This window comes from Erinaceus europaeus, chromosome 5, assembly GCF_950295315.1.
Source record: "Erinaceus europaeus chromosome 5, mEriEur2.1, whole genome shotgun sequence".
In the NCBI taxonomy this organism is placed as follows: Eukaryota; Metazoa; Chordata; class Mammalia; order Eulipotyphla; family Erinaceidae; genus Erinaceus; species Erinaceus europaeus.
In genome coordinates this window covers 117815355-117887443 of record NC_080166.1, presented here as the reverse complement: position 1 = coordinate 117887443, position 72089 = coordinate 117815355, and the positions used below count along the sequence as shown (strand labels likewise).

At 43.5% G+C, this 72089-nt stretch overlaps 1 protein-coding gene across 1 annotated transcript; it reads left to right on the top strand.

Annotated features, from left to right (window-relative positions):
• Positions 1-27695: 27695 nt before the first annotated feature.
• On the top strand, positions 27696-61060 carry ALOX5AP (arachidonate 5-lipoxygenase activating protein). The gene is made up of 5 exons (XM_007522402.3): positions 27696-27847; positions 37439-37538; positions 49769-49839; positions 54169-54250; positions 60589-61060. The coding sequence occupies exons 1-5, from the start codon at positions 27778-27780 to the stop codon at positions 60749-60751; spliced, it is 486 nt and encodes a 161-aa protein (XP_007522464.1). The 5' UTR covers positions 27696-27777; the 3' UTR covers positions 60752-61060.
• The last annotated feature ends 11029 nt before the right edge of the window (positions 61061-72089 follow it).

Sequence of the window (72089 nt, the reverse complement as noted above, 5' to 3'; positions counted from 1 at the left end):
CTGCTGCCTGCTGACTTCCGTGTAGATCCCATGCTGGAAAATCCAACGCCTGCCCATCACTCCCAGTCGGATGGGAGCTTTTTGTGTAATTGCCATGCATGACAGTGACAAAGAGCCCGGAGGTAAAAATCTGGCTGGATAATGTTAGAAAACCACCAGGACATAAATACTGCTTTTATAGATCCCACAACAGACCCGAGCAAAAGCCCTTTGCGATTCATAATGTGATGTGTTGCACTGGAGGGAGAGAGGGTGAGGAACTTCTTGAATAGAGTCTACAGTGAGGGTCTGAGGTCCGTCCCTGCACGTGACTGTCCCAGGGTTGTGAGTTATCCCTGCAGGAAGTTTTATTTATTTAAAATTTTTAATCTTTATTTATTTATTGGATAGAGACTGCCAGGAATTGAGAGGGGAGGGGGAGATGGAAAGGGAGAGAGACAGAGAGACACCTGCAGCCCTGCTTCACCACTCATGAAGCTTTCCCCCTGCAGGTGGGGGCCAGCGGCTTGACCCTGGGTCCTTGCGCACTGTAATGTGGACACTTAATGAGGTACACCACTGCCTGGCCCCAATTTTATTTTATTTTAAGAGTAATTTATTCATTGAGGGGAGAGAGGGACAGAAACAGAATCAGAGCAGAACTCTGGCTGATGGTATGCTGGAAATCAAACTCAGGACATCACACAGGCAAGGCCTGTGTTTCACTGCTGAAAGACCATCTGGATCACTGCAAGAATTTTTAACTGAATACGATGGCTAAGAAGACTGATAGGAGCATATTCTGTCTACCTGGATGTCCTACCTTGTGACCTCAGCACCCATCTTTGTAATAATTTTGATGCCAAGTGGAATTTATTTTTGTCCTCACCCACATTTTTTAATGTGTTAATAGTTTTCCTTTCTTTTTTTCTATTGCCAAATAGTATTATGATAAGTAAATATACTACAATCTGCTTAACCATTCACTTGTGGGTAAATATTTGGGTCATCATCAGATTTTTCCCACTATTCACAAAGTATTTATAACTTATCCTACAAGCCAGAGAGAAAGCATAATTATCATGCAAGGGACTTGCATGTGAGAGGTTTGATTCCTGAAACTACCAGTTAGTAGAGCTGAGTGGTGGTCTTATTCTCATCAAAAGCAAGGAACAAAGGAAAAAAAAAAAAACCTCATACATGTCTTTTGGTTTATTTCCATGTTGTGTTTTTTGGGATACAAAACAAAATTCTTTAAAAAAAATTTTTAATTATCTTTACATATTTATTGGATATAGGCAGCCAGAAATCAAGAGGGAAGGGGTGATAGAGAGGGAAAGAGACAGACCCCTGCAGCACTGCTTCACCGCTTGGCAAAGCTTTCCCCCTGCAGGTGGGGACTGGGAGCTTGAACCTGGGTCCTTGTGCATTGTAGCATGTATGCTCAACAAGGTGCGCCACCACCTGGTCCCCAAAGCAAAATTCTTAGATAGTAAAAAATATGTATATTTAATATTTAAGAAATTGTTCTAGGATGGGGGGAGATAGCATAATGTTTATGCAAAGAGACTAAGGTGCCTGAGGCTCTAAACTTTGAGGTTTGATCCCCTGCACCATCATAAGAACTGAACAGTAGTCTGATTATAAACGGAAAAAAACAAAAGATTTATCAAGAAATTGACAGCTAATCTTTCAAAGTGGCTGCACTAGTTCATCCTTGCAACTCACAGTTGTGAGTTCCCAACATTTAACATTGCCAGCTTTAAATATTTCTGCCACTCTTGGGGGTGTGAAAATTCTCACTGTGGCTGTAATTACATTTTCCAGGGACTAATGATGTCAAACAGCTTTTCAAGTACTAATCTGTCTTCTCTGTAGCTTCCTCTCATTCTTTAAAAAACATCAGACTGTCTTTTTCTTCACTTTATCTCACTATTCACTTAACAGCAGTATTGATACATATTATGGATCAAGGATCAAATGCCTTGTCAGACAAATGTGTTGTGAATATCTCCTCCTCATTTACAGTTTGCCTCTTTATATTCATAATGTCATTTGATGAGTGAAAACTGAATTTTGATGCAATTTAATAAATCAAGTTTTAATTTTATGGCCAGTGTGAATCTATTTCTGGACTTAACATTTTGTTGTATTGGTCTATTTGTCTACCTTTATGACAATTTCCACTCTCTTGATTCACACAGGGATGTTATTTTATTTCAAAGATATGTAGAGCAGTGTCGATGAAGTTGTTTGAGGGGGTTGACTGCACAGAGCCAGACTTCCAGCTTTCTGATTCACCATCTCTAGTAAGTGGATTGTGGTTTTCAGACAGCAGATGGCTGTTGCTTTTTTGGCTTCACAATCTAGCTCTTTGTAGGATGAAAGGAGACCATAGTTTAAGAGCCAAGTAGAGTGTCTCCTTTTTATGAGAAGCAAAACAAAACAAGACTAAAGCCATAATTAAAAACCTTCCACTTCATAGCCATACAAGCACACATTAGGAAACAAGAAAAAGCACAAATAAACAACCTGATTGAACACTTTAAAGACCTAGAAGAAGAAGAACAAAGGAACCCTAAAGCAATCAGGAGGACAGAAATAACTAAAGTTAGGGTAGAAATAAACAACATTGAAAATAAGAAAACCATACAAAAGATCAACGAAAGTGAATGTTGGTTCTTTGAAAGAGTGAAAAAAAATTGACAAACCTTTAGCCAGACTCACAAAACAAAAAAGGGAGAAGACCCAAATAAATCAGATACTAAATGAAAGAGGAAATATCACAACAGACACTGCAGAAATTCAGCATATCATGTGAGGCTTCTATGAACAACTATACGCCACCAAGCTAGAGAACCTGGAAGAAGTGGTCAATTTCCCAGATACCTACAAACTTCCAAAATTAAGTAAAGAGGAAGTAGATAACATGAACAGGCCCATCACAGCTAATGAAATTGAAACAGTTATCAAAAACCTTCCCAAGAATAAAAGTCCTGGACCAGATGGTTTTACAAATTAATTCTACAAAACCTTCAAAGAAGAACTAATACCTCTACCTTTAAAAGTCTTCTAGAAGACTGAAGACACTGGAATGCTCTCTTCCAGCTTCTATGAAGCCAACATCACTTTGATACCAAAGTCAGACAGGAACACAACCAAAAAAGAAAACTACAGATGATAAACATAGATGCTAAAATATTGAACAAAATTCTAGCCAACCGGATACAGCAGTATATTTAAAAGATTGTTCATTATGACCAAGTGGGTTTATCCCAGGCATGCAAGGTTGGTTTAATATATGCAAATCAATCAATGTGACCACAACATCAACAAAGGCAAGACCAAAAACCACATAGTCATAATATCAATAGATGCAGAGAAAGCCTTGACAAAATACAACATCCCTTTATGATCAAAACACTACAAAAAATGGGAATAGATGGAAAATTCCTGAAGATAGTGGAGTCTATATATAGCAGACCTACAGCCAACATCATACTCAATATTGAAAAACTGGAAGCATTTCCCCTCAGATCAGGTATTAGACAGGGCTGCCCACTATCACTATTATTTTTCAACATAGTGTTGGAAGTTCTTGCCATAGCAATCAGGCAGGACCAAGGAATTAAAGGGATACAGATTGGAAGAGAAGTCAAAGTCTCCCTATTTGCAGATGACATGATAGTATAACATAGAAAAACCCAAGGAATCCAGCAGGAAGCTTTTGGGAATCATCAGGCAATACAGTAAGGTGTCAGGCTACAAAATTAACATTCAGAGAGTTGGGCGGTAGCACAGTGGGTTAAGCGTACTTGGTGCGAAGTGCAAGGACCAGTGTAAGGATCCCGGTTTGAGCCCCTGGCTCCCCACCTACAGGGGAGTCACTTCACAAGCAGTGAAGCGGGTCTGTAGGTGTCTATCTTTCTCTCCCCCTCATTGTCTTCCCCTCCTCTCTCCATTTCTCTCTTTCTTATCCAACAGTGATGACAACAACAACAGCAATAATAACTACAACAATAAAAAAACAAGGGCAACAAAAGGGAAAATAAATAAATATAAAAAATAATAACATTCAAAAGTCAGTGGCATTCCTCTATGCAAACACTAAGTTAGAAGAAGTTGAAATTCAGAAATCAATTCCTTTTACTAGAGCAACAAAAACAATAAAATATCTAGGAATAAACCTAACCAAAGAAGTGAAAGACTTGTACACTGAAAATTGTGAGTCACTACTCAAGGAAACTGAAAAAGACACAAAGAAGTGGAAAGATATTCCATGTTCATGGGTTGGAAGAATTAACATCATCAAAATGAATAAACTACCCAGAGTCATATACAAATTTAATGCTATCCCTATCAAGATTCCAAACACATTTATTAGGAGAATAGAATAAATGCTACAAATGTTTATCTGGAACCAGAAATGTCAGGAAATTTTGAGGATGTGGTTGAGCTTGGCAGGGCTTGACTTGAGGGGATATCCATCCTGTCAGTCTCTCTCTCTCTACTGAGAGGTTGAACGAGGAGGGACACAACTCCCCAGGGTTTGCCTCATCTTATCAGACTCCCTGCCTCACAAAGCACCCTGCATTCCTGTATGGCCTGCTCCCTTATTATCTACATAATCATTGTTTTGCCTGAAAGATCCCCACCCATTCCATTCCTTTGATCTATCTTCTTTCTACCCTCAAGACCCTCCCTGCCTGCAGGGTATTATTAATCCTACCAATTAAAACCCTCACAGCAGTTGCTAAGGAAGTTCCTGCCTTTCCCAGCTCCCTTTTGCCTTTCTCCACCCCTTTCCAAACCATGTGAAGCCATTTCCGTTTCTGACTTGCCACTTCTGGGTCCAACTTTTAAAAAGCCTTGGCTCTCTGATCAATAAAGAATTTAATTGCCTCACTACCACCAGCTGTATCCCTGGGTCATCTCTCTTGCGTCACTCACTGAGTGAGTAGCAGCCCAGGTTGGCTCTGGTTGCGATCTCTCCAACCCAGAGAGTATGCGCATGAGAAGAGGCACCCCCATGATAGCCTGGCACAGAAAAGACCTAGAATTGCCAAAACAATCTAGAGAAGAAAGAATAGAACTGGAGGCATCACACTCCCAGATCTCAGATTGTATTATAGGGCCATTGTCATCAAAACTGCTAGGTACTGGAACATGAATAGACACACTGACCAGTGGAATAGAATTGAGAGCCCAGAAGTAAGTCCCCACACCTATGGACTCTAATCTTTGACAAAGGTGCCCAGACTATTAAATGGGGAAAGCAGAGTCTCTTCAACAAATGGTGTTGGAAAAAATGGGTTGAAACATGCAGAAGAATGAAACTGAATCACTATATTTCACCAAATACAAAATTCCAAGTGGATCACGGACTTGGATGTTAGACCAGAAGCTATCAGATACTTAGAGGAAAATATTAGCAGAACTCTTCGCATAAATTTTAAAGACATCTTCAATGAAATGAATCCAATTACAAAGAAGACTAAGGCAAGCATAAACCTATGGGACTACATCAAATTAAAAAGCTTCTTCACAGCAAAAGAAACCACTACCCAAACCAAGAGACCCCTCACAGAATGGGAGAAGATCTTTACATGCCATACATCAGACAAGAGTTTAATAACCAACATATATAAAGAGCTTGCCAAACTCAACCACAAGAAAACAAGTAACCCATCCAAAAATGGGGAGAGTACGTGGACAGAATATTCACCACAGAAGAGATCCAAAAGGCTGAGAAACCCATGAAAAAATGCCCCAATAAAGAAATTTAAAAAAAAAACCTTCCACACTCATATAAAGAAGTTGAAAATGAATATGGGAGGATCTCACTCATAGACAGAAGTTGAAAAGATCAGAAGGGACAACACAAAGCAGAACTTGGACTAGAGCTGGTGTATTACACCAAAGTAAAAGGCTCTGGGGTAGGGAGCAGGTTCAGGTCCTGGAACATTATGGCAGAGGAGGACCTAGTAGGGGCTGAATTGTTATGTGGAAAACTGGGAAATAATATGCATATACAAACTATTGTATTTTACTGTCAACTATAAGCCATTAATCCCCCAATAAATAAATGAAAAATAGTAAATCTTCCATAGACCCCAACTAGAATTGTGTACATCTTATCCACCCAGCTTGAACTGATCACATGGCCTCCACTACATGGCAATGAAGTCCAGGGAGGGAAATCATTTCAAGACAGCACATTCGGGAGAATGCTATACCCTAACTCTATTAGTAAACCAGCAATGCAGCAAATGGTGGGGATTGTTCCTCTGATTTAGACCAATGTAGAATTTACCCTTTGAGCTGGCGTGGGTCAGTATTACCAGAATGCTTGGGTGCTACTGAGCAAGAAAGGAGTAGAGTGACTTCATTATGCTTCCATGCTCCCAGATGGTATAAAAATGAAGAGTGAAAAATATCTAAGAAAAATATCCACATTATATTTAGCTTCATTGGGTTTTACTTCTTCAGGGGATTGTATAGCAGTACTTCTTTACCTGACTAGTGGTTCACAGGAGGATGTAAGATTCATGAGGGGAGTTTACAAGCATTACAATATCCCTTCCTTTTATAAGGCTGCCTCTATCTGAAGTATAAACACCCATTTTGTATGAATTAATTTTTTATGCTGTTTTACTACAGCAGTGATCAGTTTTGGCTGATGGTGGTGTGGGAGATTGAACCTGGGACTTTGGTACCTCAGGCATGAGAGTCTCTTTGCATAACCATTATGCTATCTACCCCCTGATGTAAAGACCCATTTTGATTCAGTTTATTAATTACATTTGCGCAATTTGAAACTTGTGCTTATTTCTGCTCTTCTTTCTTCCTTTCTCTCTCTCTTTCTCTCTCTCTCTTTTTTTTTCTTTCTTTCTTTCTTTCTTTCTTTCTTTCTTTCTTTCTTTCTTTCTTTCTTTCTTTCTTTCATTTTTACAGCCAAAGAGAATGAAAGAGACCACCACACCTAGCTTCATTCTATGTAGTAGGGGTTGGGTTCACACCTGGGTCATTCACAGGAAAATCAGCATACTATCCATGTGAACTAGTTCATCTGTTTTAAATATTACCCCTGTAAAACAGTCATTTAATCAATGTCTTAGAAGCTCAAAGCCGCAGGAAACATTATGGAAGATGTTTAGGTGCTGGTGAATCCCATGAGCACCTTACATTTCTGTCCAGAGCCTGCCATTTGCCCCTTGGTGACAGAGCAAAAGGCTCCTACAGGGTGATGATGGCAGTCTTACCACGACCCCTGGCAGGTGTTGCTCTTCTTCCAGGATGGAAAAATCCCTTACAGTACTTGTGAATCCATTTATACTGCCGACCGTCGAGTCATTTAATCTTTAGTAGTATTCCATCCTTGTTCTTAGGAGAGATGGAATTAGGCTGGGTGGTAGGATACCTGGCTGAGTGCAAAGGTTACCATGTGTAAGGACATTTGGTCCCTACCAGTAGGGAGGGAGCTTCCTGAGTAGAGAAGTAGTGCTCCAGGCATATCTATATCTGTATCTGTATCTATATCTATCTATCTATCTATCTATCTATCTATCTATCTATCTATCTATCATCTATATATCTATTTATCTGTCTATCATCTCCTTCATTCCTCTCAATTTCTCTCTGTCCTATCAAATAAGAGGAAAAAAACAACAACAGCTAGCTACTGGGAGCAGTTGATTCATCATGTAGGCACTGAGCCCTAGAGATAACTCTGGTGGCTAAATAAATAAATACTAATGAAAAGGAGGAGCTGGAAGTAAGTCACAGCAATCAGGTCAGAGCATAGCAAACCTCAACCCTAAATTTGTTTTTTGTACCATTTTATTTTATTTTATTTTATTTTATTTAAGAAAGGATTAACAAAACCATAGGGTAGGAGGGGTACACACAATTCCCACCACCTAATCTCCATATCCCACCCCCTCCCCTGATAGCTTTCCCCCTCTCTATCCCTCTGGGAGCATAGACCCAGGGTCATTGTGTCAACCCCAAATTTTTTTGGTGAGTTGAATTGAGATACAAATGCCTCCTTTTCTGGAGAAGGGGGGAGCTTCATAAGGGATTATTTTGAGTTGTGTTCACTCATATTGACTGCTCATTGGTTTCCTAGGAGAACTGGAAGTTATCAGAAGTGGAGGAGGCCTTACACAGTTGAAATTTATTCTCTCATGGTTTTGGAGTTGAGGTGTCCCAAATTAACATGTCCTGGTCCATGTTTTCTTGGAAGGCTAGAGGGGGCAGTCTGCAGTCTGTTCTGTGTGTTTTTGGTCCTAGCTTCAGAACTTGTCATCCTTAGTGTTCCTTTCAGTGTCTGCCTCGATTGTCACATGGCTTTCTCTTTCATGTTTCTCTTCTCTTCTTCATCTAAGGACATAAGGCACATTGGATAAGGGCCGACTCTGCTTCACTATGACTTCAGTTCAACTGACGACATCTGCTCTGACCCCTGCCTGCGATGAAAGTGCATTCTAAGGTTCTGGAGGTTAGCATGCAAACATCTTTGGCGGCTGTAATTCAACTGAAAGCAGCTACCAAGACAAATCATGAACCTTATAAAGTGGACCAGAACAAGATACCAGGGCTAGTCTCTCATGAAGGCTAGGAACAAAGCCATGCTAATAGGTGAAGTATATCTTCTTCATGTCAGACTAGGCAGGGCTACTTCTCTAGGTAACAATGGAGACCATCTTTACCTCTCTCATTGTTGGGGGGGGGGGGGTCTGTTTTGGAATGAACAAGCAGAATTACTGTTTTTGTGACAGAACTTAGAGAAGAAGAAGAAAATGATGCACCATGACTTAGCTCTGCAGGCAAAGAGCATCTGAGGATTCTTGGGCCCTGGCTCTGGATGTACCTATGACTGGCTTCCCTTCCAGCCATGCCTGGCTCTATGAGCTACAGCCTTTCTTGTTATCTTGTATTGACACCACTGCAAAATCAGCAAAGGCTGGGCGGGGCCGGGAGGACTCTGCCTTCATTTGAACAAAGCTTGAGGTGTCAGCTTTTCTACAACACAAAAAGACTTTTCTGGATTCAGGATGGGAGATGAGGATACTAGATGGAGATACAGGATGGAGAATCAGCTTCCTCAAGAAGGGAAGGAGTTGGGATGCCAGGCCTCAAAACTGAATGAAGCAGAGTGACAGAGAGGTTGGGAAAGAGGAAGTGTCTACATGAAACATTGCCCTTCTACAGACCTGAATCCACAAGGCTTCCTCTCTGTAGGGTACAAGGAAATAAGTAGATGACATTGCAGCTTCTGGTCTCTCCCTCCCACATTGCCCTGCCCTTGCCCCACAGTTAAAAAACTACACCAATTCCTCTTCTTGGTTGGGCTGTGTCTGGTCTGCAGAAAGCTGGTGGGGCAAGAGGCACCCAGAAACAGGACAGAAATTACTTCCATGCTATGGGAACATGAGATGACAGTGTCATAGCTTTGGTGGAGATGGTGCACTGTCGTCACTTAAAGGGTAACTGTGGTTCCCCAATCCTGTACGCCTGCCTCTGTCCTTCCATCCTCTGTCCTTCCATCCTCTGCCCTCCCAGTGCCCCATGAAAAGAGGGAGCCTTGACAAATCTGGGTGATCTTGAAAGAATTGTGTGGAGCTCACTTCACTGTGATGCGGGCATTGTACAACTCCAAGGTGTCAACAGAAGCAAACATGCTATTTGACCACTACTTTCATATCTGTACAGGGGAAAGTGGCAGTGTTTGAATCTGGGGGAATTTTTAGGCACCTAAGTCACCTAGGTGGTGCCAGCTGTCTCTGAAGTGCTGGCACCGCTGTGTGTGTGTGTGTGTGTGTGTGTGTGTGTGTGTGTGTGTGAGGACATCTTTTCCGTGTCTTTACTAATCTACTTGGCTCCCAGAATAGCAGTGCTTTTGCAGCAAAGGCTCCCAGAAGTAATTTTAGGCATCCGGAGTGGTCTTGGGACCCACTTCCCACTCCACCTAAGCCTGAATCACAGGACTGCACTCCTAGCAAGCAGCTGTGAGGAGCTTATCTACCTTGCATTAGTGAACTGGGAGCTTTCTCAAGTCTCTCTCTGCAGGTGATACCCAGCCTGGGCTCTTTATAGATGGAAGTTTTATCAACACAGCATCAGTGATGGATGCCTTGATCTCTAAAGGAAAAGGCCTATACTGAGTATCCCCAGATCCACAGAAACTTGAGCAAATCTCTCTGTTCCTCTGAAAGGAAAAGACAGTTAACTCCTTTTATTTTCTGCTGGGAAAGACACTTGAATGAGTAATGGCTGTATTTCTTTCTTGTTGAGACCTCTTCCAGGTCCAAGCTGGAGGGTGTGTGTGAGGGAGGAGTGGGAGGCTGTCACAGCACACTTGGGGCGTCAGTCATGTTTGCGCAGCGCCACCACCGTCAAGGATAACATTCAGAGATTCCATTGCTCCTTCTGACCTCTCTGCCCACCTGGCTTCTGCCGGAGAGCCAGCAGGCAGGGCTGCCAGGGGCAGACTTGTCAGGCTGCCTGCTGTCCAGGACCCAGCACACAGGTTAGCAGCCTCCTCCCACAGGAACTCTAGGAGGAAGAACCTTGATCTTGTGAGACATCAATAGGGGGTTCTTTGGGGGCTTCTGTGGCCTCTGAGAAGACTGTTTGCTTGTATCCAGCTCTTGGGCGCTTGGCAGAATGTCCCCACTTAGCTCACAGTCTCTGGCTCCTGTTAGGAAATGCAGGGCTTGCCAAAGTGTTCATTTGACTGTGTGAGCAACTCCATTCCTGGCATCCATCTTGTTCCTCACACAGCAGTTGTGCTGTGCCCCTCCTCCAAGTTAACATTGAAAAAGAAATCCAGCCATTTTATTCTATTTTAAAACGGAAGCCAAGTTCCTTTTAAGAACATTTATTTATTTACTAATGAGAGAGAGAGACAGAGAAAGAGAGAGAGAGAGAGAGAGAGAGAGAGAAAGAGAGAGAGAGAGAAAGAGAGAGAGAGAAAGAGAGAGAGAGAGAAAGAGAGAGAGAGAGATGCACATGTGGTGCTAGGGATTGAAGCAATATTGAGCAACCAGAGTGGTCCTGGAACTCACTCCCAATTCTACCTACTACTAAATCAACATTCCTAGAAAGCTTTGTTCCATAAACTTGAACCAAGAAGCCACATTTCTAGCAAGCATCTATGAGGTGCTTATCTGTCTTGCGTTATATAGTGGACCTTACTTAAAGTTGCAAGTCCTGGGCTCCACTGCTGTGCTACCTCCCATGTCACTCAACTGAGTATTTATTGCAGTGACATTGGTTCATAACATTGGAGAGAGGGCAGGTATATAACATTTTAACTGAGTACCTATATATCCTCCAGTGTAATTGTCACCGCCAGTTTAGTTCCTGTCATCCACCACACGCTTGGCACCTTCACCCATCTCTCCCCCACCCCAATGCTGTCTTTCTGGCACTTCCACTTGGCTAAGGCGTGGATACCTTCGTGGACAGACTGTTTCTTAGTCAGGTAAGGCACACCTCATGATTTACCATCTTGCTCCTTCTTTGAATTGACAAAGGGCTTTGAATGGGTGGGCTAAGGTTCCTTGGCTGCCATAAAATAAAGCCTCACTGGCTTTGGAGTCATGCTGTGTGGCTATTGCTGACTCTGAGGAAGAGAGAGAACCAGAAAATTACTCTGGCACACGTGATGTCAGGGATAGAACTCAGAACCTCAAGCTTGAGAGTCCAACATCTTATCCTCTGCACCATTTCTCAGGTCAAGATGATACATTTTGCACACACACATGCACACACATATACATGTATATATTAATTTTAATGAGAGTGATATACAGAAAGACCAGAGCTCTACACAGCTCTGGCTTATGGTGGTGCTGGGGATTGAATCTGAGAGCTTAGTGCTTTAGACATGAAGGTCTTTTTGCATAATCATTATGCTGTCTCCCCAGCCTGAGATTTTTTTTTTTTGCCTCCAGGGTTATTACTGTTCCTGGAGGCCATTTTTCCCCCCTTTTGTTGCCCTTGTTGTTGTAGCCTTGTGGTTATTATTGTTATTGTTGATGTCGTTCATTGTTGGATAGGACAGAGAGAAATGGAGAGAGGAGGGGAAGACAGAGAGGGGGATGAGATTTTTAAAATGTGTGTTTGTATTTAGAAAATGTGTCTGGTGTTTTCCCAACTGTTATGCACTTTTGGATGCCATGGATGATTTAAGCCCTCTGGCCATCTAAAAATCTCTAAGCAGTTCTCAATCGACCTTTATCTATGATAGAAACTGTATCATCTCTCAGGATATGTGAGAACATCTGTATTTCATCCAAATGCAATACACATATAAGGGCCCCTTTGGGTAACTTTTTAAAAGATTTATTGAAAGAGAGAGAGAGAGAGACCTGGAGAAAGAGTGAGATCAGAGCGCTGATCAACTTTTGTGCCAGGGACTGAACCTGGGACCTCTGGGGCCTCAGGCATGCATGTGAATTTGGTGTCCTGCTGCTGTGCTAGCATTCCAACCCTGGGGATATGTTTTCAAAAGCCTTAATACAGCTTTCAGGAATGATAAGCAAAATAGAATCACAGACAGAAGGGAATGTGAGTGTTTCAGATTACTAACATTGGAACCTTATGTTTAATGCAGTGTTAAAAGTTGACAATTAAGCTAGTGGGAGTCAGGAAATTCAATTAAAACTATCACAGTAGTATGAATGTAGCCACATCCTGTATTAGTTATGAAATCCATTTAACACCACAAACAATAATGTTTCTTAGCTAGTTATTCAAAAGAGGAGAAGGAACAAAGACACTTAAATGCTATATATACTCTGTTAATGTGGTTAGCTGGGGGGAAACTTAACTTCTAAATGCCTGGTAATTTAATCTGAGTATTGTATTTCCTTGCTTGTTGCCTAATTCCTCTTCTTGCTGTTTATCCCTATGAGAATGGTCTGTGTGTTCCCAGAGGGAAACTGACACAGAGCCCTGCAGCTGCCCAGCCTTGTCCCCACTTCTCTGTGTGCATGGATGCTCTTTCACTCTGTGTGCTGTCCCACTACTAATCTAGGGGTGGGGGACGTCCCCCCTTGTTGCTGTGTATTTGGGAAACAATGATGCTGTGATTCAGTTCTTCAGGCACTGCACAGGGTTCAGGGACTATGCTAAGTCAAGTCCATGCAAATGCCCAGAGATAACTTCTACTCCTCTTGTGAGATTATACACATCCATTTCTAATACACACATACCTGCATCTATTCAATAGCACAGCCAAGTGGGTCAATTCAGAGCTATGGTGCTTATCAGACATTTACTAAGGAATTACTCAAGTCAACCAAGCACTGAGAGCTTCAGTCATGTGCCAGAATGGCTGCTGATAAAGTGCTGTGTGCAAGATGTCAGGTGCAGGGCAGGGAGAATGTACACTTGACCATGTGCACAGAACTGGTTCAAGCTCCCAGCCACCACATGGGAGAATTGTGCAAAGGGGAAGCGAAGAGGCAGTGAAGAGGCATTCACTGTAATTCTCAGAGTTTGACAACTTTTTTTTTAACGTTCCCCCCCACTTTATTGGGGGATTAATATTTTACAGTGACCAGTAAATACAATTGTTTGTAAATGCATAACATTTCTCAGTTTTCCACATAACAATACAACCCCCACTAGGTCCTCTGTCATCCTTTTCCAGGACCTGAACTCTCCCCCGCACCCACCCCAGAGTCTTTTACTTTGGTGCAACACACCAACTCCAGTCCAGGTTCTGCTTAGTGTTTTCTCTTCTGATCTTGCTTTTCAACTTCTGCTTCTGACCATGATTACCATTGTTTTCCCTACCAAGGTTATTGCTGGTGCTCAGTGCCAGCACAATGCTTCTACCTCTGCCAGAGGCCATATTTTACTTCTTTCTTTTCTACTTTTGTTTCTTCTAACAAGATAGATACAGAGGAAGGGAGGGACAAAAAAAGATACCCAGAGCATCGCTCCACTACTCATGAAACTTTTCCCCTGCAGGTGGGGACTGGGAGCTTGAGCTATATCCTCATGTATGGTAATGTGTGTGTTCTACTGGTTCCACTATCCAACCCCAGGTTACCTTCTCCTCCCCCTCCCCTCCCCCTCTCCCTCCCCCTCCTCCTCCCCTTCTTCTTTTGTTTGGCACAAGTCCATTTGATTTATTCATCTATATTTCACATAAAAGTGAAAATATCTAGTAGTTGTCCTTCACTTTTTTAATACTTTTTGTTGCCTAGTATACTTACCTTCACTTTCATCCATTTTGTTTTAAATGATGCAGTCTCATCTTTTTAAATTGCATTGTAGTATTCCATTGAATATGTGTCTTAAAACTTCCTTACCCAGTCATCTTCCATAGACATTTATTTTGCTTTCATTTTTTTTTTTACATATATCTTTTCCAACCAGTGTTTTCTTCTTTTCTTTTCTTTTTTTTAAAATTTCTTTATTGGGGGAATTAATGTTTTACATTCAACAGTAAATACAATAGTTTGTACATAACACTTATCAGTTTTCCACATAATAATAGAGCCCCCACTAGGTCCTCTGTCATCCTTTTTGGACCTGCATTCTCCCCCCACCCCCACCCCAGAGTCTTTTACTTTGGTGCAATACGCCAATTCCAGTTCAGGTTCTACTTGTGTTTTCTCTTCTGATCTTGTTTTTCAACTTTTGCCTGAGAGTGAGATCATCCCATATTCATCCTTTTGTTACTGACTTGTTTCACTTAACATGATTTCTTCAAGCTCCATCCAAGATGAGCTGAAAATGGTGAAGTCACCATCTTTAACAGCTGAGTAGTGTTCCACTGTGTGTATACACCACAACTTGCTCAGCCACTCACCTGTTCCAACCAGTGTTTTCTTATCCGCTGGACGCGTGCCTCAGAGCAGGATTGCTGGACGATAAGGTATTCCCTTTTTTTTATTTGTTTAAGGACTGTCCATACTGTTCTGTGAAACCTTCTCTAACAGATTCATAGAATCAGGCAAACCCCTTTTGGCTTACTGATTTGCTTCTTCTTAGAGCAATTTTTTATCTCGTTCTTTCTTTTAGCTGTGATATGCTTTTGTTCTTGCTCATATTTCTTTTGGGCCTGAATTGTGACAGTGTTAAAGTGGTAGATTATGGCTAGAGATATAAATCTTCTTTTATATAGAAATGAAATCAATTATTGTTTAGGCCAGTTCAGAACATCAAACAGGTAATCATATCCCCTAACTAAAACTACAGACCAGAGCAAATAGTAGAAGAAAGGATTTACAATAAGATTTTAGTGTATATATCTTGGTCCTTCAGATATCCTTCTTGGTTTGTGGGGGAAGTATAGGGGATGGAGCTTTCTGCCACTTGTTATTTCTATTTTTTAACTTATTTGAACTGCAAAGCCAGGAAGGCATGAATTACATAGGTTAGTTTATACAATCCTTGATTGAACATTTTTCATATAAAGGAATTCTCTACAAATTACTTTAAGCTCTAAGTGGAAAACAAACAAAAAAAACCCAACCAATAAAAGAAACTACTGAGTTCCTAAATATCAACTTTTTTCAATTATTCATTTGATATTAACTGTATTGAGGTGTGATTTGTATAAATAAAATGTAGTCATTTTAAGTGCACAGTATGATGAATTTTGACAAATATATAAATCCTTATAACCACCACCAAAATCAAGACATAGAACATTTCTGTCACCCAAAAAAGGTGACTTGCATTTCTCTACAGTCAATATCCAGCTCAGCCTGAGCTCTCTCTGTCTGCTTTCTGTCACTGTGGACTATTTATCTTCTCTAGAGTCTCAGATACATGGGATCAAACAGCAGACTCTCTTTTGTGCCTGTCTTCTTTTGCTCAGTATAATAGCTTAGAGATTCATTATGTGGTTTGTTCCTTTTTATTACTTTTTAAAAAAATATTTATTTATTCATTCATTCCTTTTTGTTGCCATTGTTGTTTTATTCTTGTAGTTATTGTCGTCGTTGTTGGCTAGGACAGAGAGAAATGGAGAGAGGAGGGGAAGACAGGGAGGGGGAGAGAAAGATAGACACCTGCAGACCTGCTTCACTGCTTGTGAAGCGACTCCCCTGCAGGTGGGAAGCCAGGGGCTTGAACTGGGATCCTTACCCCGTCCTTGTGCCTTGTGCCATGTGCGCTTAACCCACTGCGCTACTGCCGACTCCTACTCCTTTCTTCCTTCCTTCCTTCCTTCCTTCCTTCCTTCCTTCCTTCCTTTCTTTCTTTCTCTCTCTCTCTCTCTCTCTCTCTCTTTCTTTCTTTCTTCTTTTTTAACAGTAACTTGTTTATTCCATTCACCTGTCCATGGTTGCTTGGGTGTTTTTTTTTTTTTTAGTAAATTTGTTCTAGTTTATTTACTTTTCTATTTCTTTAGAATAGAGACAGAAATTGAGATTGGAAAAAAAAAAAGAAATTGAGAGTGGAGTGGGAGATGGAAGGAGAGACACCTATCGAACAGGCCATGGCCGGTGCGCCGCTATGTTCCATCGCTGGGGAGTCAGAGACGACCCGAACTGCCCCTGCGGCTACAGACAGACTATGACCCACATAGTCAACGACTGCCACCGCTCCAGATTCAAAGGAGGTCTCGAAACTTTACATCAGGCTCAACCTGACGCTGTTGACTGGCTACAGAAGAAGGGCAAACGCTAGAAGAAGACTGCTTCACTGCTTGTGAAGCTTCTCCCTTTCAGGTGAAGGCCAAGGGATTGAACCTGGGATTGAACACTCTGTTAAGTGTACCACTTCCTGGTCCCTGGGTTGTTTCCAGTTTAGGGTTTTTTTGAATAAAGCTGCTACAAACTTTATAATCTGTGTCTTTATATAGTTATATAATGGATTTTGTATTCTTCAAATGCTATGGGACCTTCATTTACCATAAAATTTCTCAGGAATTCAGTAATATGAGCCATGGTGAATCATCCCTTCAAAGTGAGGGATAAGTTCTTACATCTGGTTCCTCCTACAACTAAGAAAGAATCATAATGCATAGTAGAACTATTTGGTTCTTGGCAGGAACATATACTTCATTTTGGCATGCATGTATAACCCATATACTGAAGAACCTGAAACTCTGCCAGCCTTGCCAGTCTTGGGTAAGACCCCAGTATACTATATGGCTCAAGTTTTTGCTGTTGTGAGAGCTACTCTGCTTCTTGGGCCTTAAGATTCAGCTGATAGAATGTTGTTCGAAGTGTCAGGGTTAGAGAGGGTTGCTGTCTGTAGCTTTGTCTGGCCTCTGTGTGAGACCCAGCATCGCTCCTTTGAGTTTTGGAACAATACATTCATACTTCCCTAAATTGATAGCTGCACTCTGGGATGGCCCTGAAGGACAGTGGTAAAAGAATATCCCTTTAAGGGACAGAACTCTGAGCAGTAGGAGTATTTGTGTTGTTGCATAAATACAAATACACACTAACTCAGAGGCATTGGGTAAAGGTTTAGTTTGATTATCAGGGACTTTGAGGTCACATGGCTAGAAAACAGGTGGCAAGGACATCTGGGCAAGAGGTATGTGGAGAGTTTATCTAGATAGGAACATATATAAGAATGTGAATTCTATATAAATACTTACTAGGAGCAACTCCATAAAGACTGATGTTAATAGCCAGGGGCCAGGGTTTTCCCTTTTTGATGGCATCAGTTTGCTTCTTTCCCAAGTTACAATGATTTTTTAAAAATTTCTTTATTGGGGCATTAATGGTTTTACAGTTGGCAGTAAATATAATAGTTTGTACATGTATAACACTTCCACGTAATAATACAACCCCCACTAGGTCCTCCTCTGCCATCATGTTCCAGGACCTGAACCCTCCACAGTGATTCTTGGCAAGTAGCAAATAGATTCTACAAATACAGAGGCCATGAGGGCAGGATTTTGCATGATCTCTGAAACATGGCTTTCCACTAGTCATGGCTAATTTGACTCTGGTCAGTGCTGAGAGTGTCCAAGTATCCATGATCAGAAATCTATGCCAATATAGCTTCCTTCTCTGGGGGTAGAGGAGGTAAAGCCACCCAGTGTCAGGTTGGTTACAGAGGACCACTTGTATTATGGAAGGAGGTGTGCTCTGTCTTCACTGGAATAGTTCCTCACTCTGGATATAGTATAGGTGTGGATAAGAAGACTATACTACTTCTGTCAAATCTACCATCCATCAACTTGATATCATTTATCATAAAATTCTACTTGACATTCTTTCTAGTCTAGGAAATAACCTTTACAGCAAAGGAAATACAGATGGTTTGTAGTTCTGTAAAGCAGTTCATAGTTGTGAACTTTGTTGGTAAATTGTCAGTAACCAGTTGTGTAAATGAAGACTGTGGTAATGTTGAATATACTTTATCTTGATCTGAGTTATCTATGTACATGTTAACCAATGTTTCTATTCCTCTGTTCAGTTCCCTACTAGACAATATAATGTGTTAATAGCAGCTGATCTTATATCTCAGTTACTGATTTATCTCAGTTACTAGACACCAAAAGAGAAATGTGACTCAGGAGTGATGCATCAAAAAGAATAGAGTTTTGTCTTCCTCGGGGAGAGGTTTAGTGAATTTTCTGTTGTATGAGAGAAAGTTTCATTATGTCAGTTGAAAGTATGACTTTGTCATTGCTTTATTGGGAAGTCAATTTTGATCTGGTTAAAGAGGTGTATATGGATTTCAAGCTGACAAAAGGTGAACTGTAATATATTTGTACCATATCAGTTTAGCTATGCTGGACCATGCTTCCCTAGACTCATCTCCCTGCATAGTTCTGGGCTAGTGTGGACTACAGCAGACGTTTTATGTTAAGATTGGAAGGTGGGGGTGGAGCGGTGGCCAGCTCAGTCTAGTAGGCTTGCTCCCTCACTTCATGTGCCTCTACCTTTCCCAGTGGCCTAGTATTTGAATTTTAGACTTAACTACTGATCACAAACAGTAACCTTGAACTGTCATGGGTCGAACTGTGTTCTCCAGAAAGACCTACGCATGTGACCTTATAGAGAAATAGGACCATTGCCAATGTAGGTCGTTAAGAAACATCATATAGGGAGTCGAGCGGTAGTGCTGCGGGTTAAGCGCACGTGGTGCAAAGTGCAAGGATCAGCATAAGGATCCCAGTTTGAACCCCCGGCTCCCCACCTGCAGGAGAGTTGCTTCATAAGCGGTGAAGCAGATCTGCATCTGCAAGTGTCTTTCTCTCCCCCTCTCTGTCTTCCCCTCCTCTCTCTATTTCTCTCTGTCCTATCCAACAACGACGGCATCAACAACTACAATAATAAAACAACAAGGGCAACAAAAGGGAATAATAATAATAATAATAAGGTTAAAAAAAAAACCATCATTTAACAGCAGGCTGAGCTCCTGATCCAACATGGCTGTTGTCTTCACAAGAAGATGGTCATGTGAGGACAGAATCATGATGGACAGACCCCATGTGATGGTGAATTGAGAGATAAAAGTGCTGTAGCATCAGACCAAGGAAGGTCAAGGACTATAGGCACTGTTAGAAGCTAGGACAAGGAAGAGGACTTCTTCCAGTGTAGGTTTCAGTAGTGCTCTGGTCTTACTGACACCTTGATTTTAGACATCTATTCTCTAGAGCTGTGAGACAGTAAATAATGTTTAAGCTACCCAGTATGCAGTGCTTTGTTATAGCAATGCTATAATACACTCACATAGATTACTTATCCATCTCCCACAACTGTGTAAGGTCAAATACTGATAACAAACACACACATCTACACATGCATATGTACATATATACATAACTTCTGGTAGATTTGCTATTCTGGGTAAACTTTGACTAATAAGGACATGCATTTTCATATCTTTTGGAAAATATATAAAGATAGAATTGCTAAATTATATAGTAAGAAAATATGTAACTTCAAAAGAAACTGCTTCAGGGGTCTGATGGTGATGCACTTGGTTGAGCACACATGCTATGATACTCAAGAACCCAGGTTCAACCCCCCCTCCCTGCCCCTCCCTGCCATCCCACCTACAGCTATGAGACAGCATTGCAGGTCTCTCTCTCTCCCCTTTGTCTCCTCCTCCTCTCTCAATTCCTCTTTGTCTCTATCCAAAAATAAATAAATAGATTTACTTTTTAAAGAAAGAAGCTTCCTCAATAGAGTATGCATGTTACAGTGCGCAAAGAAAGCCCCTGGTCCCAACCTGCAGGGTGGGAAGAGATAAAGCAGTGCTACAGGTGTCTCTCTCTTTCTTCTCCCCCTTCCTTCTCAATTTCTCTCTCTATATATCCAAACATGAAAAGGAAAAAAGAAAGAAAGAGAGAGAGAGAGAAACTGTCAAGGACTGGAGAGACAGCATAATGGCTATGCAAAAAGACTCATGCCTGCGGCTCTGAGGTGGCAAGTTCAATCCCCAGTACTACCATAAGCCAGATCTGAGTTCTGGAAACAAAACAACACAAAGCAAAAAAAAAAAAAAAAAAAAAAAATATATATATATATATATATATATATGAAACTATGTGGTCCGGGAGGTGGTGCAGTGGTAAAGCTTTGGACTTTCAAGCATGAGGTTCTGAGTTTGATCCCCGGCAGCACATGTGCCAGAGTGATGTCTGATTCTTTCTCTCTCCTATCTTCCTCATTAATAAATAAATAAAATATTTTTTAAAAAGAAACTATAAGGCTCTTTCCAAAGTTTTTATTTGCATTTTGCCACTTTTATGCTTTCCATTTTATACTGTCATGTAGCAGTGGGTTAAAGTTCCACATTCTTGTTAAGCACTGTAAGCTGTGTATGCTGAGATCTCATTATGGGTTAATGTTAGGCATCTTCTCATGTACTGACTGCTCACTCATATGTCTTCTTTATGTTCAGTCATTTACCCTTTTTTAAAATGGAGTTACCTTCTTTCTAGAAAAAATATATCTGTTTTATTTTAATGAGTGCGTGTAAGGGAGGGAGGGAGGGAGGGAGAGAGAGAGAGAGAGAGAATACTGAAACTCAGAAAAAAAGACCAGAGCATGGCTCAGATCTGGCTTATGATGTTGCTGGGGACTGAACCTGGGACTTCAGAGCCTCAGGCATGAAAATCACTTTAGTCATTAAGCTGTCTCCTCAGTCTAGAGTTATCTTCTTGTTGACTGAAATAAGTCCTTTGTATAGTCTAGATATGCATGCATTCATCACATTTATTTTTAAAAAATATTTTATCTCTGTCTGCATTTTGATTTTTGAGTTTATTATTATTGTTCTTATGTTTTAGCTTTCCCCCCCAATCAATATGGCTACATGTTCAAAATAAATTCACAAGAGATAATACAAAGGAATACCTAATGAATAGGTGTCTGCCAAGCAATTTAAGACTGTACCCAGTGACATTATGAAATTATAGGTATTTCTTCTTCTTCTGACATTATTATTATTACCAGAGTACTGCTCAACTCTGACTTATAGTGGTGCTGGGGACTGAACATAAGACCTTGTAGCCTCAGGTTTGTAAGTCTTTTTTTTTTTTTTTCCACCTCCAGGGTTATCGCGGGGTGGCTCAATTCCTGCTCCTGGAGGGTATTTTTTTCTATTTTATTGCCCTTGTTGTTATCGTTATTGCTATTGTTTTTGTTGGATAGGACAGAGAGAAATGGAGAGAGGAGGGGAAGACAGAGAGGGGGAAGAGAAAGAGAGACACCTGCAGACCTGCTTCACCGCTTGTGAAGCAACCGCTCTGAAGGTGGGGAGCCAAGGGCTCGAACCTGGATTCTTCTGGTCCTTGTGCTTCGTGCCACGTGTGCTTAACCTGCTGTGATACTGCCCTGGCCCCCTGTAAGTCTCTTAGATAATCACTGTGCTGTCTCTCCAGTCCTAGCTTGCCTTTTAGCTTTTTTTTTTTTTTTTTAATCAGAGCACTGTCCAGCTCTGGCTTATGATGATACGGGGGGACTGAACCTGGGACTTTGGAGCCTAGAGCATGAGAATCTCCTTGCAAAACCATCATGCTACCTACCCACCCCACCCCCTTTTAATTTTCTTAATGGTGTTTCTGGAAGTATAGAGTTTTAAATTTTGATGTCATCTAGTTGATTGGTCTTTTCCTTTGTACATACTTCACACTTTTTGTTTGTTAAAAAAAACTTTGTCTTCATGGTTACTTTCAACTAGAAAAATCTTTTAGTTTTTGTATTTAGGTTTAGGACATATTTCTAATTATACTTTGTGGAAGGGTCATGTTTCTTTCCAACCCATAAAAATACCCAGTTGTTCTTGAATCCTTTGTTGAAAAGATTCTTCTTTCCCCACAGAAGTATTTTGTCAAGTCTGCTGAGCATATGTGGGCAGCACATTTTTAAATCCTGTTAGAACTGAATGTCTCCAAGTGAGGTCATGGCTATTACTGATCTCCTTTTCTTAGTTTACAAAACAGATTAAGCTGGTACATATGTGAAGGAGCCTGTGTCATGTAAGTTTGTGTGTGTGTGTGTGTATGTGTACAGCACACTGCATAATGAGAAAACTGAGAGACAGTGAATCTGCTGAGACCTCAAATACTATTGACTAAACTCCATACATGCCCAGTTTCCTCACCCATATAATAGTGTGAGGACTCATCTCTATTCAATTCAGAACCAGGGACTGCTGATATAAAGGCCATCTGGTTGTAGCTGGGGAAGGAGATGTGATGCTTTAACTTGGCTGACTTGGCTTTCTTGGAGTTTGTCAATGTATGACATCTGGAACAGATTACCGGCTGATTTTTGTTTCAGACCAGTATTCTTTCTTTAGTTTTCTTAGTGTGGTGCTGGGAAAAGAACTCAGGGTCTTACACATGTGTTACTCTACTGTGTAACCAGCAGGTCTAATTTTCTACTCTTTTTTTCTTTTTTTTGCCTGCAGGATTATTGTTGGGGCTTGGGGCCTGCACTACAAATCCACTGCTCCTGGAGGCTATTTTTCCCATTTTTGTTGCCCTTGTTGTTGTTGCTACTGCTGTTGTTGGATAAGACAGAGAGAGGGAGAGAAAGACAGATACCTGCAAACCTGCTTCACCGCCTGTGAGGTGACACTCCTGCAGGTGGGGAGCCGGGGGCTCAAACCAGGATCCTTGCGCTGGTCCTTGTACTTAGCGCAATGTGCGCTCAACATGCTGTCCTACCACCTGACCCGCTACTCTTTACTTTTTAAAGATGGATATTTACAGAGAGAGGACAGAGGAACAGAGGCACACAGAGAGAAGAAACATCACAATATCACTCCACCATCTGTGGAGCTGCCTCAGTGCTGTTTTGCAGGGGTCCCAACCCAGGCTCTCACACACTGCAAGGTGAATGCTCTCCCAGGCGAGCTATTTCCTGGCCTTGAATATTATCTATATTGATGGAAATGAAAAGGCACTGCTTTGTAATCCTGTACAGTGTGTGCCTGTGTGCCCTGGGCTGCATCCCTATGTCCTGTCTGGTGTTGACCTCAGCCTAGAATTGTGTGCCTTCTCTCTCACTCCCAACATTTCTATACAGATATAGCCTCTGCCTAATGAATGGGGGTGGGGGGTAGGGGGGACGTGAATGGAGCTGAAGGGGAAAGAAGCCATGAAATATCAACCTGCACCTTGAGGTGAGATGAAGGACTGCTGTTGCCTGGCTGCCAGATCAAGTGGCCCCCAAGTTTCCATGGTGATGAAGACATGAGACATGTAGCCACTGAGTGTTCTAGCCACTCCCGTATTTTCTAGTGGCAGCTGGTCAGTGCCATCAACTCCCTTGACTTGTTGCCCTCCTGAGCCACTGCTTGGCCCCTACTGTCCTGATCACTGTTGACAAATGGTCGTCCTTCACAGTCGGATTACTAACAGTGCTGTAATTAATGAATGTGCTAATTATTCGTCCCTACTCCCAGCACATTTGTCTAACCAGCCTGTCACACACAGTTAAGTGCAGGATGTGCATGAGCACTGAGGGCACAGTGAGCAGGGCTCAGGGGGTGTGGAGGGCGTGGCAGGCTCACTGCCTTGAAACTGTGGGGTGCTTCTTGTTATATTAGCTTCACTAATGGTCAGGTGTTTAGGGAATATGCTATTTCCTGTGAATAAATATGGTTTCCTTATTTATTGAGACATGCACACACACACACACACACACACACACACACACACACACACACACACACACACCAGAGCACCACTCAGTTCTGATTTATGTACTGCCAGGGATCAAACTGGGGCTTCACACATGCAAGCTCTGTGTTCTACCTATTGAACTATCTCCTTAGTTGCTTAAAAATCTCTTTTTGGGGAGTTGGGCGCACAGTGGGTTAAGCGCACATGGCGCTAAGCGCAAGGACTGGCGTAAGGATTCTGGTTTGATCCCCCGGCTCCTCACCTTCAGGGGAGTCACTTCACAGGCTGTGAAACAGGTCTGCAAGTGTCTACCTTTCTCTCCTCCCCTCTTTCTCCCCTCCTCTCTCCATTTCTCTCTGTCCTATCCAACAATGATGACATCAATAACAACAACAATAATAACTACAAAGACAATAAAACAACAAGAGCGACAAAAAGGAATAAATAAATTTAAAAAGAAAAAATCTCTTAGGAGTTTTAGGTCAAGGGATCATTACTTATTTCACTGACCTATAAAGGAACTACCAAACAGATATAGAAGGTCCAGAGAGACCCATCTTCTGAAAATTATTCTAAAAATTGCACACAGGGTATTTAAAATCTAGTCTTTAAGAGAGGGGAGATAGCTCAGTGTCAGAGCACAGAATTTGCTTACCTGAGGCCACAGAGTCCCAGGTTCAGTTCCCAGAACGGTCATATGCTAGAACTCAGGTGATGTGAACAAAGATATATGATGCTCTCTGTTCCTTTTTTTTTTTTTTTCTCATTCTGTTTCTTATCAAAACAAATAATAAATAAATCTTAAAGAAAGAAGAAAAACTCAGACTTTGAAGCTAGACAGACTGGGTTTGAATCCTAATTGTGCTCCTTACTGTGTGTGAGACCTGGGTTGTGTGGCCCAGCCTCTCTGAGCCTGACTTTCACTTCCTGGCCAGTGGGAGGAATAGGGTGTCCCTGGAGAGGAGAGAGGAGAGAGGAGAAGCAAACGCACAATTCCTGGCACTGTGCCTGGTGCACACACTCAGGATGCCTCTCGCTGTTGATTTCCTGGGATTGTGGGCTTTGTCTGGTCCAGCTCTGACCCCAAGAAGGAGGGGTGACTGGAGACCACTTCTTGGGAATCAGCTTGCAGGGCTGCTGTACTCTTACTCCATTTCCCCTGGCGCCTCTAGTCTTTTTTGTTCTGTCTCAGCAGCTCACTATTGAGATGAATGTCACTTCCAGAGGCTTCAGTCTGATAAGTATTCCTTTGCCGCCGCAGTCAGCATCTTAATGTGAGCACTGCCATTTAATAGCCATCTCTGCTGACTACTGAAATGCTCTTCCTGGGAGGAGTGGATTTGCTCCACCACCTGTGTTCTCTACCCCAGCCAGTGACTCCAGGGAGTTCAAGTGTGGGTGTCTCTCCATTGTGGGGGGTGGGGGTGGGGGTGGGGGCTGGTTAACAGCTCCAGAATCTGCTGGCAGCTGTTTTCTTGGGCCTTCTCAAAAAGGAATGTATGGATATTTCTCCCCATTCATGGGAACTCCTGGAACTTTGGGGAGATGGCAAGAGAGGTTACCCCTTTGGGGGTGGGGGGTCCTATGTTCTGTGGAGTTTACAAGATATCCAAAGGCAGCCTGGGCTGAGTGTATTTGCTGTGAGTCTGTAGACAGTGACACTCATTTACACACCATGAGCAGTAACACTCATGCAGGAAGGAGATCGGCTGGAGAAGCTTCTAGGAAACATAACATTTTAGCCCATGCAGACTTACATTTATTTACGTGAGAGAAAGTATGAGCAAGAGAGACCAGAGCACCTCTCAGTTCTGGCTCATTTGCTGCCAAGTTGGAAGCTGTCCTCTGCCCTCTTTCTTCTTAGGTGTGGAGGGCAAATATACCCTCTTTATTTTTATTGGTGTATAATTGAGATATAACATTGTATTTGTTTCTAGTGTGCAAGGCAATGACTTAGTATTTGTGAAGTGGGAATACATTGTGAAGTGGGAATCTGTAACTTACCCAGAGAAAGCTGTCCTATTGAGTGTGAGGTGCCCACCTACCTCACCCAGTAGGCTTGCATTTACACTGCCTTTCTATTACTATTGTTGTTATTATTATTTTATTTATTTGCCATCAGGGTTTTTGCTGGGGCTCAGTTCCAGTACTATGAATCTACTGCTTCTGGTAGCCATATTTCTTTATTTCTTTTTTTCTCTCTATTCTACTAGATAGGATAGAGAGAAACTGAGAGAAGAAAGGGAGATAGAGAGGAAGAGAGAAAGAAAGACACTCACACACCTACAATCCCACCCACCTCACCCCCCCCCCCCTGCCCCAGGTGGGGAGCTGGGACTCCTCCTGGGTCCTTTTCATGGTATGTGTATGCTCAGATGGGTGTGCCCTCTACTCTTGTGATGTTGAGCCTCCCCCCCAGACAGCTCCCCTAATAAAGCTCACACCTCACCTTGTGTAAGGCCCTGGTCTTAAGCCCTGACATCCACGGATTTCAGAGTGATGCTGTGGTGTCTTTCCTCTCTTTCTGACTCTTGCTTGTACCTCCCTCTCCCCACTCCCTGTTTTACCAGAGAACCGTTCAGAGAACCGTTCAGGGCAGGTCTCAATAACTACCCACCTCAAAAAAACTAGTTGTATTGTTTAATGATCCTTCCTACGAGTAATCTTTCTTTCTTTCTTTCTTTTTTTTTATTTTCAAAAAAATCTATTTGAGAGAGAGAGAGAGAGAGAGAGAGAGAGAGAGAGAGGGAGAGGGAGAGGGAGAGGGAGAGGAGCACTGCACCTGGGACTTCAGGTATGAGAATCTGGTGTGCTATCTCTGATGCTATTTGCTTCTTGGCTGGAAGTTTTCTGTAGAGGGCATATACAACCCCATCTCTGCCCATTATCTAAAGTTTTTCCTTTATATTCACGTTTTGTGTTGCCCTCCCCCTCCCCCCTTTTTTTTCTTGCAGCGAAGGATACCTCACCTGTGTCCCATCAATGTGATTCATTCATTCATCCATCCATCCATCCATCCATCCATCCATCCATCCATCCATCCATCCATTCAGGCTTATGTGGCAGCTGCTTGCACTCCTGCCATGTGTTAATAGCTCATTTTCTTCCTAAGAATTCCAGAGAAGAAGAATATAATAGAGACCCTGGAGCCAGGTGGTGGTGCACCTGGTTAATTGCGTACGTTACAGTGCTTAAGGACCTGGGTTCAAGCCCCTGTTCCCCACCTGCAGGGGGAGACTTCATGAGTAGTGAAGTAGAACTCCAGGTGTCTCTCTGTCTCTCTGCCTCTCTCTCCCTCTCTGTCTCACCTCCCCTCTAAGTTTGTCTCTATCCAATAATAAACAAATCAAAATAAATATTAGAAAAAAGAAAATAATCTTTTTAAAAAGGATATACTAGGGACCAGGATCTTTTTCGTACTCTTCAAAAAATAACAATAATAACAATAATGATGATGTCTTGTTTGCCTTTTCCATCTAGTTTTCTGTTCTAGATTCTGCTTTGCCAGGCACAGCACACTGAGCAGGGCACTTTTGTGGCTGTTGAAAAAAAAGGAAAGGGGAAAAAAAAAGGAAGAAGCAGGCCCTGTGTAATTGTTCTAGGACCTTCAGAAATTCTAATGATGAAAGAGAGCGGAGGCCCTCACTTCCCCTTTCTGCACAGGGCAGGCCGGGTGCCACAGAGTCTGAGCAGCTCTCTCTGTGGCTCCTGAAGCAAACATGGACCAAGACACAATGGGCAACATCGTCCTGCTTGCCATCGTCACCCTCATCAGCGTGGTCCAGAATGGTAAGGGGGAGCCCCCAGCCCAAGCAGCAGGGCAGAAGGAGATTTCATTTGCAAGTCAGGCTTATACTGCCTTTCCTTTCTCTGTGTGTGTTTGCACACACCCTTTTGCATTATTTTAAGCTGTTCCTTTTTTTTTTTTTGAATGCATAGAGTTGGGGGCATGAATTTCTGCAGGAGTTTGGAATTTTCCTTCTCCTGACCTTTCACTTTAGTGGCAATGATAAACCACATTTTCAGAGTTGGGGTAGCAACTGGGGGTTTTACCAGGATTCTGACTTGTCTGCAACTAGCATTTTAACTATAAATGTGACTGGAGGGCATTGGGAGGCAAGAAGCCTACAAAGAGAACTGAGATCTCTGTTCACTCAGGCTTCACTGGGTGCACCTGGACGACTTGATATCTGTGGGGAACACACACACACACACACATACACACACACACACACACACACACACGAATGGTGAGGTGGGGGGTAACCAGTTTATCGGCATTTTCTCTCTGTATTGGTTTTGATTTCTCTTGAAGAAATGTGTTCTTTGTAGTGTTCTTTTCTCACTGCCAATGAATCCTTTTGGAAGCATTTTTCATATACATGTATACTTCTCGAAAGAGAGAGGGAATTTTTTTTTCCTTCTTCCTATTTGGAGTTTACATTTTCATAAACCCTGATTTTTAAAAAGCACACAAACAAAAATCAAGAAAGGTACCTAGACTTGAAGAAAGCAGGGCTATGTAGAGCTTTCTCTTAAGTTAAGACAGCCTCAGATTATTGTTATAGATATCACCAATGTCATTTTATTTTGCATTTTATTAAGACAGGAAAAAGGGAGAGTAATTATTAAGGGGGGCTATAATAACTTAATGGTAATTGCTGAGCACTTACATACTCTCACACTGGAAATCTGGGTACCTAGCAAATTTGGGATATTCAGATGCCTCTGCCAACCCCAACGTACACACATACTTGGGTATGGACAGTGGGTGGTGATTGTCTTTCTGGGCACAGAATAAGGCTTCCCCATAGCCTCCTCACACAAGAAACTCAACTTTACAAACTCCCAGCCTGTTTCCTATCTGGAACAATATCTTGTAGCTTTCCCACTCAAATATATTCCTACGAGATCCACACAATGGGGTTGCTTCTCAGAAAGTTTCAAATGGTTGAGCTCAAACCATTGTTGTTCATGTAGGCACCACACTTGGGTTCTCCCAGTCCTGCACATCAGTGGGGGGTTCATTGATCCAGCCTCTGTGTCCTACAGGACACCTGCTGGTCTTTGGGCAGTGGCCCAGGTAAAGGTGGCAGTGGACAGGTGGGGAAGGCAAAGTGGACAGTGACCCTCCGGCTCTGTGGAGGCAACCGCTTGGTGGGTGGTCTTGTTGAGCTCTGGGCTCCCTGCTTCCACTGATCAAGATGGCTGACCAGTGCCAGAAGCCATATAGTGCCTCTCGCTTGCCTGTGCAGATGGAGGTGAACTCAGAGGGGGAAGTTTCAAGTTCAGGCTAAGCTGCTCCCTCTGAGTTCAGAGCCGAGGAATGTGGAGAGCTGCAGTGTTTTTCTGTTGTGAGAAAAGTGTCTTGCTGCCTGGGGAGACAGACTGTGCACCAAGGTGAACTGTGTGGAGCTGCAGTCTCCATACTGGTGCGTGTTAGTGGTGCTGCCACCGTTGCCTCTGTCCCTCCCCAGCTCCCTGTGAGTCACTGGAGCGACCTGTAGCCAGGGTGACCTTGCTTAGAGCTGCCCCTCCCACGAGGAGGGAAGGGTGCTGGGGAAGGGGCTAACTGAGGCACTCCCAAAGGCACAGAAGAAGTGTTGAGGATGCCCCTCTCATTATTTTATATTAAACCCTGGTCTCCTTTCAGTGAGGGACAGGCCCGACCCCAGTAGTATGCTGACTTCTCGTAGTCTGAGAGGTGAATGTCCAGGCTGGTACAAAGGCCGGGATGCAGACCCACAGCCTCTCTTTGCAATTCTAATTAACCTCCTCCTTGTAGCCTTCTGGAGACTTTGGAAACACATGCAAAAACTGTGCTTTTCTTTGCATCCCACCTCCTTGTTCCCCTAAATGCCATTCCAAACCCTTCTTGTTAGCTTGAAAAGGTATTTACATGTTGTTGCTAGACACTGCAGACTTTGTCTTTTTAAATTTAATTTTAATGAGAGAGACAGAGAGTGAGAGTGAGAGCAAGTGAGAGAACAGAGCACTGCTCAGTTCCGGCTTATGGTGGTGCTGGGAATTGGTCCTTGGACCTCAGAGCCTCAGGCATGAAAATCATTTGCATAACTATTATGCTATCTTTCCAGCCCCCAGACTATCTTTATATCAAACCATCAAGTCCAAGTCCCTATGTGTGCCTCTGCCTCCTCAGGACTCGTGCAAGCCCCCTTTCTCCCAAACAGTCTAGGGCCTAGCCCACCTGGTACAACTTCCTCCTCTGCCTGGCAAACATCCTTGAGTCATCAAGATCTCTGAACTTATGATCCTCTTCCAGCTTGATCCAGCAGAACACAGATTTGAAAAGGGCCAGCAAGTCTAAAATCCCAAGGACACTGGTGTAGAACTGCCTACGTCTGCTTTCCCAGGAAAGATAGGCAGATTGATGGCCTTTGAGTAGCATCCAGAGAGTCTCCAACTTCTATCAGGGTGTCAGAAGCAAAACCAGGACACACAGATTGGAAGACAGAGATCTCTGCAGGAAACTTCAGGGACTCCTTTAGCAGGAGAGAGTAGGTGAGCAAGGGGAGGAGCGCTGAGCCTCAAGCTTGAAGCCTGAATGTGGGTGGTGGAGAAACTATGTTCCCTCAGGTGGGAGAGTGGTTGCCTTGACCCTCTTGGTTGCAGGGGGGAGGTGCAGGAGTTAGCAAAATCCTCAGCTTTCTTCTTATGTGAAGCCCACGAGAGAGACACAGTGACACCAAAATTGAGAATTATGCAGAGGGAAGTTGAGCTGAGAGCAACCACTCTTACTTCAAACACACACACACACACACACACACACACACACACACACACACACACACACACACACACACAGTCCTGGGGAACCTCAGGGGTCCCATAATAGAAGACCTAGCTAACCAAATGTGGGGTTTGATGGACTTTAGAGATAGAATCATGGACTCATAAAATTCTTCTGGTGAAAAAATTCTCACACCATCTTCTTTTAGCTCCTACCTAAAGGCCCCAATGATAGAGCGCTCACAATTCTATTTAACCTCTTCTGCTGCTTTGGTTTTTAGATAGACAGAGGTGGAGAGAGAGGGAAAGAGAGAGAGAGAGGGAGGGAGGGAGGGGGAGAGAGGGGGGCATGGAAGCTTCCTTTATTGAAGGAGGGCGGGGTGGATTGAACCTGGGTGGCACACATGGCAAAGCAGAGCACTATCCAAGTGAGCTGCTTTGCCAGCTCCCCACCAAGCTTCTCCTTCCTGTTGTCAGGTGCATTGTTTGGTGTGTTGAGAGTTTGCTTTGTGTCAAGCACAGTGCTCATGCTGTGTACAATATTAGCTTGTGTAATTGTTGCACCCTGTGAAATACTGTGCTATTATTCCTCTTTCACAGATGACAAAATGGGGCTTGGCGAGGTTAGAACATTGGTTGAAGGTCCCAGTCGGGGGATTTAAACCTGTGGCAGATAGATGCTTACATTACGCGTATTGAGTCGGATTCATTCATCCCAACGCTCACTATTCAGGGAATTTTTTTTTTCCCTCATATTGAGCTGACACTGCTGTCCTATAGTTTCTGTCTGCTTGTCCTGGTTCTGATCCCTAGAAAAGCTGAAACTGTGCCTGCTACTTCTGTATTTACAAAGCCCCTGCTATGTCCCTTCTTCAACATGTCATTTTTATGTGACTTGCCTTCTAGAGCCCCTTGCCATGGACACACACTTCCACCCCTTGCCATATTGGTCTTTTCCTTTATTTCCTTCTGCTTTCTTCCTTCTCTTCCTTTTTTTTCTTTCCTTTTCCTTTTTTTCTCTTCCTTCCTTCCTTCCTTTCTTTCCTGGCCCCTCCTCTCTCCTCCTCTTCTTTCTCTCTCCTCCCCCCTCCCCTCCTCCCTTCCTCTTCCTTCTTTTTGCTACAGCCCTGCTCAATTCCAGTAAACAGTGGTGCTGAGGACTGAACCTGGGACATTTAGTACCTCAGGCATGGAAGTCTTTTTGCATAACAGTTGTGCTATCTTCCCAGCCCTCTGCATTTTTTCTATGATATGGATCAGTGCTCCCTGTTCAGGGAAACTGTTCCCCGATATCCATTGTATTATTATTATTATTACTTTCCAGAGCACTGCTCAGCTCTGGTTTATGGTGCTCCGGGGGATTGAACCAGGGACTTTGGGGCCTCAGGCATGAGAGTATCTTTGCATAACCATTTTGCTATCTATCCTCGCCTTTATAGTCCTCTGTTATTGTGTATGGTTAACTAAAATTGCAAGATAGATTTATGTGACCTTAAGAAAGTCATTTCACTCCTCTGACCCCCCAAGACTCCTCACCTGAGCAGGGGAATGATCAGCACCTCCTCTGTGACAGCTGAAGATATTGCAAGAGCTAACAGAGGTCAAGTGGCCTCTGTGCCTGGCATGTGGGAAATCTTCAGAACTATTTGCCAATTTTTCCCCCCACCTCCCACCCCCACCCCTATTTCTCTCTCTGTGGTTTGGTCTAATGCTTGCACGTAGGCAAGCTGTGCATTAATGGTCTTCTCATGCATAGCTTCTGTGACATTGTCAAGGATAACAGGAAGTTGCGGTGTCAGGCAGTGAGTGGTGTGACAAAGGTCGATCAACTCTTTCAAGTTTAACTTAGAAGAGAGGTGAGGTAGAGCTTAGTGGGATATTAGACTGACACAATCTTGATTTTTGTTTTGTTTTAAGTAAGGAACATGTTTCTAGGGTTAAGAGAAGGAAGCAAAAGAGACTGAGGCTCAGGAAATGGGGAAAACATGGATGCAACAAAGTTCTGAAGAGGGACAAGGTCAAGGTCACAGGCCTTGGAAAAGAGGAAGCGGCTTGTTATCTGAGTAAGGAGAGGAAGAAGAACGGCAGACAGAGAGAAACAGTGAAGTTTTGTTGCTGGTTGCAGAAATAACCTCTGAATTCCTTAAACTTCCCCTCCTGTTCCCATGTTAAGAGGTAAACAATCTTCAGAACCTCCTATAGTATTCTATGAATACTATAATATTCTCTCTCTATATATAGTGAGGGGCAACAGGTAGGTCACTTGCTTTGTTGAGTCCCTGGGTTCAAACTCTGGTATCACATGGGGACATCGTGGACAGTAATGAAGAAGTTCCATGAATGGAGAGAGATCTCTCTTTTTTACAAATAAAGAATGAAAAAGTTGGACTGGGGAAGTGGCTCAGTGTTATCACTGTGTGTTGGGCTCTGGGTTCATTTACAGATGAGAGAGAGAGAAAGAGAGAGAAAGAGAGTAGATAGATGTGAATTTTTTTTCCTCCAGGGTTATCACTGGGGTTCAGTGCCAGCACTATGAATACACTGCTCCTGGAGGCTATTTTTCCCCCATTTTGTTGCCCTTGTTGTGGTTTTTATTGTTATTGTTGTTATAGCTGTTGTTGTTGTTGTATAGGACAGAGAGAAATTGAGAGAGGAAGGGAAGACAGATAGGAGAGAAAGATAGACACCTGCAGACCTGCTTCACCACTTGTGAAGCGACTCCTCTGCAAGTGGGGAACTGGGGGCTTGAACCGGGATCCTTACACTGGTTCTTGTGCTTTGCACCATGTGTGCTTAACCCGCTGCTCTACCACCCAGCCCCCTAAACTTTTTAAATAATATGTATTTATTAATACAAGAAGGAGAAGGAGAAGAACAGAACTAGGACATCACTCTATTTTTAAAAAATGTACTTGTGATTAACAGTGGGCTATAAGATTGTAAGATTACAGTATTCCACCCAACACCTAAGTTCTGTATCACTACCCTCCCACCTCACAAAAATAACCACCATAGTTCTCACAAGTCTTAGAAATAGTTTGTTTGTAGGCTGGGATTGACAATATGGATTGACCTGTCAACGCCCATGCTCAGTGGAGAAGCAATTACAGAAGCCAGAATTCCTACTTTCTGCACCCCCTAAAACAACCTTGATGCATACTCTCAGTGGGGAAGAAATGATAAGATGAAGATAGGAGAGCTTTGAAGTCCAGCTCCATCAGCACTCAGAGAGAGAGAAGGGAAAGGAGAGGGACATATGAAGGTAGTTATGTTGTCCTGAGTGGCTTGGAGGGGAAGAGAGGATTGAATCAGGAAAAAAAGAGAAGGGGCAACTATGTATAAATGTGGACAGACAATTGTAGAGATAATGAGTGGCTCATGTCTGCAACCTTAGGGGAACTGTGATGGATTGCAGTGGGGAGCTTGAAGATTCAGAACTCTGGTGGTGGGAATGGTGTGGATTCAACCCCCGATTGACATGTAATTTTGTAAAATTAAAAAAAAATTGCTTATGTTTTTATTTTTACTGTGAGTTCATATTTATTGGGTCTTTAGTTTCCACATATGATCATTCTTTTCTTAAGTCATAACTTCCTTCCTTAGTAGACAGAAAATATAAGACAGGGGCTAAACTCAATGCATTTTACACATGGCACCACTGAGCTACTACGACATAAACATAATCCTTGTGGTGAGTTTCCCTGTGACAAAAAAGTGGAAAAACATGTATTTATTTATTATTGATTTAATAATGATTGACCAGACCATAGGATAAGAGCGATATCATTCCACACAATTCCCACCAGCAGAGTTCTGTATTCCATCCCCTCCACTGGAAGTGTTCTTGTTGTTCAAAGTGACTTGAAACTCTGCTGTCAGTGAAGAATGTGGGGATGTACATCAGGTGCCTTCTAGAAAGTCTGGGGTTGATAAGTTCTCCCACTCCTCCAAGCTCACCCAGCAGACAGACCCCACGTGGGCATGTTCCTACGGAGGAAATGCACTTTTGCCCAGAAGGAAACCTTGAGAGACTTTTTAAAATTTTTAAAAATTTTTAAAAATGTAATTAATTTATTTTCCTTTTTGTTACCCTTGTTGTCTTTTTACAGTTGTTGTAAATATTGTTGTTGTTATTGATGTCATCGTTGTTGGATAGGACAGAGAGAAATGGAGAAAGGAGGGGAAGACAGAGAGGGGGAGAGAAAGACAGACACCTGCAGACCTGCTTCACCGCCTGTGAAGCGACTCCCCTGCAGGTGGGGAGCTGGGGGCTCGAACCGGGATCCATATGCTGGTCCTTGTGCTTTGCGCCACCTGCGCTTAACCCGCTGCGCTACCGCCCGACTCCCAGAGACTTTTTTTTTAAAACTCCTTAAACAATTTAAGTCCAAAGTTAGAATTCAGTTTACAAATTTGGTACATTAAATGCTTAGACCAAAGAAATATATACTCAGACTAAAATGTAGGCAGTTATAGGACTTGAAACATTCAAACTATTTTTCCCTGACATACTGAATTCATAGTTATTTATAAGATTACAGGTTAATAGGAGTGCAGTTTCACATTGTTTCTTCCACCAAAGGTCTGTGTCCCCACCACCACCCCTGTACCATAAACCTGAAATCCCCCTTCCTCAGAGTCCTTTATTTTGAATATTTATTTTATTTATTTATTTATTCCCTTTTGTTGCCCTTGTTGTTTTATTGTTGTAGTTATTATTGTTGTCGTTGTTGGATAGGACAGAGAGAAATGGAGAGAGGAGGGGAAGACAGAGAGGAGGAGAGAAAGACAGACACCTGCAGACCTGCTTCACCACCTGTGAAGCGACGCCCCTGCAGGTGGGGAGCCGGGGTTCGAACCGGGATCCTTATGCCGGTCCTTGTGCTTTGCGCCACCTGCGCTTAACCCGCTGCGCTACAGCCCGACTCCCAGAGTCCTTTATTTTGGTGCAATACACTAAACCCAGTCCAAGTTTTTTTGTTTTGACTTTTTTTAAGTTTTTTTTTTTTAAATTATTTATTGTTCCTTTTGTTGCCCTTGTTGTTTTATTATTGTTGTGGTTATTATTGTTGTTGATGATGTCATTGTTGTTGGATAGGACAGAGAAAAATGGAGAGAGGAGGGGAAGACAGAGGGGGAGAGAGAGAGGGAGAGAGAAAGAGAGAGAGAGAGACATGCAGACCTGCTTTACCGCCTGTGAAGCGATTCCCCTGTAGGTGGGGAGCTGGGGGCTTGACTGGGATCCTTAAGTTGGTCCTTGTGCTTCAAGCCACATGCGCTTAACCTGCTGTGCCACCACCTGACTCCCCCCAGTCCAAGTTTTACATTGTTTCCCCTTTCTGTTCTTATTTCTCAGCTTCTGTCTGTGAGTGATGTCATCCCATATTCATCTGAGAGACTTTTACTCATACATATCATAAGGCATTGTCTTCATGTCTTTTGAGAAGGCTAATATGAAACTGATGAAGTGAACATCACACTTTTCCCTCTTGAAAGAGGAACTAGGGTATAAAAAATATAAGTAGGGGAACAAGGAGAGAGAGAGAGAGAGAGAGAGAGAGATTCGCTACCCCATCCTGCCAGTCAGTTCCTTGACAAATCCTCTGGATTCTGTCTCCTCAGCAGGTGGCTATTACACTCCCCATCCTCAGTTACCTCTTGTGCCCCCAACCCCACCCCTCTGAACACTCACTACACTGAAGATGCCTCCCTTATTATACCACTATCTGTTAGCTTATGTCTGTTGATGACTCCCTGTTGCTGGAAATAATTTCTGAATTGCGTCACATGGCTCTTATCAAGGTCACCGTCTTCCTGGGTGCTTTTCACAGTCCTCTTCCAGCCCTGGCTTACTTGTCTTCTCCCTGTCTATTCCTGCAATGCTCAGCTTTTTGTCTCGTCCACAGATCAGCACAAGGCGCACCTCTTAATTGTTTGTTTTGTTGAGTGTATATGTCCTCTTCTATCCAAGCCAGCACCCAAGCTCCTCAGGCCAAGGCTCTGTGCCTGTACCTTTGTTCTCAGATGCAAACTAAGTGAGTAGATAAGTACTGTTGAAAAAACAATTCACCATCTCCCTCTCTGGCCTGCTTTGCAGTTTCCTTGTATTCTTATCCCCAGCTCCTCATCCCCAGTCTGATCAGCTGGACTTCCTGAACCACAGCCCTCCCTTGCCCCTGCACCGTTGCAGCTTCCTTTCCACTCCAGTAGAGTGACCTCTGCTCCCTCCCTCTGCTTAGCTAGTTCTACTTCAGTTTGTATCCTCAGTGTCATATCCTCCAGGAATGCCTTTGTGACCCCAACCCTGAGTCATGGTATCTCTGCTGACCCTCTAGAATACTCAGTCTTGTCTTAGCAGAAGTGGTTCTGTAGCCCACTTTCTGCTTTGCTTGTTTGTTTTCTTTGGCTCTGAGATCCTTGGAAGGGTGTGTGTGTGTGTGTGTGTGTGTGTGTGTCTGTCTTGCTCATGATCGCATCACCAGCACCAGGCATCTGAGAGCAGCTGCTTTGCTCAATGACAGAACTGTTTGGAGGCAAGATAAGGAAACACTTAGCATTCTAGTAGAGTAATGGGGAGGCAAGCTCATGGTATGCCCCAAGTGAACCAAATCCCAACTTTGTCTTCCACAGGCTTCTTTGCCCATAAAGTGGAGCATGAGAGCAAGATCCAGAATGGGCGGAGCTTCCAGAGAACTGGCACACTGGCCTTTGAGAGAGTCTACACTGCCAAGTGAGTGAGTCCAAACCCTGAGGCTGCTGTTGGCCTGGCTAGGGATGTGGACCTGGGGGATCTGCCCTTGGGATTGAAGGTCGCCTTCAAGGCTACTTCTCTGCCTGGACCAACCTTCAGGCTAAACTTCACATGGGCTCAGTATCAACTTAGCTTATGCTAGTGTGAAAGGAAAGGAAGTGAGAATGTCCGGGGGTGTTGAGAAAGGTATGATGTCCACAGACCCACCTCTCCCTTTATCTAGAGAGTTCTAAGCTGGCTTATAGTCACAGAAGTTTCTTATGGGGCCGCTACCATGAAAAGCAGCCACGGCTCATCTGTGGCTTCAGAAGCAACAGGCAGGGCAGACTAGCAACTCCCTTCATGTCCCACTGCACCTGGCATCGTTTGTAGAAATCCAAAGCTGAGCCCAGGATATTTCATAAGCCATATATCCTTGACTGTCAAGGGCAGAAAGGATGGGTAAATTATATAACTACCTGCTCTGTTCTTTCCTTTTCAGTGAAAAAGCTGTTTGAGAACAAACACCTGAGCAGCTCTGTGAAAGCAGTGAGCACTGTTTGGGATGCAAATCCACACAGACATTATTCAGACACTTGTTTTTCCTTCTACACAGAATGGATTTAAACAGAACCTCCAGTCAGTGACAGACTTGCCTGCCTGCTTCTCTGAGTTGGTGACTGGAGCCTGTCACAGGGGAGCCTCTGGCTATGAGCCCCCAAAGGCTTGATGCACCTGTCTCCACCCAGAGGTGGTTTGAGGCCCTCAGTCTGTTTTTAGAATGGCAAGAACTGTGTGAACAGAGGCAGGGGTGAGGATTGATGCAGGAGGGTCAGCAGGCTCTGGGTCCTGCTGGCTTCTGTCATTTCCCCCAGGAAGTAGAGCGAACCAGCTCTGTTTCTCAGAAGCTGCCATGCCCACACCTGGCCCCTGCTTCCAGCCTCCAAATTGCAGAAGTGCTGCCTGGTGGTGGCTTCACTCAGGCATTTGAAGGGTGGTTTGGAAGCTCTGCAGTGGCAGGGTGTTCTTGAGTGGAGAAGGAACAAGAGGAGGGTGGGGGGTGGTCAGTGCTGGTGGGGAGTTTCCATGGATGGTGGGCACTGTAGTCCAGTTCCCCCTTCCTGTCTACCTTTCTTTGAGGGGTGGTAGAAACAGAGTGGAGAGAATTGTCTGTGAGATAGGAGTTGCCCAGAAACAGCTGTGGTTCTATAACAAAGACCACTTCCTCCTTGACCCAACTAACAGTGTGTGTGTGTGTGTGTGTTTGCAAATGGACACCAGTGTAGAAAGGCCTGAAAGAGCAGTGCTGTAAGAACCAGGGGCTCCTGGTCTGCTTACCTCTGTAGGGAAACTTCCAGAGGGGGAGGGAGTTATGTGTCAGTCCAGCAAAAATCACCTCATTAAGAGCTTCTCCAAAAGCACTACAATGGGGCTTAAGATCAGATGTGAGGCTTTCATCTTGCTATCTAAAAATAAGAAATTAAACTTCACTATTTTAAAAAATCTTATTTATTATAAAGGGATAGTGATAAAGAGAGAACTAGAGCGTCATTCTGGCACATGCAGTAACCAGCGACTGAATGGGGGACCATGCGTCTGAGAATCCAACGCTTTATTCACAGCACCACCTCCCAGGCCGCAAGCTTTACTCATTACAATATACAGATTGAGAGTAGTATGTGTGTATGATTTAGATGTAATTTCATCTGTCACAGGGCTACATTTTCAAAACTTCTGACTGGCAGGGTGTGAGATTATGAATGCCCAGAGACCGTAAGTGTAAAGGAAAAATAGCAGGAAAGATCAATCATGCTGCTGAGTTGAAAAGCCTGGTGTGTGTGCGTCTATATGTGTATGTGTATGTGTATGTATGTATATGTATATATATATTCTTGTTATTAACTGATACAAATAGTTCAAGATTTTGGAGCAGGGGGAGATAAGCGTACATGGCGTGAAGCACAAGGACCGGTGTAAGAATCCCGGTTCAAGCCCCTGGCTCCCCACCTGCAGGAAGGTCGCTTCACAGGCGGTGAAGCAGGTCTGCAGGTGTCTCTCTATTTCTCCCCCTCTCTGTCTTCCCCTCCTCTCACCATTTCTCTATGTCCTATCTAACAATGGTGACATCAATAACAATAATAATAACTACAACAACAAAAATAAACAATAAAAAACAAACAAGGGAAACTAAAGGAAAAACAATAAAAAAAAAAGATTTTGGAGCAGTGGATAAACAGATATGCCAGCCAGATGTGGCCCTGAAGTTCAAAGTTGTTCTTGGTGAATGGTCCAACCCACTATCTCCTTTGAAAGAGAAAGGAAATCTTTAATTTAGGTCTCTGTTCATGTGTGTGAAACATAGTTCAAAGTCTGGTTCCAAGTTGACAAGAAGGACTACAGAGCAGTCAACACTTGTATTTAGAAAAACATCACAACTGTCTTAAGATTCTCCCCCCCCATGAGTGAATAGGAGATGAAAGAGGTTTCTGGAGATGTATAATTTTTCTCAAATGTGTCGTACTTTGCAAGTTCCTAGATTATTGACTGGTGTTGCAGAGAAGAATGTGCTGTACACAGCAAGACTTTGGAGCACCTGTCATGCACCAAGAGACGTTATGATTCTTGGTTGCCCACAAGAGGGAAGGACATCTTCTTTAACTAAAGACATCATCCTGCCCCACTCCCCTCGGCTTATCAAGAGTTCAGAGTTTTACAAAAATGCGTCACGGACATGCTGTCCTAATGTTCCTTCTCCCCTGCACTTCTCAGGCTCACGTTTAAGTGTGTGGATGCGTCAAATTATTTGGAGGTGGTAAATCTACATTGTGGTAATTGATGCACATTGATATTATTCCTACTGTTAGTGGTGTTTATTTTAAATTAATCCAAACTAACACATATTCGACACTAAGTGTTGTTATATCTCATTCTAAAGATGGAGAAAAGGGAAAGGAAAAATGGCAATGTGTCCTTTTCTCTACAAAAACATTCACTGCACAGTGCGTCAAATTTAACGCAGCACAGTGATTTGTCACATGAGCAACTTAGCAGCTCACAGTTAGACCCCAAGAAACGAGAGTTAAAATGAGTTTGTCAGGTAAGTCTTGCAGAAAGAAATTGCACAGATCTTCCACAAAAGAAAATTTGGAATAATAATAATTTGTCAGTCGAGAAGACATTTCTAGTGGGATTTCTTTTTATTTATTTATTTATTATTTTATTTATTTATTCCCTTTTGCTGCCCTTGTTTTATTGTTGTAGTTATTATTGTTGTTGTCGTTGTTGGATAGGACAGAGAGAAATGGAGAGAGGAGGGGAAGACAGAGAGGAGGAGAGAAATATAGACACCTGCAGACCTGCTTCACCGCTTGTGAAGCGACTCCCCTGCAGGTGGGGAGCCGGGGTTCGAACCGGGATCCTTATGCCGGTCCTTGTGCTTTGCGCCACTTGTGCCTAACCCGCTGCGCTACAGCCCGACTCCCCCTAGTGGGGTTTCTAAGAAGGAAGACATTGAATAGTAAGAGCATTCATTTATTGAATGCTTACCATGAGCCAGGCACTGCTCTGTCTCATTTTGTTCTCACACCAATCTAGGTAGATAATTGCCAATGTATTCATTTACCTCTTATAGATGATGAAGAAGAAAACACACACACACACACACACACACACACACACACACACAGCCAGCATGTCAAGAAAAAAAAAATTCTTAAAAGACAAAAGAAAGTCAATTCTTTGGGGACAGGTGGTGGTGCACCTGCTTAAGTGCTCACATTACAGTGCATAGGGACCCCGGTTTGAGCCCCTGGTCCCCACCTGCAGGGGGAAAGCTTCAGGAGCAGTGAAGGAGGGCTGCAGGTCTCTTTCTCTCTATCTCCTTCTCCCCTCTCAGTTTCTCTCTGTCTCCACCCAATAATAAATAAATAAAAATATTAAAAATGAAACAAAACAAACAAATAGACTTGGTGAGACTTGGGTGAGGCTGGAAATGCACTCACAAAGTCAGTAAGACGTGGCAGACCTGTGAGTGGCTGAGTAAGTTGTGGTCTGTATACACAATGGAATACTACTCAGCTATTAAAATGGTGATTTCACTTTCTTTACCCCATCTTGGATGAACCTTGAAGAAATCATGTTTAGTGAGATAAGTCAGAAACAGAAGGATGAATATGGGATGATCTCACTCACAGGCAGAAGCTGAAAAACAAGATCAGAAGGGAAAACACTAAGCAGAACTTAGACTGCAGTCGGTGTATTGCACCAAAGTAAAAGACTCTGGGGTGGCAGGAAGGAGGGTCCAGGTCCAGGAACATGAAGGCAGAGGAGGACCTGCAGGGGGTTGAATTGTTATGTGGAAAACTGGGAAATGTTATGCCTGTACGAACTATTGTATCCTACTGTCGACTGTAAACCATTAATCCCCCAATAAGGAAATTAAAAAATAAAAGTGGCAGGCCTGGCATTAGAACCAAACTCTGAGACTTTCAAGGTGTCATGGACATCCACTGGACAACCATGTCACTGATAAAAGCTACTTGAAGTCAGACCAACTGTCACTGTTTGTCAAAGAAGGGGAAGTGTGCAGGGAGCTTAGGATGGACGTCATGTTAGAGGTCCTGATGGGAGCAAGCACTGGCTTGAGTCAGAGTGACGGACTTCTGTGCATATTCCAGAAATCCAGATGCAAGGCTCTATGGAGCCTTCCGAAAATTTTAACAACAAATGGCGCCCACGTGGACCTGACCTGCGCATCTCTCAGATAAGTAAAGACAATTTGGCTACCTATGCACTATGGCCTTCTCTTCTGCTTGTGAAGAGATCTCCAAAGGCCTCTGCTCTTTCTTCACGAGACTGTTTTGCTGTTTCTGGAACATTTATCTCTGGACCACTCTGTGGTTTCCACTCGCTCGGGCGAACTCAGAACAGCCAGCGGGAAGAGCCAGCGGGCGGGAGGCGAGGCGCGGAGCTGCTGTTTCCACCTGGTTAAACAGCCAGCCAGCCAGCCGGCTGCGCCCAGACAACCCGGCGCACCGCGCCCGCAGCCCCGCAGCCCCACAGCCCACAGGAGGCCTACGCCACCATGCAAGAGCCTCCGAAATTTTAACAACAAATGGACGGATTTCTGTGCATATTCCAGAAATCCAGATGCAAGCCCCTGCCTTGCAGTTGAGAGAGTTCTACTCAACTTCAGGCGGAGCAGGTTTATTACGCACCATGTGAGCTGGGATTCTCAGTAAGAATGATTGAATGACTGTGCTAATGTCAGATCACTAGACAGGTCTCTCTAGTGAGCAGATAAATCCCTCCGACAATTTGAGGAGTTTACAAAATTTCACAGTGCCCAGACGAAAATAACTATATTGGCACAAACAAACAGAAACAGAAGCATGAGACTGAGGAGGAAGCAGGGGACATCTTTGGCCTTAATGGACTTTCAAACTGTTGAATTATCAGATATTATCTCCCTCCAGGCATAGCGTGTTATTCAACAAAAAGGAGAAGAATCTTTCCCTATGGTTTTCTTGAACTGGGAAGTGAGTCTTGTTCACTCTTTCCTGATGCTGAGGTTTTATGCCTGTAAGAATGTATAGAAAGGGGACAAATGGTGGTGCCCCTAGTTGAATGTACAGATCAGCAAGGCCCCAGCCCCCACTTGCAGGTGGGAAGCTTCATGGGAGGTAAAGCAGGGCTGCAAGTGTATCTCTGCCTTTCTTTCTCCCCATTCCCTCTTGATTTATCTCTGTCTGTATTAATAAGTGATATATTAATGAAATAAAAAATGAATAAAAATTAGCATGGCGCTTTTGTGCATTTGCTGTAGTTACCATGTAGGGTCCTCTCTATACATTCAGTGCTTCCTGCCAAATGGTGCATGTGTAAGGGACTCCTGTCCTGTGGAGTTCTTACTGTGTCCACTACATTGGGGAAAAACTTGCATTTTCTCTCCTTAAATTTATTTTATTTTATTTATTTATTTATTAGATAGAGACAGCCAGAAATCAAGAGGGAAGGGGGAGATATAGAGGGAGAGAGACACCTGTAACACTGATTCACCAGTTGCAAAGCTTTCCCCCTGCAGGTGGGGACCAGGGGCTCTAACCTAGGTCCTTGTGCATTGTAACATGTGCACTCAACCAGGTGCGCCACCAACTCACCCCTAAAAATGTGCATTTTCTAGCATATTCAGAGCACCTAGCAAGGTCAGCAGGATTCTGCTCCCTATGCCTGTATCTTAGGGGTTGGGTGGTGGTGCACCTGGTTGAGCACATGTGTTACAATGTACAGGAACCAGGTTTGAATCCCCGATCCCCACTTGTAGGGGAAAAGCTTTGCAAGTGGTAAAGCAGTGTTGCAGGTGTCTCTGTGTCTCTCTTCCTCTCTATCACTGGCTCCCCTCTCGGTTTCTGGTTGTCTCTAGCCAATAAAGAAACAAAGATGATAAAAAAATTAAAAAGAGGAGCCAGATAAATAAATCCAAGAATTTCAACTAAAGGCCAATTGAAAATTAAAAGTGACATGTTTGTTATTATCTATGTAATTTGAACCCACTGAAAGCATTCCCCCTCAGATCAGTGACTAGACATGGCTGTCTGTTATCACCATTACTCTTCAACATAGTGTTGGAGTTCTTGCCATAGCAGTCAGGCAAGAGAAAGGAATCGAAGGAATGCAGATTGGAAGGGAAGAAGTCAAACTCTCATTATTTGCAAATGATATGGTAGTATACACAGAAAAACCTAAAGAACCCATCAGAAAGTTTCTGGAAATCATTAGGCAATATAGCAAGGTGTCAGGGTACAAAATCAATGTACAAAAATCAGTGGCATTCCTTTATACAAATACTACTTCAGAAGAGGAAGATATCCAGAAATCACTCCCATTCACTATTGCAGCAAAATCAATAAAATATCTAAGAATAAACCTGACCAAAGAAGTGAAAGACATAAAGATCTCCCATTCTGTGAGGTGTCTTTTTGTTTGAGTGATGGTTTCTTTTGCTGTGCAGAAGCTCTTCAATTTGATGTAGTTCCATTGATTTTTTTTTTTTGTCTTCCTTGCAATTGGATTTGCATCATCAAAGATGTCCTTGAGGTTTAGGTGGGAAAGTGTTCCACCAGTGTTTTTCTCTAAGTATTTGATAGTTTCTGGTGTAACGTCCAGGTCTTTGATCCATTTGGAGTTGACCTTTGTTTCTGGTGAGATAAAATGGCTCAATTTCATTCTTCTGCATGTTTCAACCCAGTTTCCCCAGCACCATTTATTGAAGGGAGTCTCCTACTTCCATTTAATATTTTGGACCCCCTTTATCAAAAATTAGATGTCCATAGGTGTGGGGGTTTAGTTCTGGGCTTTCAATTCAGCTCCACTGGTCTGTATGTCTATTTTTGTTCCAGTACCAGGATGTTTTGATGAGGATGGCCTTATAATATAGTTTGAGATCTGGGAGTGCGATGCCTCCATTTCTGTTTCTTTTCCTCAAGATTGCATTGGCAATTCTAGGTGTTTTCTTGTTCCAGATAAATGATTGTAATTTTTGTTCTATTCTCTTAAAGAAGCTTGGTGGAACATTGATGGGTATCAAATTAGATTTGTATATGGCTCTAGGAAGAATATTCATTTTGATGACATTAATTCTTCCAATCCATGAGCATTTCCATTTCTTGGTATCATTTTCTATTTCTTTGGATAGTGACTCCTAGTTTTCAGTATATAAGTCTTTCACTTCTTTGGTCAGGTTTACTCCTAGATATTTGTTGATGTCGTTGTGACTGTGAATGGGAGTGATTTTTTGGATGTCCTCTTCTTCGGAGTTAGCGTTTGCATAAAGAAATGCCACTGATTTAAAAAAAATTTTTTTTTGCCACTGATTTTTGTATATTGATTTTGTAGCCTGATACCTTGCTATATTATCTAATGATTTCCAGTAGGTTTCTGCTGGATTCTTTATTTATCTACTTATTTATTTATTATTATGAGATAAACTTGCAGCTTTTGGGGTCTCTAGCATGGAGTGATGTCCTCTAATAGGCTGAGCTATCTCCTCCCACCTTCATATCTCTACATCCTATGGTGGCATTTTTCCATCAGTGTGTGTACAGATACCCTACTTGAGGCTGACAGTCAGTATTTAATTTAGTGCAGTTGAAGAGGGAGTAGGCTCGGCTTTGAAGTTAGACCAAACAGCCTATGAATCTTGGTTTTGTTTCTTCATGGCTGGGTGACTCTGGGCAAGTTACTCAACTTTTTCAAGGCTCCATTTCTCATCTGAAATATGTGAGTAATGCTGGCAGTCACAATTATGCATCTCTCCTGCCCACCAAAGATGTTTCTATCTAATACTGGAAGTCTGTGCCTTGGCTACAATGCATAACAGGGGGGATTAAGGTTACTAACCAGTTGACCTTAATGATCACCCCAGACTACCTGGGTGGGACTCAAAAGTGTCTTAAAAGTGGAAGATGAAGGCAGAAAAGTTAGGGGTACGAGTGTGACTCAGTAGCAAGGCAGACTTGATCACTCACCACTGCCTTTGAGGTTATAAAGGGAACGACCACAAGCAAGGGACACAGAAGCCAGGAAACATTCTTCCCCAGAATCCTAGAGAAGAAGCCCAGCCCTGCTAGCACCTTGATTTTGGCTCATTTCAGAATTCTGACCTCCAGATAACACATCTATGTTGTTTTAAGCCAGTAGATTTATAGCTACTTGTTCCAGCAGTTACAGGAAACTTATAGGACTATGATAGAAGGCATACGGGTGTGATGGGAAGAAGTTCGAGAACATGTAGGGCGTGGAACTGCAGCTCTGGTGCCTGGCACAGAGTCTCCATGGGAGTGAGTACTGAGCCCTGGCACTGCGAGCACCAGCCTTTCAACCCTGGCTTTTTTAAGCTTGCCTCCACCACTACTGCGTCTCCTCCTCCTTCTCTTCCTCTTCCTCTTTATTCTCCTCTTCCTCCTCCTCTTTTTCTTTCTCCTCTTCCTTCTTCCCCTTCCCCTTGTCTTCCTCCTCCACTTCCTTCTTCTTTGTTTTGAATTTTTAAAGATTATGTTTCTTTTTTTTGGGGGGAGTGGCTGGGCATTGGTATATCTGGTAGAACACACGCACATTACAGTGTACAAGGACCTGGGTTCAAGCCCCTGCTCCCTACCCACAGGGGAAAAGCTTCACAAGTGGTGAAACAGTACTTCAGATGTGTCCCTCTCCCTTCTCTATCTTCTCCTTCCCTCTCAATTTCTCTGTCTCTATACAAAATAAATAAATAACATTTTAAAGTTTTTGTTTGTTTAATTTTATCTACCAGGATTATTGCTGCATGACAAATCCACTGGTGCTAGTGGCCATCCTCTCCATTTATTTGTTTATATATTTATTTATTATCCAACACATCAGGCTTCCTTCACTCTGCAATAAATAGAACTTTAAGACTTAGGTACATCATATCTTTTACATTAGCCCAGAATCAATGGAAAGGGACTTCAAATGGATGTAAAGTTCGGAAGTACTATTTAGTAGTGTCCACAAAGTAAAATTGCTAAGTAGCTCTATGTATTATAGCTTGGAACCAATTTATGCATTTGGAAATTTGATTTATGGTTAACAGTGTGAAATGGACACTCTGTCAGAGATGTGAATAGGCAGTGCTATAGTCATTGTGGCTGGGGAAGATATGAGGGGGATAGGTGCGGGACTGGATATTTGTGAGATGTTAAACAAGGATTCTGTATTAAATTTATTATTATTAGCATATGATTGCTGGGAATCAGTGCCTAGACAATGAATCCAACATTCCTGGTGGTCATTTCTTTTTTTCTGTTTTTCCCCTTTGTTTTATTTGATAGGACAGAGAAAAATTGAGAGAGGAGAAGGTGATAGAGAGGGAGAGAGGGGGGCTGGGCAGTGGCATACTGGGTTAAGCTCACATAGTACAAAGCCAAAGGACCCACACAAGGACCCTGGTTCAAGCCCCTGGCTCCCCACCTGCAGGGGGTGGGGGAGGGAAGTCACTCCACAAATGGTGAAGCAGGTCTGCAGGTTTCTGTCTTTCTCTCTCTCTGTATATCTTCCCTCCCCCTCTCAATTTCTCCCTGTCCTATCCAAAAAAAAAAAAAAAGGCCACAGGAGCAGTGGTTTTGTAGTGCAGGCACCGTGCCCTAGCGATAACCCTGGAGGCAGAGAGAGAGAGAGAGAGAGAAAGAGAGAGAGATATACCAGCAGTACTGCTTTACCACTCATGAAACTTCCCCTACAAATGGGGGTCAGAGGCTTGAATGGGGGTCAGGTCCTTGTGCATGGTAATATGTGCCTGACCCTTGTCCTGAACTTTTTTTTTTTAATCCCTAGCATTACTTGTTCAAAGGTATAAGGTTCTAGGAATAATATGAGTCCTATAGCTACTTGAATGTTTCTCACAAACTGCATGAATGGCTGAATGGCATCTCACTGTGCCTTTTCAAGGGCAATGCTTTGATTTAAAGGTATAGCAGTATGCTCTCCATTTCTCTGAAAAGTTGTGAAGCTTAGCAAAAAGATTAATGTATTATCAGTCAGCATCTTCTTCATCATCCTTTCCTCTAGGAGGCAAAACAGCTATCACCTAATAAGCTGAGGAAAACACTTAGATCCTGACTTTAGTATTACTGAGTAATACTAAAGTATTACTCTATTGAACATAGTCAGCTTGCTAACATAATTAAACTTTAGTAATTTGTTACTTAGCTGTCTGGAAATCTATCAGTGGTAGGGTCTCTACCCTTCTTTTTTTTTTGAATTTCTTTTTCTTTTTTATTGAGGGGCTAATGGTTTATAGTAAGTCTTTTTTTTCTCACCACTCCCATCACCAAAGGTCTGTGTCCCCATCCCCACCCCCATAGATAACCACATATTTCTCCCACAGTCTTAGAGGTTGATTTTTTTTTTTGTCACATTCATATGTTCCATTCTTTATATTCCACATAGAGTGAAACCATTCTATAGTTTTCCTTTACCTCCTCACTTGCTTCACATCCCCTCTTTTTTGTCTTTTTTTCTTTTTTGGTAAAGGCAGAGGGAAGGGGACAGAGAAGAGAAAGATACCTGCAGCAATGCCTCACCACTCATGAAACATTGTGGTTGCAGGCGGGGACCTGGGACTTGCACTGGGGCCCTTGTGTAAGGTGATGAGTGTACTCTTCCTGGCGTGCCACTCTTTGGCTGCTCACCTTCACTTCTTCAACCTGGTCTATAGGTCTGACTTAAAGATATTTCACTTTCCCAACATGCTCCAAAGTCTCCCCAGCCCACCCCTGCCAATCCCCTTTCCCCATAGTCCTTTGCTTTGGTTTAAGGACTTAAGTTGGGGGGTGAAAGTGTTTTACAGATACCTGTCATGGGGAGATGAGAAATTATACATGTGTCAACAACAATGCCATTAACTCTCCCAATAAAATGATTAAAATAAGAAGGAGAAAAAGAAGGAGGAGAAGGAGGAAAAGGAGTAGGAGAAGGAGAAGAAGAAGGAGGAGGAGGAGGAGAAGGAGGAGGAGGAAGAGGAGGAGGAGAAGGAAGAGGAGGAGGAGGAGGAGGAGGAGGAGGAGGAGAAGAAGAAGAAGAAGAAGAAGAAGAATTATTAACCTAGTTTCAAAATTATCTAGAAGTGAGACAACCAGGAATGAAACCCTTGATTAGTTACATCCTATCAATGTTAACACTAAAACACTATTTTCCAAAAGAAGAAGAAGAAGAAGAAGAAGAAGAAGAAGGAGAAGGAGAAGGAGAAGGAGAAGGAGAAGGAGAAGGAGAAGGAGAAGGAGAAGGAGAAGAAGAAGAAGAAGAAAGATGTCATTCCTTGGGCTCTTCTCTGCTCCTCCCTCATCACCACTGTCCTGCTGTCCCAGCTGCTCGCTTTCCAATTGCAAGAAGCATTTTGGTGCAGGAGCAGGAAGCAGGCGCCCCGCTAAAGGGAATCCATCAAGAAGCCCAGTCTCAGATCAGCTTCTCGGAGGAGCAGAGTAAATGGATTCTGAACATGCATTTGCCCTGTGCCGCCGTCTGCCTCTGATGGGAGTCTGCTATGTGTCTTAGTGGAATGGAAATGGGTGGATGGAAATGGAATTATGACCAGGGTCTGTGCCCCCTTGCACAATGGTGCCAGTGACTTGGAGGCTGGGAGTGGTCGTGGGGATTTTCACTCTAAATCTTGGCCACGTGTTTTGATTGTTTTTGTTCCCCTTCTCTTTATCCTACAGTCAGAACTGTGTAGATGCGTACCCCACGTTCCTGGTTGTGCTCTGGAGTGCTGGGCTCCTCTGCAGTCAAGGTAACTCTCTCTGCCCTGGGCAGCATCTCTTTCTAAAATATGCATCTGAGGTAGTTCAAGTGCAGGCTTTTTATTGAAAAGACTTTGCCTGACCTCCAGCTCCTGATCCGTGAAGCCCTGGAGAGGTGAGAGCCCCGGGAGGCGGTGGTTCAGGCCTGCTCTAAGACATTGCTAATGTGCGCTCCCTGTGGTGCTGACAAGGGTGGTTTAAGGCAAAATGTGACTCGGAATCCTTAAGCAGTGTTAGCTCAGCTCCAAGGGCATTATAAATGAGAGGGCCTGAGGGATCTATTCCGGGAGTGCTGTCACTCTGCTTTTCTGCTAATAAGCTTTCAGCTTGGCAGTCTCCCTCTCGGCACAGGCTCGCAGAGCTATGGAGGGTTTCTGGCTCTCCAGCCCCTGGGCTATCAGTACCTCATAGTCCTGAGTTTAGCTGGTTGGCTCTGATAGTTGCTTTAAAATTTAATGAGAGAAGGAGGAAGAGGAGGAGGAGAAAAGGAGCTGGGTGGTGGTGCACCTGGTTGAGCACACATGTTTCAATGTGCATGGACTCAGGTTCAAGCCCCTGGTCCCCACCTGCAGGGAGAAAACTTCTTGAGTGATGAAGCAGGTCTACAGGTAGATCTTTGATTCTCTTCCTATCTCCCCCATCCCTCTTGATATCTGGCTGTCTCTATCAAATAAATAATGATAATAAAGGGAAAAAAAGAGAGAAGAAAGGCCAGCGAAATAGCTCACGCTTGAATAGCTTGCTGCATCGCCATGTGTGTGACCTAGGTTCTAGCCCAGTTCCTACTGGATTGAAGGAAGCTTTAGTGCTTTGCTCTCTTTCACTAACTCTCTTTATCTCTCTGTCTCTATGAAAAGAAAATAATAAAATTAAGTGAGAGCCAGAATTAGTACTATTTAATTTCCTTTGGAGATTCATACCATGTCTGGTGGAGGCTCAGTGTGTGAGATCTGGCTGAGTAGGGCACATGCAGAAAGAAAGGCCACTAATGTCCTCTGATAAACTAGTTAATTGCCTTTCTTCTCTCTGGAAAGTGTCTAGAGTAGATATCACTCTCTCTGTCACTTTGAGGGTGCTTTCCTTCAGGGAACTAAAGCAACTCATTCAAAGTTGTTCAGCCTCTGAATAACGAAACTAGGATAAGAGTCTATGTCTTTAGGACTAAATTGTGGATTTTTTTTTCACATAGTTTTCCCTCTCTATCAATTTGTATAATATGTGAGCATTGAAAACCTACTATGTGCCAAGCCCTGTCCCTGGGCCCACTGTGAAAAATGAAACAAACATGGCAGAGAGGTACACAGAGGTTGACATGATGAACTGGAGTGAGTACATGGAAGGGTAAAAGTTGCCAGGAGAGGGAAGAACCGTGAAGGGAATGAGTAAGGCACAGTGTCAGGGAGCAGATGAAGGATGGCGACAGACACCACTTCCCAGGTGCTGTGTGGCCTTTTTCTGTGCTCTAGATGGCTGTCAGTGAGCTCACTATTTATTTCCACCCTCTATCCTGAGTTAAGTAAGACATATATCTGACGTTACTTGAAAAATCAAGCTGAGCGACATTTGTGCAAGGATTTACGGTCCCCTTTATAACTAAGATGGCACTTGATGTAGATAAATCTAGAGTTGTCCTAGCTAAATGAATAGAAAGGGAGTTTGAAGGCATTTCAGAGGCCTGGAAATATGCATTTCCTGTGAAAACAAGTTGCCTTTGCTAGGCCACAGAAGAGTCAATAAACTGTTTGACAATCAGCATTTCTCTTGGATAAAGTAGATATAGGTTTTTTGGGTATGCCTTTTGTTTATTTAATATTTTTTATTTGACAGGACAAAGAAAAGTTGAGAGGGAAAGGGGAGATAGGGAGAAAGATACCTACAGCCCTTTTCCACCAGGAACATGAAGCTTCCCCATTTTAAGGGGGCAGGGGGTTTGAACCCAGGTCCTTTTAAATGATAATATGTGCACTCAACCAGGTATGACATTGCCCCCCCCCCTTAACTGAAAGGGATCTGGGAGATCACTCTCATCTAGACCCTTCACATTAAGGAGCAGAAACTCAAGCCCCAGAGGAATAAGTGGTTTGATCCATCTTCAGAATTTTCAAGTCTAGGTTTGAACCATTGACACCCCTCCTGGTATTCCAAGGCAGATGCCCTGTGTAAGAACAGCTTGCATTTACCCTGATTTCTGCTAGTTCATGTTCAGTTCTACCCTTTGAAAAAGGGATGGGTCAGTAACTTAGAGCGGAGCCTTCCAGATGTGGCATAGCAAAAGAAAAACTTTGTCCAAGCTGCAGCTTTGTAATTGCAGATAGTAGAAACTCACATGCAGTTTCTTTTGGGCTTTGTTGTTCTTATCGCACTTCAGGAGGCAAGACGGGACCGGCACATGGAGGCAAATCCCAGGCCACTCGTTGGTGACCTTGGACCATTACTCAGTTTCCCTAGTTTGTTTCCTTATTTCTGAGACAGTGCTACATCTACCTAGTAGTGTCTCCAGGGTGATTAAGTGACAATGTGCATGAAACCCTAAACACAATACTTGGCATAATTTGGGTCGAGCCACAGGAAGCATCCAGTATCTCTGTATGATCCCCAATGTGACTCTTTTGTATGGTTTAAACCTAATAATAAAGTCCACCAAATGCTATGATCGATGCTAATGGTGGTGGTGACAACACTTTGTCATCAGACCTGGTCACATCTTCCTTTTCCTTGGTTCACCCATCTGACCATATGCTTTCATGTGACAAATAGTTTGTGTAAGTTGTTGTGTACCAAGCACTATGCCAGGCACAGAGGCACAGTTAGCAAAAAAAAGGAAGACAGTCAGTCTTCAAGGATCTTCTCTTCTGGCAGGTGACTCTGGGAAAGCTGATATCCTTGAGCCTAAAATCCTTATCTGTCAAATGTTGAGAGTGATGTGCTCCTTGCCAGGTTGACTGGGGACCTATTAGCCCAAGTGTCTGACATATAAGAAGAGCTCAGTTGATGCAGTTAATTTGGTATTTGAACAGTGCTGGGAGCTTTATACCCAAGCTCCCTATCTTACCTTCAGAATTACTACTGACAGCTGCCTACCTGTAACCAGCTCTTTTTCCCAGATGTGGGGCAAGTTGAGTGTTAGCGCCAAGTCATACCAGTCTTCATGGAGCTGGGTTTTCTAATTCTCAGCTCTAAACATTTAGACCCCATAGGTTTATTTAGGTGCTGTTCTAGGTTTTACTCTGATAAGCAGAATGCAAAGAGACTCTCCTTCTTTAGAGATCTTTATTGCAACTACAGCACTTTGTCAGAAAAGGTTAGACAGGACTGGGTGGTGGTGCACCTGCTTAACTGTACACATTATAGTGCGTGAGGACCCAGGTTCAAGCCCCTGGTCCCCACCTGCAGGGGGAAGCTTCACTTGTGGTGAAGCAGGGCTGCAGGGGTCTCTCTGTTCCTTTTCCTCTCTATCTCCCCTGCCTTCTCAAACTCTCTCTCTCTCTCTCTCTCTATATATATATATATATATATATACACAGAAAAATAAATAAATAAATGGACAGTAAAAATATAAAACAAAAAGATTAGACTCTGCATCCCTTGAAGGGGAAGGGTATTATTATTATTATTATTATTATTATTATTATTATTATTATTTTGTCTCCAGGGTTATCACTGGGACTTGGTGCCTTCAATATGAAGCCATTGCTCCTGGCAGCCATTTTTTTCCATTTCTGTTGCCCTTGTTGTTATTATTGTTATTGCTGTTGTTGTTGGATAGGACAGTGAGAAATCAAAAGAGCAGGGGAAGACAGGGGACCTGCAGACCTGTTTCACTGCTTGTGAAGTGACCTCCCCCACAGGTGGAGAGCTGGGGGCTCAAACCAAGATCTTTATACCTGCTGCGCTACCACCATGTTTTTTTGAGAAGGGCGTATTTTTTTGAGAACCAATCTCCGAGCAGGACTTGAAGTTCAAGTCTGACTCCCTGGCCCCCAAACAAACTCTCGTGTGAGCTGTTTTAAACACGCCCCTTTACTCTTTGAGACAAAGCTTCTACACCTGGAAATAAAAGAGGATGATGATCATATTGAAAATTCAAATTAGAAGATAGATATGAAAATACTTTGTAAATTATACCACAATGTCATTGTAAAGTCTCACCATTACCATGAAAGTTCTCAGGTTTCTTCCTGTGCTGACCCTGGGACCCGAGGCCTCTGCTGGATTTCACAGACAGCAGTCACTGCATAGTGATTTTATTAGCTCTGCATTAACCGAACATGTCTTAGCATCTATGAAACAGACAGAGATGTTTTTTCTTTTCCCAACAGTTCCTGCCGCCTTCGCTGGACTCATGTACTTGTTCGTGAGGCAAAAGTACTTTATCGGCTATCTGGGAGAGAGAACTCAGAGGTAGGTCACTGGAGCTCTTTAAGAATCACACAATAGGGGGCCAGGTGGTAGCTCATCTGGTAGTGTACAGATTACAATACATGAGGACCCAGGTTCAAGCCCCAGGACCCCACCTGTAGTGAAGGAAGATTTACAAGCATTGGAACAGGTTGCACGTCTCTCTCTCTCTCTTTCTTTCTCTTTTTGTCCCACTCTTCTCTCTCTCTCTCCCCTTCTCTCTCTCTGCCCCTCTTTGCTCTCCTCCCTCTCTTTCTCCCTCTCTTGTTCTTCCTGTCTCGCATTCTCTGTCCAAAAAATAGGGGCTGGGAACAGTGGCTTAGTGTGGATATGGAGCCCAGTGATAATCTTGGTGGAAAAATAAATTAAAATCACAGAATGGGGAGGAGATAACATAATGGTTATGTAAAAAGACTCTTATACCTGAGGCTCCAAAGTCCCAGGTTCAGTCCTCCACATTCCCATAAACCAGAGCTGAGCAGCACTCTGGTAAAAAAAAAAAAAAAAAAAAAAAAAAAACCACCATAAGGAAGTAAAAGTCCCAGATCAGGGACCAAGGACTGGGAGGTGGAAAACCCAGTAAGCAGCATATGCTACAATGCACAAGGACCCAGGCTCAAGTCTCAGGGCCCCACCAGCAGGGAGGAAGCTTCACAAGTTGTGAAACAGTGCTGAAGGAATGTCTCTCTCCCTATCTCCTCCTTCCTTCTTAATTTCTCTCTGTCTTTATCCAAAATAGATAAATAAATAGAAGAAAATCTACAATCAAACAAAATCACAGACCAGGTAGAGAGGGAGTTCACCTGACACACAGTGCCCTGGTTACCACACGGGAACTCCTTGACACAGATGATGGAGCAAAGCTCTGGTATCTTTCCCTCCCTCTCTGTTTCATCATGCCTATCTAAAATGAAAAAGAAAAAATCCACTGTGTATACCTGAGAACCCAGAACCATAGAAGTCATGGTATCCGCATTTTCTTTCAGGAAGAGTGATGAGGATGCACAGTATCCAGCTCTGTGGGTCACTTAGCAAGGCAGGTAAAAGCTGGCTAAGACTTTCCCTTCTCTTTCTCCCTCCCTCCCTCCCTCCCTCCCTCCCTCCCTCCCTCCCTTCTTTTCTTCCTTCCTTTCCATCTTCCTTTCTTCCCAGAGCACTGTTTAGCTCTGGCTTCTGATGATTTGGGAAATTGGACTTGGGACTTTGGAGTCTCAGGCACAAGAGTCTCTTTGCATAACCGTTATGCTGTCTCCCCCATCTTGTCATCCTTTTTCCCTGAATTTTACGGGCTCTGGAAATACATGTGGGGATGTGATTGGTTTTTTTCATGACACAATCCTCCCACAGAGCATGGGACTCACAGAGGAGGCTACAACTTCTGCCCCACTCATTTTTGTAGCCCCCCTTCCAAGTCTGGCCTTCCAAGTCTCTCTTATGTCTGGCTTCCCCAAGCCTCTGTGAGTGAAACAGATCACTGCTTGCCTGGAGAAATGAGATCAAAAACTTGCACCCCTATAATATATTTTCTTGAGTAACAGATCACCCAAGGCCCAGCAGAAAGATTATAGAGAAAATAAGACACAAGAACATATGATTGAGTAGGATAGGATAGGATAGGATAAGATAGGATAGGATAGGATAGGATAGGATAGGATAGGATAGGATAGGATAGGATAGGATAGGATAGGATAGGATAAGATATAGGATAGGATAGGATAGGATAGGATAGGATAGGATAGGATAGGATAGGATAGGATATAGGATAGGATAGGATAGGATAGGATATAGGATAGGATAGGATAGGATATAGGATAGGATAGGATATAGGATAGGATAGGATATAGGATAGGATAGGATATAGAATAGGATAGGATATAGGATAGGATAGGATAGGATAGGATATGATAGGATAGGATAGGATAGGATATAGAATAGGATAGGATACAGGATAGGATATAGGATAGGGTAGGATAGGATATAGGATAGGATAGGATATAGAATAGGATAGGATATAGGGTAGGATAAGATAGAATAGGATAGAATGTCTCAGGATGTTGCCAGACAGAGAGTCACAGAGTGGCAGCTATATTCTCAGCACACCTGGACTGGGAGATCTGGGTTTCCCTAAAATAAATGCTGACCCAGGCAAAATGCTCACATTTCAGGAGGCCACTGGTTCCTCAGAGGGGAGAATTCCTGATGCACTGGAAAGACTCCAGAAGGCAGAGTTATGTTCTGGGAGGCTGCTGTTCTTATGCTGACCCCAGCTTCCCCACCATCTTTCTTTATTTCTTATCTAGTTTCTCGGCCCTCTCTGTCTCTAACAATAGCCCCCTTCTCTAGTGGTTGATGGGTTCAAAGAACATTCTCTAGCACTGACAAAGGCAGTGTCATCCTGGGAGGGTGGCAAGTGAAAGCACCTCATCTGGGGTCTGGGAGGAGGAGGCTGTGATGCTGAGTGGCTTGGGGCAATCAGATGGCGAGCTGTGGGCAGGAAAAGAATGGCTTTCTGTAGAGCAGTCCCTCCCCTGTACACACCTCTTTAGTCCTCGCTGGTGGCTGCTCTGTTATCTCTCTAACCTTTATCAACACTGCCCTAAATACAATTCTTCATTCTCCTCCATCCTGGAAAGCCTGTATTCTGCCTTTTCCTGTTGTTCAAAAGTTGAGAGGTATGAGTGTTTTGCTCTGACCTATGGGCTGCTCTGCTCTCCTGGGCTGGCCATGCCTCCCCTTCCTGGGTCCCAGGGGTTTGATCCAATCACTGCACTCTTCTGCTAAGACAGGAAATGTGTTTTAATTCTTATAAACCAATCTGTGGAGGGTGACAAAATGTGTTCATTTCATGTTGGAGGTAATCAGTCACTGTTAGGGAATGAGCAGAGGTGATAAAAAATAACCAATAGGCCAGAGGTTTAATATTTTAAAAAAAATAATAGATTTCTCAGAACCCTTTGAAATATTGATGGATCAGACTGGGGAGACAGATTATGCAAAAGATGCTTATGCCTGAGACTTGGAGGTCCCAGGCTCAGTCCCCAGCACTACCATAAACCACAGCTGAGCTCTGGTACACTCTTTCCTTCACTCCCCCCTTCTATCTCTCTATCTTATTAAAAAATGCCAATGGGATAATTGCTGACATCCTTCCCTGGTCTCCCCCAGGATCGTGGTGAGAAGCTCCCACCAGCCACCTAACTCCCTCTCTGGACAGGTTCTAGACCCTGCCCACTGCTTCCCTATCCAGGTGGCTCATTGCTCATCATGATGCTCTTTCCTGCTGGGACCAGACACAACCTCATAATGCTTCTGAACACAGAGCTCTGAACAGTTGTTATCTGTAGGATACCATAGACAAGATGAAATAGCAAATCCTATTCTACACTAAAGTACAGTCAGAGGTGGATGCAAGCTCAGAGGGCTTGAGGTTGCACCCAGGGGCCTTTTCAGTTGTACCTTCTAGAAACCACTCACTGGCACCGTCTTTTGTTGTGGACACGCCCTCTTTCCTCTACTGCTCCGCACCCAGGCTGTGTCACACTTGGGCTCTGTAGAGACTTTGATACCCACATTTCCTCAGGATTAGCTTTAGTTTTTGCTCACACCACTGAAGAAGACCCTTCTCACTGAGATCCTGCCCCAAGAATGTCTCTAGGCCACTGAGTGCTTCTCCTAAGAAGCTGTTATGGCTCCATCTACTCCAAAAGCCCCAGTGACATTTCTGGTTCCAGGGCTCAATGAGACTACACTTAGTCTATCTACCCCAACAGAGTCCCTTCCCTTGATGGCAGGTGGTTCTGTGAGAATTCTGCAGTGTCTCACTGAATTTTATTCTCAGTTCTTCACCCAACCCCACCCCAACCCTTTCTCCCTACCGATTGGTTTCCATCCTTTAAAAAAAAATTATGTATTTATTTTATTTGATTGGTCAGAAGTTGAGAGGGAAAGAGAGATAGAGAGGGAGAGAGAGAGAGAGATACCTGCAGCCCTGCTTCTCTGATCATAAAACTTTCTCCCTGCAGGAGGGATCTGAGGGCTTGAACCCTAGGTCCTTGCACAGGGTAACAAGTGTGCTCAACTGAGTAATCCACAACCCAGCTCCTGGTTTACAGTCTTCTCAACACAGCATATAAAGATACATTTTAGTTTCTTTCCCTTTATTCCAAGCCACTACCTGAGTCCACATTCAGTGGAAATTGTACTACTCATTGTACTACAAGATCATTTACAACGCGTCTGTCCTCCACTTTTGCTAGCTGGCACTGGGCTACTCTCTCTTCCTGTTCTGCGGAGCCCTGTCTCTTGGTGGAACATTCCTACAATCCTTTTTGCAATTTGGGGTTCTCACCCTACTGGTAGACATGCAAAGACAGGTGACTCCCGAGGCCAGTGAACTCAAGTTTCCCAGCTTCACTTTCTCCTCTCTTGGGTGTGCACTCCTCATTCACTCCGTAGCCTTTCTGTGGAGAGCTGTTGACTACCTGCTCTGAACTAGGTGCTATGTCACCTTGATAACAGTGAGCAGGGCAGAGTCCTTACCATGGAGACCTGAGGCTTTCCTAAAGTCAGTGACATGGTTCAAGTCCAAAGACACAACTCCTGTGGAAATTATAACAGGCACTCATTTCAAAAGAATGAATTCCTTTTTAGCACCCATATTACATGTTCTGGATGCCCCGTATATGAACCACCCTGCTGCTTCATCAAAATTAAAAGGATGAATCCTAGATTTTGGAATCCTGGGTGAGAATAGGAGTATCAAGTGTTTCTGAAAGTGAAACTTGATGGCTAACTGCACCGGAACCACCTGAGGTGCTTAATAAAAGCCTGGCTTCTGGGTCCACTTTGGACTTCGGCTATGAGAACCTTCAGAGTAGAAGCACAGGAATCTGCATTTTGACAACATCTTCAGGTGCCTCAGATACTTACAGAGTTTGAAAATCCTTGAAAGCTGCTCTTGCCTCAGAGTGATTCACTTGACAAACACGTCTGTTGAACTCAGTTGATTTGACACCTGGGTGAAGGAAGAGCCAGTGGCCTGTTTTTGCAATCCTTTAGAGAACATAAGGCTTACAGTGATGCTCTGTACTTGAGAGAACAGAATTCTAAGGGCATAAGACCCTGTTAAGCTTTGGTTCCTACCCATACTCTGTATATTTTTGCAGGAAGCCTTGGCCGGTTCGGTGACTTGGTCAAGGTCACAGAGTACTGGACTGGCTGGAACTCATGTCTTTGAATGCCTGGCTTATCTCTCCCAGAACACAAGGCCTCTTTCTAGACATTTCCCTCACCATTGAGAGGTGTTTGGCACTGTGCTTCTTTTATGGCCCATATAGATTTTATGCCGTGTGTGAAGGGCACATTTCTTTAAAAATAAAAAAAAAAAAGATTAGCAGAGGGAAGGAGGAAGAGAGAGAGAGAGAGAGAGTGGGTAGATAAACAAAAAAGGAGGGAGAGAGCAAGAAATGAAACTCAATAGCAGCACCCTACCTGTTTCACTGAGCTGAACAGTCCTATTTGCCAAAGGGTCCTCCCACCAGGATCTTTATTTATAGACATAATGAGCTATTTGACGGAACATCTGAATATGCCAGAGCAGCACAGAAGCCTCAAAGTATGATGGCCATAGAAAGAAGCCTGCAGAGGGAGCTGGGATGGCAGGCACACAGTAGGTGGCCACACATCCCTGGGGAAATGCTGATCTGCTGGAGCAGTCTGGGGTTTCAAGTTCTTGGAGAGGAGACTATGAGTATGCTCCAGCCTCCCTCCATTTTCTTGACGGTCCATTTTCCACTTCAGGGAGCCCAGCTCTGGCTAGTGCAACCCTGCACTATTCTTCACAGGCTATCTTGGGAGGATAGATTGGGCTTTCAGGTGCCAAGACACCTTTTAGCCCCCCTCAGCCTTAGCAACTCATTTACACCCTCACCTCTCACACTGAGATCCTTCAAGCCCAGCACGGTAAGAGCGGTGACTACTGGCGCACTCCTGGAGGGAAGCGTCTGGGGGAGTTGATGGGACTCGGATCCCCAGTTGGGGTGCCTGATGACCAGCAGAAGCTGCCACCCCCATGTCAGCAGGGCGGCGCTGACATGTGGGAGGAAATCGGGAACCCTAGCAAAGATGGGCTTGGAGGCCTGGGCTCGTGTCGTTTGGTTTTGAAATATGTTCTGGGACTAATAATAGTGAAGACACTTCCATTCTTCATGGGAAGCAAATGGAGCATTCTGGAGGAGGAGCAGGAGCTATAATTTAAACCCCAGGCATCTCGGAGAGATAACATTTCTTGCTAAATTGGTGTCATTTGTGCTGCTTTTCCAGTTTTCTCTCTCCTTTTCCAGCACACCTGGCTACATTTTTGGGAAGCGCATCATACTGTTCCTGTTCCTCATGTCCCTTGCTGGAATTTTCAACTATTACCTCATCCTCTTTTTCGGAAGTGACTTTGAAAACTACATCAAGACCATAACCACCACCATCTCCCCTCTGCTGCTCATCCCCTAGCTCTCTGCTGAATGCAGGGTTGGCGCTCTCATCCAGTCGATGGCTACGAGTCACCATAACTCAACCCTTTAAAGGCTGCAGTGTCTCCTTAGATAGCTGTAAATCTAATGGCCAGCTGGGCTTGCCAGCTTGAGTTAACCTTGCTTTTCCTGGAAGAAAAAGGCTTCGTGTCAGCTCCACCCCTGGAACATAGCCGCGGCCCCTGATTTACGACTCAGATCTGTTTCGTACATTTCTTGACTTACCCTGCTTCCTGAAGCTGTACTGTGACCAGTTTTACATTCCCCTACAATAAAGTGCAGAAACATGTTTCAGGCTGTTGGTTGAGTTTTTTGTGGGCATATTGCTATCATTGAATAACTAGTAGTTTTTTCAACCTAAATGATGATAAGATATTACAGTACACACACACACACACAGACACACAGACACACACACACACACACAGACACACACACACACACACACACACACACACACACAGACACACACACACACACAGACACCTGAAAGGGAACTCACTGACAAGCCATCTGTGAAGAGGTCGAAGTACATTTTACCTCTAGTTTACATACTTCATGTGCTATCTGTAATTCTTGGTCTAATAAACACTGCTAAACGTGGAGATAGAAGACACAACACTGCAGTATGCCTTTCCTGGGAAGCCTTCCATAAGGTCCCTAGCAGGTGGCCTAGTTGACCTCTGACCTCCCACAGCACCCTCTGAACAACTCCATCACAGCAAGTCCATGCAGCAGTTTCAATAGTTCCACCCTCGGCACATCACCAGTTCTTGAATAGCCATGAAAGCCTACCCATTTTCTCCTGTGTGTCAAGTGTAAAGACTGGCACACTAGTAGGCAACTGATGACTCCAGTGATTTGGGAATTCAAATATCCTATGAAGTGGCCACTGGTAGGGCAACAGGACTTGTGACTTTCATGAGCTTAAGATGAAAAAAATAATATAGGGGGTTGGACAGTAGTGCAGTAGGTTAAGCACACGTGGCACAAAGCTTAAGGACAGATGTAAGGATCCCAGTTCGAGCCCCCAGTTCCCACCTGCAGGGGGGGTTGCTTCACAAGTGGTGAAGCAGGTCTGCAGGTGTCTATCTTTCTCTCCCCCTCTGTCTTCCCCTCCTCTCTCGATTTCTTTTTTTTCTATCTTTTAAAATCTTTTATTTATTTGTTGGGTAGAGACTATTAGAAATTGAGAGGGAAGGGGATGATAGAGAGGGAGAGAGACACCTGCAGCCCTGCTTCACCACTTGGGAAGCTTTCCTCCTGCAGGTGGGGACCAGGGGCTCGAACCTGGGTCCTTGTACACTGTAACATGTGCGCTCAACCTGGCCCCCTCGATTTCTCTCTGTGCTATCCAACAACAACAACAACAACAATGATAGACAACAAGGGCAACAAAAGGGAAAAAAACAGCCTCCAGGAGCAATGGATTTGTAGTGCAGGCACTGAGCCCCAGCAATAACCCTGGAGGCAACAACAACAATAATTATAATAATAACTTTAATAAGACTGATTGTAAAAAAATACAAACCAAACCAGAAATTGCTATCATTTCTCTCCACAGACAGACTTCTTATAATAGCATTTTCATATCTTTGGATATATACCTAGGAGCGGTACTGCTGGATCACAAGGTATTTCCATTTTTATTTAAGAACTTTTTAAAAAAAATTACTTGAGGACCTGGGTCCTTGCACATTGTTACATGTGTATTGCACTGGATGCATCATGGCCTGGCAGGCCATTCTATGCTTCAGTTTCACATATTAGACTGGGATGAAAAGCACCTGGTGTTTGGGGCTGTTGGGAGGAATAATAAGATGCAGCAATTAAAAACATGTACACGTGGTACGTGCTGTTTTCCATCCAGACCATATTCATATCCCCAATGTAGTGTACTGGGTTCTTTCATTTTTAGTTAAAAGTGTATATTTACTTATTTATTTTCCCTTTTGTTGCCCTTGTTGTTTTTTATTGTGTTGTAGTTATTATTATTGTTGTTATTGATGTCGTTGTTAGATAGGACAGAGAGAAATGGAGAGAGGAGGGGAAGGCAGAAAAGGGGAGAGAAATATAGACACCTGCAGACTTGCTTCACCATCTGTGAAGCGACTCCCCTGCAGGTGGAGAGCCTGGGGCTCGAACTGGGATCCTTGCGCTTCGTGCCACATGCGCTTAACCTGCTGTGCTACTGCCCACAGTACTGGGTTCTCTTCTTTGCACACCCTTGCCAATGTTATTTTTTGTCTGTGAGGAGGCATCTCTGTGGTTTTTATCTGTATTTCCCTCATAGACAGTGAATACCTCCTCGTGAGCTGGTTGGGAGTTTTCTTCTTGGTGATCATAGATCCAAAAGCAAGATTCAGGGTGGAGGTATGCCTAGTCCCACCTCTAATTAGTTTGGATGGTGGAAGAGTGAGCCATCACTTCTAGTTTGCTTGAAACTGAAGTTTTCCTGGCAAGTTGAACTTTAAGTTTACTCTTAAAACTGGGGCAGTTTTTGAGAAATCCAAGATGAGTTTGTGACGCTAAGAGTGGACTAGGCTAGAATATGCTCAGTGGAAGTAGGGATATCTTAGCTTCCTGTGACCAGGGAACCTCAGAGGGCAGGGGAGAGGTGAGATGAGAGATGAGCCATTGATGGTAGCCTGAGGCAGAGGAGAGGACCGAGGAAACTGAGGGGACCAGACTCTAGTAGAGGAGGCTTCATAATTATGAAGAAGGGACCAGGCAGCGGCACACCCGATCGAGTGCACACATCACTGCAGCTGTGAGAAGAGTTTCAGGTGCAGAATTACTGACAGGGGGACAGACTCCTCCTCTCATTGGAGGCAGTGCTCTGTGGTAGTAAAACTGGGCCCAGGACTGAGTCTCTGCTTTATCATATCTCAATTCTGTGACTTACCCCTATACTTCAGATTTTATTTTATTTTATTTTGGGTAGGGACAGAAAGGGAAGGGGAGACAGAGAGGGAGAGAGGGAAACCAGCAATACTGTTTCACTACTCATGAAGTTCCCTCCCTGCAGGGGGATCTAGGGGCTGGAACTGGGTCCTTGCACATCGTTAAATGTGTGCTGTACTGGATGTACCCTCACTTGGCCACTCCGTGCTTCAGTTTCGCATGTTAAGCTGGGAGGAAACAGTGCTTAGCATTTGGGGCTGTTGGAAAGAATAAGATGCAGCAACTGAAAAAAAATGTGCACATGGTGCGTGCTGAGTGCTAGTATTATCTGTTGTTGCTATGCTCCTACTATTTCACTGTGGTCGCTTTTTATTGTTGCTTAACAAATTCCCACAAATGGGGTGACTTAAAATTCCATACCTGTGCCATCTCACAGTTCTTTGGTCAGAGTCCTCTCTGCTGAGAGAGATTCTCTGCCGAGATGTTTCTGGAGCTGTGATCTTGGGGGTCTCAGGGCTCCCTTCTAGGCTCTGTCATTGCTGGCAGAACTCAGTTCTTCCAGTCTCTAGGACGAAACTCCTACAGACACCTCCTCTGACACATGACCTTCTCCTGAAAGTGCCAGTTCCTGTGTGAAGGCCCCTCGGAGAGTACCTTGCTGTCTTTCTGATCTCTGAGCTTGAGACTCACTTTTAAAGGGCTCTTCTTATTAGGTCAGACCACTCAGGACAAGTTCCCCTTTGAATAACTTAAAAAATTGACCTGTTTGGGACCATAGTTTCATCTGCAAACTCTCTTCCCCTTTCCTGTGTGATGTAACCTAGTGAAATGCTATTTCAGCAGCCAGGGAAGTGGCTAATTGGGTAGAGCACAGGACCTAACATGTGCAGGGTCCTGGACTTGATCTCTGACTCTGCATATGCCTAAGTGAAGCTGTCCTCTGGTCTCTCTTATGGAAAGAAGGAAGGAAAGAAGGAAGAAAGGAGGGAGAAAGGGAGGGAGAGAGATAGAGAGGGAGGGCGAAAGGAAAGGAAGGAAAAGAGAAAGGGAGAAAGAAATTTTAAGTCCTTTAGGCAGAAGCAGGCCGGTGTGTCTGTGTGTGTTCTCTCATGTGAACACTCACACACCCAAATGTGGACACATGGCATAGAGTTTCATGAGGAAGAAGGCAGGGGTCTGCTCAACTCACTGAGTGCAGGAAGACCTGTAAGCTCTTCTAATAGCCCCATGTAGGAAACAGCACAGTGAGTGAGCAGGTGAAGCTGAGAACTCACATTTTCTTTTTTTTTTAAATGTCTTTTTAATGCTTTATTTATTTATTATTGTATAGAGACAGAGAGAAATTGAGAGGGGACAATAGAGAGGGAGAGAGACAGAGAGACACCTGCAGCCCTGTTTCACCACTCTTCTTTGTCATTGCTTGCCAGTGGCTACCTCTATTGCAGCCCTCCATGACCACCACACACATCTGCAAGGGGGCCTGTCCTTCCTCCACCCACTGTCTCCTGCCTGTGCTTTGTTTTCCTCCTCTGTGCTTTCTTACCTCCTGAAACTAGACCTCCCATCCCACCCTGCACTTGTCTGTCTCCTCCATTGGCAAATTTTCCTGTATTGTTTGTCACTCTGTGTTGGGAACATGGAACCAGTGCTCAGGACACACTGAGGAGGATTCAGATACACAATAAACCGGGTTGTCTGGGTGTGCCTCTGGTCTCAGCAACTGTATGGTGTGGGGTTTTGGTGGTGGTGAAAATGCAGCAAGTGAATATGGACAGGGAGCCTAACAGATGTTCTCAAGTGTTAGTAAGCAAAACTGCAGCTCTGGAACCTGTTTAAAATGCACATCTTTGATTTCTATTGGACTTCTGCAGAGGAGAGAGAGTTTAGTAATCTGAGGTTAAGGCAGGCTAGATTAGTCAAGAGAGATTGTCCATTTTCTCTGCCAAACCACTGTAAAACTAGATGGATACTAGGCCAATGAGTTTCTTGAAGTTAAAGCAGTAAACAAGAACGGGAAGAAATGAACTGGGACCAAGGTGCTACCAGAAATGTCCACTATGAGTAGTAATAGGTGTAGGTGTGATTTAGAAAGGAAGAGAAGTCAAAACCATAGGAAAAATGGGAAAATACATCTAAATATAGGTAGATAATCATAGTAATAATAGTCAGTCCACATCATCTGTAGACTGATATCTGGAGAACTACTGCAGTTTCCAATGGATGGAATGGGGACACAGAACTCTAGCGGTGGGAATGCTGTGTAATTATATACCTTTACTCCATAATTTTGTCTATCATTATTAAATCACTAGTAAAATTACTAAACAACTGGTACTTAAATACTGTTAACTATTTCCTCCAAATAAAATGATAATAAAAATATTACCTACATAATAAATGCAATGTGCCTTAAAAAAAAAGAAAGAAAATCTGTGTCTATCTTTGCAACTGAGTAGATAATAACCTACCTTTTCTAAGAATACCTTGTAAAAACAAACAGACAAACTCCTAGTTTTACTCCCAGAGGGATTTGGTAGCTCAGGAACGAGGCCCAGGAATTCACATTCTTGCTGAGATTCTCAGACTTTCTTGATGCAGAAGCTTTTTGCTTTGCAGCTGCACCACTCAAATTAGTGGCAACTAGTGTGACTACGAAGGGGAACATGGCAGCTGTGCATGGAGCTGTACTGTGAATGGAACAAGTAGGCTGAATTGTTAAGACCTCACACACAAAGTAAAACGGCTTATTGATTATTTTTTTCAGTTAAGTACTTAGATAACAAGAAGAAAAGCAGAATAAACTTCTCCTGGGAATTCTATCACTATAGTGTCTTCAGTGCACCAGTGGACATTTTTAGCTAGAAAGAGAGAGAGAGAGAGAGAGAGAGAGACTGAGAGAGAGGACACCACAGAACTGAAGTGCCCTCCAATGCCTGTGGAAGCTGGGTTCAAGCTAAGCACAAGTACTATCCAGGTGAACTTTTTTGTCAGCCCAATAATTTTTCTTATAACATTTTGTTGGGGTGGTATTGGTTTCTAACACCATATGCTTTGGTGTGAAGTACTGTAATAATAATTAATAGTGCATTCTTATTGACTGCATATTAAAATTATAGTTTTGAACATACATCATCTTACGTCATAGTAGAATTTAAAGGGACCCGGAAGGTAGCTTAGCAGTGAAGCATCTGCCTTGCATGTGTGGGGTATTGGGTTCAACTCTGACATAGATGAGAAACAGCAAAGAGAACTCCATGGATGGTAGGTCAGTGTTTATTTCTCTCTAGCTCTCCCTGTCATAAAATAATAAAATAGAAAATAATTGGGCAGCTCAGGAGGTGGCACAAAGGGTAAAACATAAAGACTCTCAAGAGAGAGGCCTCCAACACTGCATGTGCTAGAATTAGGCTCTGGTTCAGTCTTAGATAGATAGATAGATAGATAGATAGATAGATAGATAGATAGATAGACAGACAGGGTTGGAGGTGGCTCAGTGGTGGAACATATCCACAAGACTGAGTTCGATTTCTGGCACAGCATTGAAAAAGTACATATCATTAAAAAAAGCAACAATAATCAAGAATTAACTGTTCATAATTTTCTTAGTGTGGCTGATAGAAAATTTATATTACCTATGCAACCGGCTTTGTGTTTCTTCTGGGTAGCATTCATTTAGAAATTCTGTGGGCTCCAGTCTGGCCTCCCAGCTGAAATATACTAAGTCTAAGTACTTATCTCCAGGGATGATTTTGTATAGATACGTTGAAAACCGTGCCAACGAAAGTCACCACATGAAGCAATGCAGTCCTGTCTAAATCTGGAAAATAGTTCTTTGCAGCTTGTTACCGTGTGATTATGAGAGTGTCTCATTAAGTATTTCTGATCACAGATGTGGCGCATTATTAAAATATCATTTTTACAGTCACCCCAGAGGCGAGGGTTATCTGAATATGGAGAGAGAAGCAGCTTGTGGAGTTGCTGTAGAAATGAAATTACGAGAAAGCAGAGCACTCAATTGCATATGGGCTTGGGGGCTTATTCTTATTAAAATGTTTAGATAGCAGTTTCTGTTCATTTCTGCAGAATTGCTTTCTAAATTAAAAATGTGGCTTGACACACCAATATAGTAGTGTCCCAGGAGAAGTCTGTGTCCCCTTCCCTCTTGTTATCTGAGCCTAAGCACTTAGCTGTGCTGATAGGTAGCCCAGATGACCCGTGTGAAACATATGCATTAGGATTTACTGCAGCTCTGTAAATTGGCACACTTCAGCTTGCCCAAAAGAAGTCAGCACAGGCTCCAAGCAAATCACAAGGTCTGTCTACAGAAAAGCAGCAACTCTGTCTCTCTTTTTAAGATTGCGGGAAATAATGTTTGCTGGCAATTAGCCTTAATCATCGAAGAAGTTGCAGCCCAAATGGACTTGCTATTAATAGACTGGGATTCATCACACAGGAGTAATGAAATGTAAGCCTTCTCAGAATTCAGATAATAAGTAGCTGCTCAGCGACTGAGCAAGAGGGCGAAGGAATGACCGTTTGGTGCTTGATTACTTGGCTCCACACATCTACACTCAGGTTCTCAACGTCAGTGCCATGGCAACCAGAATGTGTCCACAGCAACTGCCTGGAAGTGTCTGGAAAGGTCTCTTCTCACCTAGAGCAAGGAGTCTATGCACAAGGGTAGGCTGTCTCCTCTCCTCACCTGGTTGTATTGAAGCTCATCAATGCACTGGTCGGTGACACAGGCTGATGTCACTGAGTCACGAGGCTGCGAGATTCTTGTAATTATCAGTCTCAGGACCAGACTGGTGGAAGAGTCAGGAGGATGTGTGTGTGTGTGTGTGTAAGAGTCAGGAGGATGTGTGTGTGTGTGTGTGTGTATGTGTGTGTGTGCCTTCTGAGAGGGGGAACCCTTAGTGACATTTTTTTTAAATATTTATTTTATTTATTTATTTATTTATTTATTTATTCCCTTTTGTTGCCCTTGTTGTTTTATTGTTGTAGTTATTATTTGTCGTTGTTGGATAGGACAGAGAGAAATGGAGAGAGGAGGGGAAGACAGAGAGGGGGAGAGAAAGATAGACACCTGCAGACCTGCTTCACCACCTGTGAAGTGACTCCCCTGCAGGTGGGGAGTCGGGGTTCGAACCGGGATCCTTATGCTGGTCCTTGTGCTTTGCGCCACCTGCGCTTAACCCGCTGCGCTACAGTCCGACTCCCCCTTAGTGACATTTTTGTGAGTTAGCTGACATGTCCTTTCTATCTGTTTATTTTTATTATTATTATTATTTTAAAATGGCCACCAGGGTTATCTCTGTGTCTTGGTACCTGCATTATGAATTCACTGCTGGCTCCCAGCAGCCATTTTCTTTCTTTCTTCCTTTCCTTCTATGTTTTTTTTTTTTTTTTTTTTTTGCCTCCAGGGTCATCACTGGGGCTCTACAAATCCACTGCTCCTGGAGGCTATTTTTTTCCCCTTTGTTGCGCTTATTGGTTATCGATTGTTGTTGTTATTGTCGTTGTTGTTGGATAAGACAGAGAGAACTTGAGAGAGGGAGGGAAGACAGAGAGGGGGAGAGAAAGATAGACACCTGCAGACCTGCTTCACCGCTTATGAAGCGACTCCCCCTACAGGTGGGGAGCCAGCGCCTTGAACCAGGATCCTTACACCAGTCCTCAAGTTTCGCGCCATGTGTGCGTAACTCACATCACTACCACCCGGCCACCTCTAACTTTCTTTCTTTTCTCTCTCTATTTTATTTGATATGTCAGAGAGAAATTGAGAGGGGAGTTGGAGAAAGAGAAAGACACCTGCAGACCTGCTTCGCTACTTGAGAAGCGCCCCTCCTGCAGGTGGGACATGGGGACTGGAACTTGAATCCTTGAGTATCATAATGTGTGTGCCTAAGTGGGCATACTGCCACTATCTGGCACCCGGCACCTCCCTTTCAATTATCTGGGTTAAGAAAAACCACAGAAATCCTTATCTCAGTCTCAAAGTCATCTAATTTTTCTCTTTCTTTTTTATTACATAGGGCAGAGAGGAATTGAGAGGGGGTGGAGAAGATAGGGCGATGTCGGTTGTGGCCAGGCTGCGCCACGGAGAAGAGAGAGAGAGGAAGTCCGGAGCAAATGGGGTACACAGATCTTTATTATAGGATGGGGGTGGTGGTGGCTCAGGCCACGTGGAGTCAGCCGACAATGGCCGTCCCCACTACCTCACCACCGGGCAAGAAGGAGAGGGCGCTGAGAGAGAGAGAGAGAGAGCCGAGAGTGCGGGGCCAGGGGGAGTGAGAGAGTTTTTATTGGGCAACAACCAGGGGTGACGTGTGGGGGCAGGATTGGTTGAAGGGGGCACTGCTAGGATATCGTGGGGCATGGTAAAACCTGGGGGCAGAGACTGCATCAGAATAATTCCTCAGCATCAGGGAGAGAGAGAGACACTTGCATACCTGCTCACCGCTTGTGAAGTTTCCCCTTTCCAGGAGGGGAGTGAGGGCTCAGTCCTAGGTCCTCACACACTGTAAAGTGTGTGCTCAACTGAGTGTGCCACCTCCAGCCCCATAAGCCTTATCTCATTTTTTCCTCCTCCAGAGTTATCGCTGGGGCTTGGTACTAGTACTACGAATCCACTGCTCCTTTAGGCCATTTTTTCCCCACTTTTGCTGCCCTTCCTGTTGCCCTTGTTATGGTTGTTCTTGCTGTTATAGCTGTTGTTGTTGAAAGGAGAGAGCAATCAAGATGGGGGGGAAGACAGAGAGGGTGAGAGAAAGAGAGACACCTCCAGACTTGCTTCACCGCTTGCAAAGCGACCCCGCTGTAGGTGGGAAGCTGGAGCTTGAACCCAGATCCTTACACAGGTCCTTACTCTTTGTGTCATGTGCGCTTAACCCGCTGTGCTACTGCCCCCCCCAGCCTTATCTCATTTTAACTCTCCCTTAGAAAGTCCTTTTGTGGGCCAGGTGGTGGCGCACCTAGTTAAGTGCACATGTCACAGTGCTCAAGCGTCCAGGTGCAAGCCCTTGGTCCCCACCTGCAGGGGGAAAGCTTCACAAGTGGTGACACACAGCTGTAGGTATCTCACTGTCTCTTTCCCTTCCTATCCCTCCTACAATCTCTCTGTCTCTATCCAATAAATAAATAAAAATAAAGTCACCGCTTCACTCCTGTAAGAATGTCATACATCAGAAAAAGTAACAACAACTAATGCTGGAGAGATTGTGGAGAAAAAGGAACTGTCCTGCATTGCTGGTGGGAATGTAAATTAGTCCAACCCCTGTGGAAAGCAGTCTGAAGAATTCTCAGAAGTCTAGGAGTGGACCTACTCTATGACCCTACAATTCCTCTCCTGGGGATATAGCCTAAGGAACCAAACACACCCATCCAAAGAGATTTGTGTATACCTATGTTCATAACAGCACAATTTGTAATAGCCAAAACCTGGAAGCAACCCAGGTGTCCAACAACAGATGAATGGTTGAGTAAGTTGTGGAATATATACACAATAGAATACTACTCAGCTATTAAAAATGGTGTTTTCAGGAGTCAGGCCGTAGTGCAGTGGGTTAAGAGCACATGGCATGAAGCACAAGGACCGGCTTAAGGACCCTGGTTCTAGCCCACAGCTCCCCAACTGCAGGGGAGTCGCTTCACAGGTGGTGAAGCAGGTCGGCAGGTGTCTCTCTTTCTCTCCTCTTCTCTGTCTTCCTCTTCTCTCTCCATTTCTCTCTGTCCTATCCAACAACAACAACATCAACAACAACAACAATAATAACTACAATAACAAAAGACAACAAGGGCAACAAAAGGGAATAAATAAATAAATAAATAAATATTAAATGGAGAGTTCACTTTTTTCACCCCATCTTGGATGGGGCTTGAAGAAATCATGTTAAATGAGATAAGTCAGAAGCAAAAGGATGAATATGGGATGATCTCAGTCATAGAGAGAAGTTGAAAAACAAGATCAGAAGGGAAATCACTAAGCAGAACCTGGACTGGAGTTGGTGTGTTGCACCAAAGTAAAAGACACTGGGGTGGCAGGGGGGAGGGTTCAGGTCCTGGAACATGATGGCAGAGGACCTAGTGGGGATTGAGCTGTTATGCGGAAAACTGGGAAATGTTATGCATGTACAAACTATTGTGTTTCACTGTTGACTGTAAACCATTAATCTCCCAATAAAGAAGTAAAAAAGTAAAAAGTAAATTTCCTCTTTTCATAAGTTCTTTGTCTTTCTCATGTGGTAGCACTGTTATTAAGCAGTTACATGGAAATGACCAGGTACAGGAAGGATGTAGGCAACCAGGAAGTTGGGAGCTACCCCTACAATTATAAATAACTGTTTATAAAACAATTTATTAGCGCTCAGTGAGGGGCTGTCAGAGTGTGTCAGATGGAACAAGACAGTCTCTTA

What these genes read in the sequence shown, in the direction of transcription:
- ALOX5AP (XM_007522402.3), top strand. Translation starts at nt 27,778, where the DNA reads ATGGACCAAGACACAATGGGCAACATCGTCCTGCTTGCCATCGTCACC. An exon ending in TGGGCTCCTCTGCAGTCAAG is followed by an intron (nt 49,840 to 54,168) that starts GTAACTCTCTCT and finishes TTTTCCCAACAG; the next exon opens with TTCCTGCCGCCTTCGCTGGA. An exon ending in CTGGGAGAGAGAACTCAGAG is followed by an intron (nt 54,251 to 60,588) that starts GTAGGTCACTGG and finishes CTCCTTTTCCAG; the next exon opens with CACACCTGGCTACATTTTTG.